At 42.6% G+C, this 53920-nt stretch overlaps 1 long non-coding RNA gene across 1 annotated transcript; it reads left to right on the forward strand.

Annotated features, from left to right (window-relative positions):
• The first annotated feature begins 40294 nt into the window (after nt 1-40294).
• On the forward strand, nt 40295-49794 carry LOC109497481. Its single transcript, XR_002153714.2, has 4 exons — nt 40295-40883; nt 47455-47614; nt 48569-48605; nt 48807-49794. It is a non-coding gene; the product is annotated as an uncharacterized LOC109497481 (long non-coding RNA).
• Nucleotides 49795-53920: the final 4126 nt, after the last annotated feature.

The raw sequence follows: 53920 nt of genomic DNA on the forward strand, positions 1-53920 counted from the left end.
AGATGTGGGAACCTGCCTTTATATTAGGATAATTCAGTGAGAAACGTGCCACTGAAACTTAGGCCAAGTGATACCCATGCTTTGCTGCCTTCTGGGGCTCTTTCTCTGAAGAGCCACAGGCATGTAAAGGCACAAACCCAAAGACAAAAGCACTCCATTGTTCATAAAGAAAAGACTTACATAGTGTTTTCAAAGAAGTGCATCAAAGTGCATGGTAATGAGAGATTTTTATTAAAAATGAAAAGTCAGCTATACATATATTCCTTGAGGCAAAAGATAATGTCTGTTTTGATGCCTAGCATAAGACATGGCCCATAGTAGGTATTCAATAAATTCCTGTTGAATACTACAGTTCATCGTTACAACTCGGCCTCCTTTTGGCTGACTGCTAAAACCCTAAGGGAAAAAAAAATTACTGTGAAAGAATTGCCTGTGACTCGTTGGAGATACATGTATCAGCACTGATTGCCTGTAATGTTTTCAATCGGGCTCGTTAAGATATAACAGGCAATAGGGGGGCCCGGGTGGCTCAGTCAGTTAAGCATCCAACTTCAGCTCAAATCATGATCTCACGGTTTGTGAGTTCGAGTCCTGAGTCAGGCTCTGTGCTGACAGCTCAGAACCTGGAGCCTGTTTCAGATTCTGTGTCTCCCTCTCTCTCTCTGCCCTTCTGCCGCTCACACCCTATCTCTCAAAAATAAATAAATGTTAAAAGAATTTTTTTAAAAAGATATAGCAGGCAACAGAAACATTCCAACCAAGGAGTATTAAAAACCTGGACACAGGAACTGGTAATGTCAGGCATGACATGGGAGTGTGTGAAGGGTTTATAGAACTGTCAGTTGATCATAGATTTCACCTGTCATTCAACTTTGAGCGAGAGTTCTGTGACAGGTAGGCCAGATCACAGACAAAACTATGAATGGTAGACACGCAAAAGGACGGAGCACACTGCTTGGCCACGAGCGGACAAGCGGGTTCTGCTGTGTTGGGTCCAGGATGGTGAGGGGAGACAGGAGCCATGTTTTATACAAACAGATACATGGGGATACTTGAATGGTGAATTCAGCGAATTGAGTATGACATACACCCATTACTATGACCACAGTCATCCGTTTAGGGCTCTAACCTATGTGGGTAACAGTGTTAGGCTTAATTAGAAAGAGACCTTACTCTTTAGAATTGAAATGTTCAGGAGAGAGGAATCGAAAATGGCAGGCGAAAGAGTGGACCTACTAATACAAACATAAAAGAAAATAAAACGTTGACAATTAAAGGTGTTTAAAGCTGAGAGAAGATCTGCAGATCACGTACGTTGAGGCTTTGTGTTGGGAGAGGGGCCAGCAAGCCAAACAGAGAACTGATTTGTCCCAAGTCGTCCTGGTGGTGACCCACAGTGCTGACAGCTGAGCCAAGAGCCACCCAGACCAAAGGGCGCTGGGAGAAGGGGCCATGAGTACGGTATTTGGATGGAAAAATGCTGCCTATGTTGCACACACGGTGTTGAGGTCAGCAGCATTTTAAATCTGGGAAAATTCACTTTTTAGAACAGCCCCTTCCCTCCTGCTTGCTTAAAACTGTCGATGTTTTTCTTATTGCTTAGTGTTGATTCTGCTGTACTTAACAACGGCCTACCTTACACGATAAACTCCTAGAGATTAGAGGTTTGTCGATTTGGTGTCCTTTGCCATAGTCTGGTAACACCTCACCCCCATGCAAAGCCATGCTTAAAATAAAAAGCCTGTGTTTGGACAACAAAGGCACCCAGCGAAGAAGCTAAAATGAATATGGTTACAGAAATATGGGAACATTTGGTTGGTGTTTTTACTTTAAGCGATCTCTATTGATGAGTTATGAAGAGATATTAATCTCCCCTGAGCTCACAAGACACAATGGCCAACACCAGAGCTCCACTTTACAAATCATTTTACCATTAGCCTGAACAGCTCTAACACATCAACAACCAGGGCAAGTGCATTTGCTTTATTTTAAGGTAGAATATTTATTTTGGATAATGGATTATTAAATAGATATGTATCATTTATCTCTGCAAGTCGTTTTATTGAGAATGATTTATAGCACATCAACAGCCATTGCAAATGCATTTGCTCTCTTTTGAGGGCCGCTCATTTTATTATGAATGGCTTACTGAGCAGAGAGAAGCCAATTGCAGAAAACCTGCTTTCTCAGAGCTGTGATGTTTTATCAGGGTTGCCTTACACATATTTCTGCAAATTACTTATAAAGCTTTTCCTGGCAAAATATTCGGAAGCCCAATTAACGTTCCAATTCCATAGGGCCATTCTGGGAAGGAGGGCGTCCACGAAAGGGACTCTGAAATCTGGCATCCTTTGAGTTAAGTGGCAGCAGCATACTCTGACACGATCCTATCAAGGAGACTTTGATTCCTCATCTGAAATGCCGGTATGAATTAGACATTTATCTATTAGAATTTGGATGACATTACAGAATTCACAGCTGAGAACGTGAAGGAAAGAACACCTCTAGCTGATCAACTTTTCTGTTACTGCTGCCCGAAGAGGTCATAGTGTTTGCCATTCAAGTACATGGTGGTTTATTGTGTGTGAAAATTACAGAAATGGACATGAGATGCAACCTTGGCACTAATGGCTCGGATTGTTTTTTTAAAAAAAAATTCGACTATTAAGTGTATCTTTAATACTCTAATGTACACGGAGACAGAAAATACAGATCCTTGGCTACAGTGTAATACTGTCAGATTTTTAATTTCGGAAAAGGTAAACACTGCCAAGTTTTGAAGGTCTGTATCAAGGATACTGACATAATTTTCAAAGTCACAGGGTAATACCGCGGCACCTCCCCTCAACATAAAACCCAGGGGGTTGACACCAGCACATCTCTCCTTAATCTACCCCGTGCATAACAATGTTGCCACGGAGCCTTCCTGAATATTTGCAGCCACACAGGCAGCAGTGGGTTTTGCAAATGAGGTGGGGGTGATGTATTTTATTGCTGATACTGTTTCACCTGTATTTAGTTCCACTGACACGGCAAACCCTGCGGCCAATTGTCCTTATTATAGCCCCTGTGTATTTCTCCCAGTGCACTTGCACAGGGGGAAGATGTGAGCACGGAGCGTACTTAACTGCCAAGCTGAATGGCTCTGTAATGTAGCTTCAGTGTGGCATAAATTAAGCTGTCATTTTTTTGGCAGCAAGTGCAGAGAGGCGATTTTCCTGTACTGTAACATTTGAAACAACAATTTTCTGGCTCCAGTACTGACTGACAGTTCTGTGTGATACATTCTCAACGTGTGTGCTTCAGGGCTGCAGCTGGAGACTGCCTTCAGGGCAAGGTATTGTCTCTATTAGCAAATCCTGGCTGTGGATGCCCTAACTTCATCGCAGCATCGCTTCCTGACTCCCGCTGCCGCTCAGCCCAAGGAGGCTGCCAGCAGGCCAGCAAAAAATGGCACTGGAGATCTATCGACCCCCGAGCAAGGATTGTAAGCTTGTTTCTCATATGCAAAATGGTCTTTTGTCATGAAAATCAGGTTGTGTGTTCCTGTGTGTTGGCTCTAACTGGGCAAAGCCTTTTAGGAATAGGGAGATTTGCTGGAGCTGAGTGGCTGGGCTGAGGTCTGGAGGGCAGGAAGCACTGTTGGGTGCTCTGATGGGCTTCCAGGCGTGGACTGGGAGGGGACTACTACTGTTCCGTTTCCCGTGCTGCAGGTTAGCTACAGTGCAAAAGCAGAATGTTGAGAAAGGTAATGAGGGGTGTCGGCAGGAGGGTCTCCGGAGGGGCCACGGCAAACTGCTCTTTCTTTAAATGTCCTCTATCCCCCTCCCCACCCCCAACCCCCACAGGTGACTATAAAGCAATATGGCACCACTACCTGCCAACCCTCTTGAATACACATAAAGGGCAGCAAAGGTTACCTTGAAAGCAGTTAAAATAAAACTGTAATCACATCAGTCAGGATGCAGCAGGGAGAAATAAGTTATGTTAGCCCTGAACTTGTACGTAGAGTTGTTGCTGGTGGACTAGAAGAATGAGGTTGCCCCCGCTCCCCCCGTGAGATCAAAGGCTTTCACCAGCTCAGTGAGGCAAGACTTCACCTACACTTGCCCCCAGAGTGGGCCGTGACCATATTGGTCATGGGAGGAATGGCCGACTTTCCGGAGTTGGCATAGTGAAGCTATTTGCTGAGTGACATGTTCCCCAGTCAGTAAGTTCTTTCCTATAAAGAACCTAAATCTTTTTCTGTTAGTTTCCCTTACTGTGTTTGGTGCTATCATCAGGGGAAGAGGAAGAACATGCCTTAGCAGTCTTCATAAAATAACCTTTAGAGGCTGTCTGCTCTCAGGTTCAGATATCTTGGTTTCTATCATATTCCCAAATAAATACACAATGTTTGCAGTGGCTCAACTACTGTTCAAGGGATACAGAGCTAGATTACGGATTAAAATTCAAGCCCTTCTTTTATGGCCCGAGACATACTTTCCTCGCCTGTTTCCCACCACTGTCTAGGCTCACATCCGTGATGCTGATACCTCCTAACTGGCTAGATAGAGCTGGCCACGTTTCCTCTTGCTTTTGTGTCGTGGCTAAAGTGGATTTATTTATGGGACGTGACTACCCCACGCCTCCTTTTCCTGATTAACTCCCCCTCAGACAGGAAGGCTTCTCTGACCAAATCCTCCTGCAGCCAAGTCGGGATTAGACATTTGTGCTCTCTGTTACTTGAGGATCTCATGTATATCTCTCTTTCAAATTTTAATTGTCTTTTATCTGCCCATCTGTCAAGCTACAATTTATGGCTTTTATATGGGGACTGTACTCTACTCTGCAACCCTGCCACAGTACATAATAAGTATGTAATAGGTATTTAATAAATATTTCACTAAATGGTTATTGTTTTCCAGATACATCCACAAATCATAAATCCCCAATTACAGAAAACCAGTTCTCTGATAATGGCCCACTTCTCTTTTCTTGAGGAAAAAAAGAATTACTATATAGGTAATTCATGCTATATTTCTTTTATCACATCCTATCAAAATCCATCTTTTAACCATTGCATCAAGTTGCTACATTTCTGATCCACATCCAGCCCATGGTCAACTAGCTTCTAAATATCTTCCTGCTGTGCATAATAGTCTACGATTCCCTAGAGCTTATTTCTGCAATTTGCTAGGCTATGATCATTCACATTGAATTTTCATTCTGCTTATTCTAAGCCATATTACAAGCTTGTCAAAACTATTTTAAGTCCTCAGGCTAGATTTAAAGATTCCATGTTTTCTCTGCCCATGACAGGATAAGACAAGGACAATATATATGAAAACAAAAGGTTCAAGCCCCAAATTGATAAATACTCCTCAGGATCTGAAGTCAGCCTACGACAGCAACTGTTCTAAAAACGAGAAACTGGGGAGAAAACAGACCTGGGTTCTGATCTGGGATTCAACACTTACAGGCTATGTGATTTGGAGTAAGTCACATAATCATTTAATATTTACCCTACATAAAATGTGTTTGTGCAAATATGAGTACTGTGGCAATGCATATCAGAAATGATCCGAGGGGTACCTGGGTGGCTCAGTCGGTTGAGCGTCCTACTCTTGATTTTGGCTGAGGTCATGACCCCAGGGCTGTGGGATCAAGCCCTGTGTTGGGCTTCACACTGAACGTGGAGTTTGCTTAAGATTTTTCTTTCTTTCCCTCTGCCCCCTCCCCTGTTTGTGTGATTTCTCTCTCTTGAAAATAATAATAATAATAATAAAAAAGATTTAGAAGTTGGGAAAGATTAAGTGAGAGTATTTTCTGTTACTCTTGAGCCTTTAAAAACCATACTGATTTGCAACCAATGGGAAAATAGTCTCTGCTGATTCTCCATTTTCTCCATATCCTCCTCCTCCTCATCATCTTCATAAAATTTATTAATTACATACCTACTTTATAAAAGTCTCTAAACCAAGTTCTGTAGTAGCCTATTAACCAACCGAACAGTGGGAAATCTTCCCATTGTATCTTTCCTTAAAAGGCTTACAACACACCCACATAAAACAAAAATGGAACCCGAGGTGTTCTACATGCTAAATGCCAGTGAGTATTTCCCAAAATACCTGCTATCACAGGTGGCTGGGACAGCTGCAGGCAATGTTATTTCAACCCAGTCCTTGACGTTTTGTCAGAATTCTAGTAAGTGGAGAAGAAGAGAAAGGATAGCTCCTCAGGGGAGGAGATAGTATGAGCAAAGCTTCAGAGGTAAGATGTGTGCACCCACTTTCAGAGCAGTATGATCTGCCACAGGCAAAATGTGGAAACAACCCCAGTGTCCATTGACAGATGAACTGATACACAAAATGTGTCATCGGCTTACAAGGGAATATCGTTCCGCCTTCAAAAGAAAGGCAATTCTGGCACATGCTGCAGTATGGATGAGACTTGGTGACGTCATGCTAAGAAGCCAGTCATAAAAGGACAAAATACTGTACAATTCCACTTATATGAAGTACCTAGAGACGAATTCACAGAGACAGAAAAGTAGAATAGAGGTCACCAGGGGCTGGGGGCAAGAGGGGATAGGCGATTGTTACTTAATGGATGTAGAGTTTCAGTTCTGCAAGATGAAAAGAGTTCAAGAAACGAGTGGGGGTGATGGTTGCCCAAAAATGGGAATGTGCTTAGTGCCACTGAACGGTACATTTAAAAATGGTGAAGATGGCAAGTTTTGTGCTGTGTGTATTTCAGCACAATTTTTTATTAAAGTTCAGGGTTAGAAAAGTGTAATTTAGAGAAAAATGAATAGATTTGACTGAAGCATAAGTTTATGTAATAGGTTAGTTGAGGGCAAATTTAGAAAGAAACATTCACAGATGGGATCACAGAAAGTCTTCACGAGCCCTGAGGATTTGTTGATGAAGAATCACCACGGGATTTTGAGCATGGGAAGGATGTTGTCAGAACCGGGCTTTGGGAAGTTTGGACAGACAGTGCTATGTAGGTTGGCTTTGGAAGCCTGAAGGTGAAGGCAGGAGTCTAATGTCACTACATTTCGCTACTTGAAGAATGAGATAAACCCAAAATGAGGGTGACGAAGAGGGCATGAAAAGGATAGAAGGGACTTGGTGAAGAACTGAGAGCACCAGGCGGCTGGCTGACTGGGGGCGGAGAATTGAGGAGGTAGGAATTAGAGGTAGTTCAAAGACTGTGCTTGAGAACCTTGGAAACTAGAACTATTATGCAAAATGACAATATTAACAGCTTGTTAGAAGGTGGTGAATTCAGCTCAAAACATTGAATTTGAGAAGATGGGGAATTATATAAAGGAAGATACTCATCAGGCAATAGGTGCTCAACAAAAGATCAGGACTTGAGACAAGTATCCAGAGTCATATCCTAAGGAATAGGAAACGGGCCATCACAAAAGAGAAGAGGAGAGGGAAAAATATTATTGGATGCCCTCCACCACACCTCACGAGAAGCTTCCCCGACCATAGCACAACCCTATGCATTAGATGGCAATATCCTCATTTGCAGAGATGGAGACTGAGACGCAGAAAGGTGAATTAGCTTGCCCAGTTTCACAAGTAAATAATAAGGGGCAGGGCCAAAGAGCAGGCACGATGACCTAACTTCAGACCCCATTCTCCTTCCTCACGATTCCATACCTTCTCTCTTGGAAGACATGACTTCTAGCTTTGGCTGTCTAAGGAAAGATCAAGAAAGAGTAACCAAGAGTAAGGACAGAGTATAAATAACAGAAGGTAGAGGTAAGGAAGCTCTACAGTTAGGAGAGAAAGTGAGGAGAGAGCAAAGGCACAGAAAGGTGGTGATCAAAGATGTAGAAAGAGGGTCAGGGTAATGCTGCTTCCCAAGGTCATGAAAGGAGCACTTAGGCAAGATGCAGACTACAGGGCCAGAGGAATCAAGGCTGGGTTTGGCCACGATGGGGCCAGACCGTAAGAATTTAGGAGGAAAGCGAATGGTCAGAAACGGAAATAGCATCACTTGCTTGAAAACCTTGACTGTGAATCATATTTCACCTACCTTTATGATTTTTAAGTTGTTGGAAAACTTCGGGAAGTATTTTAAGAGTTAAAAGATAAGAAAAGCTTTTCAACTGGAGATTGGAACTTGGGTTCTAGCCCGGTTTTTGAATGTAGCTGTATGCACTGGTCAAGAAACTTATCCCTACCGGCTTCCCATTCCTCCATCAGAAAGGTTCCCAACCCCTTAACATGAAAGTTGTGCCCTAGCTATGAAGATTTGGTTTACCTTTCTGAACAAGTTGGAAAAAAAAATTCCTTTGTTTTTCTTAAAAACCAAAGCCATAGCACTACAAATCTGCACATCCAACAATAATACTAACCAATGCAGAGTACCCATTTGTGCTCGGCCAGGTACCTTTGTAAGCTCATTATACATATTAACTCACTGAATCCTCCCACAATCCGGCCAGGTAGGTTTTATTGTGAGTCTCTTTTTATAGATCGTGGGACTGAGGTAAAGAATTCTGAAATTTACTGAGGGCATATACTTAGGATGTAGTAAAAATGGACAGTCTGAGGCCAGATCCCCGTGAGTTATCAACCGGGTACAAAGTCATTCTGCATTTTCATTTACCTGCCATCTTGTTCTGAATAAAATAAATACCCAAATACCCAATGTCACTGAAGCTTTTTGAAACCAACTTGGCTTCCATTTTTTGCCTTCAAAAAGACCTGGGGAGCCAGGAATCCTATACTGGGAATTCTCTAAATCCTTGCACCTCGAAGTGTGGCCTACAATCCGGCAGCATGGGAGCTTGTTAGAAATTCGGGAACTCGGGCCTCTCCCCAGACCTACTGAATCAGAATCTGCATGTTCACAAGATTCTCTGGGATTCACGTGCACACTGAAGCTTGAGGAGCATGCATCTTCAGTGCTCTCTCTAATCCCTTCCAGCACTGGTGTTCTATGATTCTATCCATTTCCTCTCCTGCTGTCTCAGCATTCTTATTCATCCAGTAGTGAGTTCTGCAGAATTAGTCCAGGATTATTTATTTGCCACCCAATATCTTATGCTGTATTATCAACTGAGGAAGTTAAGTCATTTCCATTAAATGAATGTGACCTCTATTGATTTTTACAGCCCTCCAGTTCTGAACTTGACTAAATGTTGCATCTTTCACCCATAATGTGACACACATGTCTCTAATGGCAAAAGTGTAACCCACTTCTTTCTTTTTTAACGTTTATTTTGAGAGAGAGAGAGAGAGAGAGAAGCAGTGAAAGAGAATCCCAAGCAAGTTTCCCACCAGCAGCATGGAGCCCGACACAGGCCTCAAATTCAAGAACAGTGAGATCATGGCCTGAGCCAAAACCAAGAGTTGGATGCTTAACCTCCAACTGAGCCACCCAGACGCCCCTCCCATTTCTTGAGGTCCTGACCGACATGTATGGAGAGTGCTTCTCTGTCACTTACCTTCAGATATTTTGACACGTTCTCATAGCATTATTGCCTGCTAACAGAATTAACTACAAATTCCCTTCCAAATTCCCTCTGCAAACTTCTATCAGTAGGTTTTACTGTATTCAAATGGCTACTGCCAGTCAGACAGCATCACCTGCTCAAATGCTCACTCCCAGCAGCCTCTTCGGAAGGTACCAGCTTTTATTCGAACCAAGGGAGGACACAGTTAAGACTCCATGCTGCTGAGAGATGATGTCTTGTTGCTCTTCTGTTGGAATGTAAGGCCCCATGTCAGGGAGCTGTGAGTCGAGGAGCAGCACCGAGTGGAATCCGTGAGACATTCTCCCTTCTCGCTTGCTTTTCAAGGGAATTCAAAAGACATGGCCATTTGGTCACTGTTCGTGTTACAGGTTTTCAGGCTGCGTCAGGGTGTTTTATGAATAAGCTTGGCACATTTATTATATCCACACTGAGTAGCATCGTTATAATTAAGTGCCTGTCACAATTTCCATTACACACACCCCTGTTTTAAGGGACTGAACACACAGCCATAAAATTTACTTTTGACTGAAACTTGGCATGCCTGAATCCAATGCCTAATCACACTTTTCATAAAAAGCATAAAATCATATTATATTTCCCAAATACTAACTTCCTCATAATACCTTTTTGTTCCAAGGAACAAAGATGCTACTTCTCCATCTCAATATAGTCAACAATTGTTTTTTTTTTTTTAATTTAAAACATAGATATGATAGACTGGAACAAAAGTATGCTATAGGGCATAAGAAATCTCATAACATGACTGATTTATAAACCTGATGCTATATTTTCAAGAATTAGCAGTAATGATTACATTAAATGCTATAAATTATGTGCTCATGTAATTGTATATGAATAGCCTAAAGAATCATATAATACAACATATCTGGGGCAGTAACATCCAGCAACCTGCCATACACATGGCTCTTTCTCAGCTGTGCTTTGAGTGGGGAGGGGGTGGGGAGAGAGAGAAAGAGACAGAGACAGAGGTAGAATATGAACATGTCACTTTTGTGGATGAATTGCCAGATGGGTAAATATAACAAAGCCACCAGGAACCCCATATATAAAGAGAAATGATAAAGTGCTACTGTGGCAGAGTGAATAACAGTTTCCCGATGATATCCATGTCCTAATCGCTGGAACCTGTGGACCTGTCACCTTATACGGCTGAAGGGACTTTGCAGGTGTGATTAAATTAAGGATCTTATGATAGGGAGATTACCCTGGATTACGTGATGGACCCAATGTAATCACAAAGGTCCTTATCAGAGCAAGGCATGATGGCGTAGAGTCAGAGAAGGTGATGAGACTGAGGCAGAGACCCTAGTGATGTGGGGTCATGAGCCAAGGGATGTGGACAGCTTCTAGAAGCTGGAAAAGCAAGCAAATGGATTCCCCCCCTTAGAGGCTCCAGAAAGAAAGCAGTTCTGCAGACGCTTTGGTGTTAATGCCAACCACCTCAAGAATTCTAAGAAGATACATTTATGTTGCTTTATACCGCTAAGTGGTAATCTGTTACAGCAGCAACGGGAAACTTATACAAATACTTTAGGAAATTAAAAGTGCAGAGAAGAGGGGCACAGACTAAATCCAATATTTAAAAAAAATGTTAATAGCTGCTAGTATCTTTCAGAGACATACAAGGAAATGTGTAGGAGAAAACTATTTTATTAAAAAGTTTTGAATTATTTTTTTTCTCAATGATTCACATTTTAGAGGTTCCATTACCATTACTGGTAAACCTAATTGCACTGGTTCAGGAACAGGATAGCACAGGTCTCTTAAACACCTGAGGTTCCCCCCAGAGTGATAGGTGCTGGTTTGCACATCATATTGCTGGGATGTTCAGGTTGACTTACTGCTAAATGCAGACGCCTTTATTGGTTGGGAGGATAGTTATCACTGGAAAGGTTTGGGCTTCTCATCCACCTTTTAAGTAAGGTGCTTCTGGTAACGCGTGTATGGCTAAGTCCGTTTTATTCGACACTGCCTTCCTAACAGGAGCATATTAGACCTAGAAGCCAAATCCCTGTAACTGTCTTACTTGTGTGAGAGAAAGAGAGACAGGAATGGAAGCACCAGCTCCTGCAAAACCCTAGTGCACACGCTGTCCTGGATATAAGACCTTGGCACGTTTTCTTTTTTTATTGAATAATGTTAGCAAATAACGGACTAGGTGTTCAGCTACAGAGATGACCAGATTGTGAAAGTGATGAGTCTCCAAATTACCCTAATTTGTCTTAGGCCCCCAAAACCACTTCCCCACCTTTGCATGTCGCACTGGCAATGACATCAAACGGGTAGCAGTGAATTATGTCCCCATGTAGGCTGAACTCTTGTGCCCCAGCTGAGGAAGGGAAGCATTCACACCAGCACGATTCCCCCCCCAGAGTGTTCCAGAACTTCTGGAGGGCTGGAACAATTATCCTGCATGTGTCCATCCCTAAAGCCTGCATCCTGAGCCACACACAGTGATAGAGATCCAGATAACAGAAAATGTGCAGGTAAACAAATAACCATGTAAGAACGCCTCCTCTCCACACACAAAAACAAAAATAAAACCAAACACGCCATACATTTAAAAAGGAGAGCTGCCATTTTTTTTTTTTTGGCTTTGTTGGGCATTTTTAAACTCTGCAAGTGACCGACCGGGACTGAACAACTCTTTCAAACTATAACAGGGCCATTAGATTATTTTTATCTGGCTTTACGCTAAATGGATCCCTAGGTAGCTGAAAAAGAGCTGAAAATTGACCTGAATTTATATGGGGGCCCTGTATTTGCAAACCCTTGGCACACTTACTTGTTATGTATGGTTCTTATCCCTTTTGGCCTTGTAAGAGAGTTATTTATACATGTGTCTAATCTCCATTCCTGGACGGGGTGGGGGGTGGGCATTAGAATCTAGGTACAATTTGGTACCTAGTCATTGCACAACAAGCATACTGGAAGAGAGAGAGAGAAGGGGGAAAGCTGAAGAGGGAAGTAAGCTAGCCCTTCCCAGGTACCTTAGATATTTCCACAGTAAAAGCCATATGAAATAGGGAATACACTCGACATTTTGGCTGCAAGGGCCAACACTCCAGGCCTTTCTGTTTCTGGCTTCATAGGTCACCAGGAGGTTGGCACCAGGCATGCCCGATGAGGCTAAAGGAGAAGCTTGGACAGTGCTGACTTTCTGGCTTCACCAATCGTTCTGATGGATGTGTTGTGGGCTTCCCCACCCCACGGGTTCAGAAGCATCTCTCCAGAGAGGTTCGTCCCCATTGGATGAAGCTAGTAGAGACCACAAGGTCAGTTTGCCATATACTTCCACACTGCTTCGATGAGTAGTTGTTACTTAATGTAATCTGAAAGCTGAATTTCAAGCTTGTTACCTCCCACCTGGTAACTGTAGGACTTGGGCTCCTGGTCTCAGGGAGAAGTAGGGGATTATCCCTACCCAAGAATCTCTGGGGCTGTGTTACATGTGCTTGTGACTCAGACTGAGCCAAGGCGCCTCCTCTTTGGGAAGTTGGACCCTCTGGAGGGCAGTCTCAAGGGCTGCCTGTACCGTCAGCCTCTCCCTGGTCACCGTCCCATGCTCTAAGGTGGCCACTGTCCTAGGCAATGTTTCTACTATTTCCACAGAGTTCTTTCATCCTCTGGGTAACGTGAAACTGGCAGCTGGTTTTGCCAAAGCAGCTCAGAGACTGTGGTTTGGCAAGAAGAGTGAGCTGATTCCACAGCCCTTGTATCTTGTCTTCTTTATCTTTCAGTGGACTTCACTGAGTCTCCTGATTCCACACAGCCAGGGGTGCTGGCCCCTGCCCTCGTTTAGACCCTCCCTCCCCCACTATTCCTTCTTCTGGAAGGCAGCGTTGATGGCAAAATTCAATACAAGTTTCATTTTAAGTGATAAGTTGTGGTGGTTGCCTAGCAAAGGCATAGCTTGTCTCATGCTCTTCCCGTCTCCTTTTGTTGGATGGTCAGCCTGGAGTTCTCAGTTTCTCCTTCAAGAATTTTCCCTAGAGGGGCGCCTGGGTAACTCAGTCGGTTGAGTGTCCGACTTCAGCTCAGGTCATGATCTCACAGTTCGCGGGTTTAAGCCCAGCATTGGGCTCTGTGCTGACAGCTCAGAGCCTGGAGCCTGCTTCAGATTCTGTCTCCCTCTCTCTCTGCCCTTCTCCTCCTGCTCTTTATCTGTCTCTCTGTCTCTCTGTCTCTCTGTCTGTCTGTCTCTCTCTCTCTCAGCAATTCTTGGCAATGCTGTCACCCACCAGGAAACTACTCTCCACAAGAACAAAATGGTAGCAGGCCTATTTCACCGAGTCTCAGCATTTTACCTTTTGGGGCTGGGTGGTGCTTCCTCTAACCACACTGACCTCTAACTGCATGGGACCACGTTCTGAGGGACAGAATGGCTGGCTGCTCTAACTATGAAGGACTGGCAGGAACTTTTGAGCTTCTTTCAGACAGCTTGTAGTTCTCTCTGGAGTCACTGAAGGTGGCCTCCTGCTCCCCGGGGAACCTGGAAGCCTGTCTCAAAGCAGGTTACTGAGGATCGCAGCGGGACTTAGGTAAGGCTGGCCAAATCTGCAGTATGTCTTCCTTCAGGGCCCTTTCAGAAACAAAGTTTCTAACCACCGTATGCAGGAAACTTGCCCACCTGCCTGCTACAGGCATCAGGGTTTCCTCCTACCACCTTCCCTTTGCCCCTTCTGCGGCTGGCTCCTCGGTGTGACCTGTGCAGCCAGCACTTCTAGTGCTTTCCTCTTGCGGTTTGCTGAACGGGCTTCCTCACTGTCTTACCCTGTGAGTGGGCCCACTTGGAGACAGGTATATGCTCAAGCTTAAGACAGAGGAGGCTGTTGTTACACATGAGGATCCTAGCCCTACCTGCCACCAGCCACTTCATCTTTCTCCAGGAAAAAGTTCACTCGTTTAGAAGTTTTCTGACGGATGTAGAGGAATGAGCAATCACTTTCTAGGGATCCCTCCCCTTTCCTTGTATCTTGCTAAGGGTAGAAAGAAAATTGACATTCTCAGCAAACTCTGGAAGACTACATTCACACTTTCTTCTCTCCTGACCGTTGTGACAAGCACTGTCTATGCCTGAGGAGGAGTTTTAACAAACAAATCAATTAGCTCTGATCCCCTGAGCAGTAGTTAATCCCTGATGCAGAAGTACGTGATCCAGGATTCAAATAACCCCAGAGGAACCCCACGACATGTATCTCGAAAACCCTGGGCCTCTCGGGATTCTTCCAGTGTGATGTCGTTGTGACTGAATCACAGACCTCACGAGATCTGTAGTCCACATCTAGGTTGCTCAATTTTTATTTATTTATTTATTTTTTACTCCATGGACTTTAATGGTATTTCTCCCATTTAAAATATACATACTAAATATGTGAAGTTAGTTTTTCCAAATGTGTACATGAGTCTGGGAACAGTATTTTAAAAATATAATCAGGGGCGCCTGGGTGGCGCAGTCGGTTAAGCATCGGACTTCGGCCAGGTCACAATCTCGCGGTCCGTGAGTTCGAGCCCCGCGTCAGGCTCTGGGCTGATGGCTCAGAGCCTGGAGCCTGTTTCCGATTCTGTGTCTCCCTCTCTCTCTGCCCCTCCCCCGTTCATGCTCTGTCTCTCTCTGTCCCAAAAATAAATAAATGTTGAAAAAAAAATTTTTTTAAATATAATCAGAAAAAAACACCCAATATATACTTATCCAATCTCAAGTAGTTGTTTCTGCACATTTCTTCCTTTCAGATTTCTTACAGGAATAATGTAGAATGCAAAGCTCTCCAAAAATCATTTTCGTATTATGATAAGATTGAGTAAACTCAATACAAAGATTGACATTATGCATATAAAGTGTTAATATTACACTAGAACCTACGAAAAACCAGAGATTTCAATTTTTTGAAATATCTCCCTCTTACTTACCCAAATACCTGTCCCCAGAATTAGTTCAAGCACATTTAAAACTGATAGGTTACTTAATTTTTTTAAATTTCAGGGCACCTGGGTGGCTCAGTCAGTTAAGTGTCCGACTGTTGGTTTTGGCTCAGGTCATGATCTCTCAGTTCATGAGTTCGAGTCCCACGTCAGTCTCTGTTCTGACAGTGCTGAACCTGCTTGAGATTCTCCCTTTCTCTCTCTCTCTCTCTCTCTCTCTCTCAAAAAAAAAAAATTAACATTAAATTAATTAAAGGTTTATTTATTTTTTGAGAGAGATAGAGATAGAGACAGAGACAGAGTGCAAGTGGAGGAGGGGCTGACAGAGAGGGAGACACAGAATCTGAAGCAGGCTCCAAGCTCTGAGCTGTCAGCACAGAGCCACATGTGAGGCTCAAACTCATGAACCACAAGATCATGACCTGAGCCAAAGTTGAATGCTTTACTGACTGAGCCACCCAGGCACCCCTTTAAAATTTTTTTGAAGTTTCATTTTATTCATTTGAGAGAGACAGGGACAGTGCAAGGTGGGGGAGGGGCAGAGAGAGGGAGAGAGAGAGTCCTAAGCAGGTCCTGCACCACCAGGGCAGAGCCCAATGCAGGGCTTGAACTCAGGAAGCCATGGGATCATGACCTGAGCCAACACCAAGAGTCAACACTTAACTGACTGAGCCACCTCTGTACCCCCTAGGTAATTTTAAAACCTTGATCCAACCCATCTCTGAGTTTCCTCCTCCTCCTCCTTGCAAGTTTGGTTTGGAAATTCTGAAGAGGATTTTGCATTCACAATCTCACTGTCATCTTATCATCTCCCCAATACCAAGGGACCTTCAGCCATCCCTGCTGGAGCCATAGCTTGGCCACAGATGGGCCATACCTCACTACTATCACCGTCACTGCCACTGCTATCAGAAGCCCACTCAAGATACCCCTCTACTATGTGATTTCAAGACAGCTCTCTGCCTCCATGGCCACTGCTGTTAATACTTTAGTCTCAAGTGTAGAGTCCTGAAGGCAGCCGTGCCTCAATGGGACTATAAGGGGACTCACTGTTTCCCTTTGTGTGTTATGCTTTGCTCTGAGGAGCTCACAGCAGGGCGGCTCAGCACCCTGAAATGTTTGGGAGTGTGCGTGGCCTTCTTCCCATTTACCTATGATCTGCAATAGTAGTAACTCCAGAGTCAAAATAATAATAACTAACATTGAGAGCTTACCACATATTGTTCTAAGCACTTTACGTGTATTCACGCATTTCTTCATCACAAAGTCTCTGAGGTAGCTTCTGTTACCAACACCCCCAGGTAGCAGATGAGAAAACTGAGGCATACATTGGTGAAGAACTGCTGGAGGTTGGCAAGGGGGAAAGCTAAGTTTGGAAACCAGGCAGTCGGGCTGTAGAATTAACTGCCATGCCATTCCACTTCATATATGTGTGTGTCAACCAGTAGGGGCATAGAAAATTTCAATGACAACTGTTCAACTCCCTTCCAGAACTCAGTTCTCCTCTGAGGAATACAAAGAGAGGTTAGGTCCCAGTCTTCATGCCTGCCCCCTTTCTCCTTTGTCTTCTTTAAGCACCTCAGAGTCCTTTGCTTATGTTTCTCTTCCCCGCCCTCCACCCTACTCCATTGTCATAAGACATGCCTATATTCTAGAACCTCAGACAGAGACATGGCTTGAGGACTGTTCAGAGAGGCTGTTGTTCTCTTGTTAATTAGTGGGTGCATATAGGTGGAGGGAGGAAAAGTACTTCCACCCCAGCAAGCCAAGACCTCTCTCATCAAAATATGGACTACTGCATTACGGTGTCCCAAGAGCATGTGGCAAGTCTTTAAAGTCAAATTTCAGATAAGGATTTGTCAGACTGATTATTTTTCTTCTTCTCTAAGCAGGTTTTACTGAAGAAGGAAGTTAAACAGAGTAAGAACAATCTAGAACATTTAGGAGAAGTTGGCCAAAGCAACCCCTATTTCCCACTTTTGCACTATTCACATCAAACATGATGAAAAGATCAAGGAACTATAAAGGACTTGGCATCGGCATGGTCCAGTGCAGCTGGTTGCACAGAACTGGTCTAAAAATGAAATGACTCTTCTATTGTTCTCTTATTACTCACTTCAGATAGAGAATACAAGAGCAAATGACATTCTTCTCGGATTGTAAGTGATTTTGCTTCCATGCAGCTTCCCTGCATAGCTTCCTCCCGCCTCCACAGCCATTCCCACTGCTGTCTCCATTTGCTTTTACCCTTATACGATTTTGCATTCAAGCACATTAAATGCAACCCATGTTATACAAGCCATTATTTATTCTTGCATCGAAACACTGTAGGTCACCCAACACATGCTAAAGAGAGAAAACCCATCAACAAATCGGCCCTGTCCATTCAGCTTAATTGACATTTCCATTGTCTTTAACGGGGGTCTCTGCATAACACTGCACACCAGGAACGATGTGGCAAGAACCGCCATTGGCTGCTGCCCGGCTTCGCATGTATAATTGAGTGCCATTTGACCAATGCTGAGGGGTTTTCTGGGTGTGTTTTCCTCCTTTGTCAATGTTAATGCAATGCCAAGTGATAAAGATGCCCTTTGGCATTCAACACTCTTAGCCTTTAATAATAAACACTTTCTGCATCTCAAATTGCTGCTATACATGAACAGGTTTTAGTCAACCCCTGAAGCGAATATGTACCTTCTCATTACAGGGCAGCAGTGGTGAGAAAGCAATTCACTAAGCCATAGGGTTGGCAATCACCCATATTTTCTGCTATGAGTAAATAACTTCAATTGATTTAATCATAAAAGAATAACAGGAAAACTACATTGATTTCCAAATCCCTAATGTGAACATCAGACTCTATTGACCAGGCTGCGTGCAAGGAGGTTGTAGCCATTTGTATGAACTCAAGAAACATCAATACTTGATCATTACTCCAACAAAAAAAATGACAATTTGGGCCTATTTCAAAATGGATTGAAGTAATATTATGCAGGGCGATTGGGCAATCTACAGTGATATAAGTGATAATATGCTGCAGTGCTCATTAGGTTAAAAAGAACAAAATCCATAAATTCTGGTGAACAGTCCTTCTTGCTAATTGTAATAGGTCATTCACCTTCTATAGTAACAGTAATAACACGCTATACCTCTATTTCTATTAAAGTAACCAAATGGGGTTGTCGAAAATTCATTTGTTGCCCGTGTAAATTTAGCTGCTCAGAAGACCAGCACACGTAGAAAATCTCTTTATAATTGGAGAAAAACAGTGTTTGTTTCCCCAATGTTGGCTGATCATTTGGGGTGTAGAGGCAAAGTCAAAAATCTTTAAGAGGAACAATTATATATTAAAAAGTGGAAAAAGAAGTAAGTGTGTTCATTATTTTAATGCAGGAGAAAGAATGTTGGGCTGAGCAGCTAAGGATGGGAACATGTTTAAGTAGGGTGAGAGGCACTAGTGATGAGAGGCTGGGACCAGGGGCATAAGCTAGGACTATCTCAGGCAAAGTACACGGGATCACTGAGGGTTTAGGGAGACTGACCATCAGCTCTGCCATTAAATTGCTTTGAGACTGCAAGCAACTCGCCTCCTAGTTTTGAGTCTCTTCTTCACCTGCAAAATGAGAGTCTATAATCTTGAAGATTTCTTCTAACTGTAAAAATTTGAATCTGAACTAAATGATTTTAATGTCATCCTTTTACTCATTGTATATTACTATGAATGTTTCTTAACTATGGATTATCTCAGTACAAATAGTTTTTCCTTTACCAAGCTTTACTGAAGCAAATGATGATTATTTTAATGAAAGTTCTGGTCTAATTGCAGAAAACGTAACAGGTACGTTTCCCATTCAAAAGCCCTTGATAACCTTTAAATATGCAAAGTGTTGGTGAGCCCCATATTAAGCACTGACTATATGGTGAGCATCTTAAGAGACTTGATGGTCATAAGTCAATCGGTATTTCACTTAGGGAAGTGAAATTAACACAGAAAATAATTAATCATATAAAAGTAGATAATTTGCTTCAAAATGTAGGTTTGGTTTTTTTTTACACTTATTCATTTATTTTGAGAGCATGTGTGCAGAGAGAGAGGGACAGAGAGAGAAAGAATCCCAAGCAGCCTCCACACTATCATCGAGGAGCCCAGCGTGGGTGTCAAACTTCACAAACCATGAGATCATGACCTGAACCAAAGTTGGACAGATGCTTAATCGACTGAGCCACCCAAGTGTCCCTCCAAAATATAGTTTGAAGAATACGTTGTAGAATTTAGAAGAGGCAGATTGGACTAAAATCAATGCAGATTGGACTAGTCAGAAGTGATTATAGAGTTCATAATTGGAATGTGAACTAGGTTTTGAAAACCATATGAAGTTTGACCAGATGAGAGGAGAGCAGTAGTAGGATCTTTAAACCAGAGAATCAATATGAGAATGAACAGGCGAAAAGGGGAATTGCAACGTATGCCAGCAACCCTCTTTGGCTAGGTGAGGTCAGATATATGAGCCCCAGGAATCAAACAGTGTGTGTTATATGGTGGCCAAGAGAAAACATTTTGGACTGCTGTGTTTCTGTAAGTGTGAGAAGCTTGTACCATGTGGTACGAAAGATAGTTCTGAGGCGACGTAGTTACTAGGTATTAAGGAATATTGAATCATTTTACAAGAAAGTTATCACCCTTTCAACCCCTTTAATTATCCTGGTAAGACTTTATCCAGTCTCTATTGCTTGTTAATTTCCCTTTGTAGAGAAAGAGAAAACAGACCTGGGAACAGAAGCTTTGGTTGGCAAAATAATCCTCCTGTAAATCGATAGTGTTGTTGTATCTCCATTGTATTAATTTTAAGGTTATCTTCTAAATCTGTTAAGTGATAACGGTTTTCTTTTTACAACTGTGACATAACATTGAAAGAGCAGAACAATTAACAACGTATGACATACGCGTGTCATAAGCAGTGTCCAGATGTGAAGGAAATCCTGAAGTTTGGGAAACACTGTTGAAACAGAGAAAACACTGCTCCTCAAGGTAAAAACCTGGCTTTAAGTCCTTTTTCTGTGGTTTGTTAATGGTGACCTTCCGTAACCACTCACTCTCACTGAGCCTCAGTTTACTTCTCTGTCAAGAGAGGGGTCAGGTGAAATGAACTCCAAGGTCTCCTTCGGCTCACACTTGTGTGATTAAAGGGCTATTGAAGGCTCTGAGCCGACAGTGACAAGATAAAAGTGGCATTTAAAGAAGATTAGTCTGGCAGTGGCACAGAGGTGAGTTTGGAGAGGAGAAAGCTTGGGGTCAGGGAGGCCAGATAGGTGGCTGCTTCCGTAATCCAGGAATGAGCTGATAAGGGCTGGGGCTAGGATGAAGGTAGTGAGAAGGCAAGGGATAAAGAGACACGGAAGGCATTTCAAAGGAAGGTTTGACAAGATTTGGAAACTAAATAGTGCATTGAATCATAAAAGTGACTTGGGGATTTTGAACTTGGTGAAGTAAAAAAGGAAGCCCTTTGACAAAATACATATGTTGGAAACAAGAGCTTGTTTGATTCCGAAAATCTGGAGTTTCAGCTGACTGTAAGATACTGAGGTTGAAATGCTGCAGATGAAAATCCAGGACGGTGCTTAGATCAAAGGAATGATGAAGAAATACACATTTAGGAGCTTTCTGCTGTGAAATGATGAAGGAAAGAGTTTGCTAGAGAGAATGCAAAAGCAAGAATAACAGAAAGCCCAAAATCGAATTTTGGAAAACGATGCCTATTGTTAAAGGGACAGGAGAAGGAAAGACCACAAACAGAAATAAATATAGAATGCTCAGACTGAGAGAAACCAGAATAGTGTGGGGTTTTGCAAGCCAAAAAAGGAGCCAGTTTTGAAAAGATGTGCAGTACTGAGTATAGAAAATCATGAAGAAGGAGGAGCTCTGAAGCAAAGACAAAGGTTTGACTGATGTCATTGGTACCCTTCGTGTGAGCAGAAAGCATCAGAGTGGTAGCAGCTGATTAAGATCAAGAGCCAATTGAGAGGGAAAAGTAAAGGCAAAAATATGAAGATTTGGTAAACTACAAATTCAAGGAAAATTGATTAAAGAAAAAAAAAATATATATGAGTAGACTATAATTATCATAACAGGAGGGGATCGAAGGCTTGGAAAGAGAAAGATGGAAGGTTCTGGAAAGTGAAGAGAGATGAGTGTGGACTCCACATTGTGAGGTTCAAATTATGAACAGGGCCCACGTTTGAGTCATCACCGGTCCCCATAATTAATTTCAAAGAAAGATGCCTCGTGCGTTTTTCCTGTTCCCTAGCACATCTCCAGCAGGTTCCGGTGCAAAAGACCCTAAGAAACAATTAGTATTTTCTGGACATAAACTTTATTGTAGATTCACTCTCCCAAGCTCAGATGGCCCCTGGGGCTGAGATGGACATGTACTTTTCCTACATCAAGTCTAGGACATCTTGGCTTCCTTGCTTTGGTGACCGAAGTGTGAAGTCTGAGTGGTCACATCACTGAGCCATAAATTCTCTTACAGGGCTGGACAGGATTAGCAAGTGCTCTGTGGATGTCTCACACATGCTCAGTGGTTACAGCCATTGTCTTTTATTTTGTGTGTGATCCTTTCCACAAGGCTACAAAACGTTATGAGCCAGGATCTCCGCTTATGTCCCAAAATAAATCAGGGCGGGAGTTTTCACCAGCTATAGAAGAAAAATCTAAAAATACAGGGACCAGATTGTCATTCTATAGAACTCTCAGGGAATTCCTTTTACCAGTGCTGTATAATTCATTTACCTGAACAAGGACTCCCAGCAGACACTGTGTCCAGCTGCCCTTGAGCCTACAGGAAGGCTCTATGTTTGCCACATGTTTGCCCTGAAAACAAAGAGAGAACAGGAACATAAAATAACTTTCCTGGTATCGATTAAAGTTGTAATTTTGAATATATGAACCGAATTCAGCGTTAGGCAGTTTATCACATCAAGAACACAGACACTTCATACCACAAAATGTTGACTTAAAGATGGTGCCCTATTGTGTAAGCTTCAGCCCCATGGTTATCTGGATCCATTCCTGGGTGCCTTGGAGAGACAACAGTACTGCCAATAATACCAAGAAGATTAACCTGGTTAACTGCAGACTGGTGAAAGAGAATGGTATGGTCAGTGATCCACAAACTCAGTTGCCTACAGGAAACAGGAAGTTAAATAAACTGAGTAAATCAGGTAGAGTGTAACGCAGCAGGGACAGGTGGAACCTGCGGCAAACTGCACAGAGCATGGCCCCCTGAGGGCGACAGCCACCCACTCGCCTCCCGTCAGATGACAATAAAGTCCCCGTAAAGTCATATTTTCTGATTGTTCAGGAGAATCTAGAAATCTTCACTCTTCTATAACACTCCCAAGTTAGTTTTTTAAATGTTAATTTATTTTTGAGAGAAAAACAGCATCAGAGACCGAGAGACAGAGCACGAGTCGGGGAGGGACAGAGAGAGAGGGAGACATAGAATCCGAAGCAGGCTCCAGGTTCTGAGCTCTCAGCACAGAGCTTGACGAGGGGCTCAAACTCGCGAACCGCAAGGTCATGACCTGAGCAGAAGTTGGATGCTTAACCAACTGAGCCACCCAGGTGCCTTCCAAGTTATTTTTTTAAGTTTATTTATTTATTTTGAGAGAGAGAGAGAGCACGTGAGTGCCAGGTGGGGAGGGGCAGAGTAAAAGAGAATCCCCAGCAGGCTCCACGCTGTCAGTAAAGAGCCCTGTGCAGGTCTTGGTCTCATGAACTGTGAGATCATGACCTGAGCCAAAACCAAGAGTCAGACACTCAATTGACTGAACCACCCAGGCACCCCTCTCCCAAGTTTGAAATCTTGGCAAAAAACTAAACATATTTTACATACTACACAGGTGCTGCAAAACATGTCAGTGAAGCACAGTGTTTTACAAACTGGATTCTAGCTCACAACCTTTAAATTATGAGTTCTCTGAGATCCCACAACCCAGAGAGGAAGTCCATTTGCCCCAATGATCGGTCTGAGGCCCAGCCCTTTCAGTGCCGGGAGTTGTCCTGCTCTGGAGTCCCATCCCCAGGCTTTGCCATCTTGTTGGGAAACTGAGATCCAAAATTGTCTTCTATTTCCCATCTAGTGCCCATCCAAACCTGGTTCCATCAGTAGTCGTTGATCTCCCCCAAGAGATAAGAGAGATGTTATCTAACTGAAAAATGAGTTGCAAAATGAGTGTGCTTTCTAGAAAGATTTGCATCTAGAAGAGAACACTTGTGAACCTAAATCCACTTTTAAGCAGTCTGAGGGAGTAAAATAAAATGTACTGCACAGCTTGTCAGGAGGTATTTGGGGGAAGTCAAGGCTCTTCCCGAATCCCCTAAATTCCCCGGGAGTCTCATACATGCTAGCTCCATCTCATTCACTCTTTCATTTATTCAGAAAATGTTTGGTCAGCTTGCAGCATGTGATAGGCACAGAGCTGCAATCTTGGGGCACAGGACAAACAGCCCCTTGAAAGAGACAGACATGTAGTTAGGCTATTATATTGCACCGCCTCAGAATTCCAGCACTGAGACTCTCCGGAGGGGGCCATAGACCAATATCCTGCCCTTGCTAGTCTCCCTTCTTCCTTTCCTCTGCCCTATATCCTCACTTGCTCCAGGCCCTACTTTCCCTGTTCTTAACTCTGCCAGAAGACAGTCTGCCGACCAGGGGGTTCACACCTAGGCACCCTGGGTCCACTCCTGGCTCGACTGGCTTTGCCTTTCTCAGCTGCAGACTTTTACTCAAGCTGCCCCTTCTTTCAGGAACGGCATTTGTTTATTCATTTGCCACGGCCCTTACGTTGTTCTGCCTTCCTGTTTAGTTAATTGGTCCCATTTCTATATGTGATCAACCTGCGAGGTCAGGGGGTCATGCTTTTTTTTTATCTGTGTATCCCCCATAGTGTGCTTGTATTTTTGGCACTCCGTAAATGTTGACTAACAAAGAGCCATCCCTTCAGTCTGAGTTTCTAGAAATCCTACATACCCTTTAAGGACCCTGTTAAATACTGCCTCTGTCAGGCAGCCTTTTCTGATTGCCTCAGTCTCAGAGGACCATCTCTTCTGGTTCTGAATATCTATAGCCTTGGGTTTGAACTACTCTTACTACCATCTGTCTCACCCAGGGCTTTCTACTGTAAGCACTGGTTATGTGTGCCTCATCTCTACTAGACTGTAATTTTTCTGAGGGCAGAGAAAGTTTCTTCTGAATCTTTTCACCCTGCACAGTAGATAACCATATAATATTGTTCATAACTGTATTTCAGTAAGTGAATTCAGTGTGATTCATTGAATCAATGTGTTCGAGCAAATGAATGAACTAAGTAAATGAAGAGGACAGAATCTGAATCTGAGATCATCAGAGCATAACGGATCCAACCCAACTGCTCCCTTCATTTATGGTTGGATTTCAGAGTTTGACAGATATTTGTCATGAGCGTTTTTATGTCTCACAGGTATCTATTTAAAATAATGATTATCATTAATTTAATTTTCCAAGTAACTAAAGACCACAAATCCTTTTATATTATTGAAGAAGGGTGCCTGGCTAGCTCAGCTGGTAGAGTGCACGACACCTGATCTCAGGGTTGTGAGTTCAAGCCCCCTATTAGGCATGGAGCCTACTTAAAATAAACAAACAAACACTGAAGAAAATCTTTACAGTAAAAAGTGGATGGAGTTCATTGTGATGTCCAGATCATTATATATTCTACAAAATAATGACCCCATAAGAGTTAGAAGGATGTTTAGAACTCTTCTTTCCATGAGTTTGGATAGATAGCTGTACTTTCTTCCCCTTATACCTTCTTTAACAGCTTTTTTCTCTCTCTTCTTACTTACTCGATTACTACCACTGTTACTACATCCAGCAGCTGTCTACCACTCTCCTTGATTTTTATTTAAACAGCAATTATTTATTGAGTCCCTATTGTGTGACTTTGAATTTGCTATAGGCCTGAAAAAGCTGACATCCTAGTTTGTTAGAGTAGTGTTTTAAAAGAGTAGTGCTCATAGGGCCCCTGGATGGCTCAGTCGGTTAAGCATCCCAACTCTTTTTTTTTTATTTTTTTTTAACGTTTATTTATTTTTGAGAGAGAGAGAAGAGAGACAGAACTGGAGTGAGGGAGGGGCAGAAAGGGAGGGAGACAGAATCTGAAGCAGGTCCAGGCTCTGAGCTGTCAGCACAGAACCGGACGCGGGGCTCGAACTCATAAGCCGTGAGATCATGACCTGAGCTGAAGTCAGACGCTTAACGAACTAAGCCACCCAGGCCCGACGCTTAACGAACTAAGCCACCCAGGCCCCCCAAAGAGTAATGTTTAAAAAAAAAGAAAACACATTTGAGTGAGGAACCATTTCTTGGTTAAAAAAAACAAACTAACAAACCACAATTCAGTGCATGGATTCTGCAAACTCTGCCTTGGATGCAGGGTAAGCAAGTGGACATCTCACTCTCAGCTGTGCTCCAGAGAACAGCTGGTTGAGTAAATGAGCAGAAGATGAGTGTGGCGCAACCAAACTTACAGCTTCTGGAAGGGAATTGCCGGCCAGAGCAGTGAAAGGATTTGCTCTATTCTGCAGTGAAATCAAGTTGCGGTTCAGCATCCTGACTTCTCTCTTGATCCTGCCACTAAAGCATCTTATCTTCTCATAATAAATCATTAATGAGGTCACTAAAATAATGGAGGAAAACAAGGTAAGAAAACCATAAAACCATACTTTGCAACATGATGTTGCTGAGAATTTTGACAGTCTCTTTTCATTCCTTCTAGCAAGGGGAAAAAAGGAATGACCGATTACACAACCTTTTCCTTGAAAATTTTCACAGTTAAAAAATTGGCAATATAATACCTCCAGTAGTGGTGGGTTAGAGATTTGTATTATCTAAAATATAACAATAGCTCACATATCAGTGTTTAGGGCAATAAACAACCAAGCCATTAATTTCTACCTCAGAATCATGAGTGATTACACTTTCTATCTCTGAAAGCCCATAGACTCTTATCTATTGGAAACGAAAATAATGTGCCATTGATTTGACCAGCCTTTTAGAATATAGGAATAATGATCTGAGGGGTTTTTAATTATCTAAACTCCAGTAAGAGTCCTTGTGAGCTTTTAAGAGAGAAAGAAGAGGAACATGGCCTAATATATAAAAGGTGCCTGAGAAAATGAGATGTGCCGTGGGCAAATTTAGATTCTGTAGCAAAGAGGCGATCATAGATGCTAGGAATTGAGTCTGTTGTGCCTCAGAGACTGGGCAGAGACACTTGCAAAAAAGGCAGATGAACACTCCTTAGAGGAATTTTTATCCACGAGTAAATAGTATTCAGCCATCTTCATGGTTACAATTTTATTATCTACATGTGCGTCAGGCCTGTTCGAAGTTGTAAACTCACACACCAATGGCACCTGACACAAGCACATGTATTGGCTGCCTTTTCACCTTGTATCCATTTGTGTGTTAAGCAGCTGATATGATGGGCTCTTTTTTTCTCACACTTAGAAGCCAAAGTCATTGTCCTGTCAGTGTATAATGATTTTAGTATTTTTGGAATGCGAGCCAGAGGATTTTTCCATTGCATTATGGAGCAGCGGCCCCATCCATAATCAGATTGAATGCGTGGGGGAGGGGAGAAAGAAAGGAAGTTGGGTTGAGAAGGACAAAGGAAAGAAACGGGGAAATTTTCCATTTGGAATGCTGGACCTGCGCCCCCTCTCGGGGCTGTCTTGGGCACACTATTTCATTTCTCCTTAAATGCTTTCAGCGCCCGAAGGCTCATCAAAATGGCAAATGTTTTTAAGTGGGCCATTGCCCCTCAAATTTCTGAGAGCCGAGCCTGCAGGAAACTGATAGGGTGTCCCTCTACCTTCAAACTCCGCTTGCAGCGTTTTCCTAAGCCCACTTTTGTCTGGTTTCTAATCCACTGGGTATTAATGTTAATCTGATATTTCTGAAGTGCTTAGCTGTGTTTGTCTATGAAAGCAGCTGTGGAAAAGCAGACTGATGGATTGGCCGTGGATTTGACAGGAATTCAAATTTTGAAAAACAAACCTACTTACCCGAAAGTGCCAAATAACCATCATATGTTTCCCGAAAATAAGAGCGATATATAAAGAATCTTAGACGGTGACACTAATTTCCATGTTTGCTGCACCATTTTAGCACTCCCATAAACCTGTAGTAGCTTTAACAGAAATATGGCTGGATGAGGCATATTTTATTCCTCAGCATGCAAGCCTAATGAATAGAAACTTTAACACATTCTTAAACAGTCCCTGCCTTCAAACTTAGGGATGTATTTTAACAGACATACAGTTCACGCTACACCTCTAATGCTTGGGAGAGATGGCCTCATGTCTGGTTATGATTTACAGGATGGGTCAGATCAGCAGAACTCCAAATTTCACCACACATGCTAATTTTACCAAAGCAGTTCCTTATTTGTTTTCCCAACCGTGAACTTGCAGGTGGTGTTCACCACTCTGACCCAGTCTTTGGCACAGCTATCCTAGGACTCCTCCATGGGGACCACGTTAAAGGTGAGACTTGGAAGTTCTTATCCTTCTCATAAATGAAACTGGCGGTGGGGTGTCTGGGCGGCTCAGTCAGTTAAGCATCTGACTTTAGCTCAGGGCATGATCTTGCAGGTCGTGGGTTCGAGCCCCGCGTCGCCTGGAGCCTGCTTCCGATTCTGTGTATGTCTCTCTCTCTGCCCCTTACCTGCTCATGCTCTGTCTCTCTCTCTCTTTCTCAAAGATGAATAAACATTAAAAAAAAATTTCAATATAAATAAATAAATAAAACTGGAGGACTGGGCCCAAAGATGTTCTATATTAAGCTAAAATCTGGGTAAGCAAGACTAAAGTGTGTATGTTAAAGCCTTTTTTACTGAGAACATTTTTGCTGAATTTTAAAAACAGTTTTTGATATGAAAGTAATGTATCATCTACAAAAAAGTAGAACATTCAAACAAACAAAAAGAAGAAACGTAAACATAGTCACATGCAACCTTTGGTGTGTATCCTTTGAGATTTATACTTCTGAAAACAATCAATTATATATAATTATGTATATTATATATTGAGTATAATGAGATATGCTTCAATTTAATTAAAACCGTGTTTTTGGATAGTGGTGATAGTTACATAACAATATAAGCGTACTAATGCCTCTGAATTGTACACTTAAAAATGGTTAAAATGGTAAATTTTGTGAATATTTTACCACAATAAAAAATATTTTTTAATAAAATTAGAATCTGAAGAACATGCTACTTTGTTGCTTGGTTTTTTAACCTAATATATTACAACTATCTCTCCATGTTAATCAATACCATTCAAGAGCATCATCTTTATGGCTACAAAATATCTCACTTTGTAGATAGGTACTTTAGATTATTTAAGTCAGTGGTTCTCACTCTAGCTGCACATTATAATCACTTGGAAAGCTTATAAAATACAGATGACCAAGACTTACTTCATGAGATTTTATTTTTTAGTTTTACTTTTTTGAGAGAGAGAGGCAGAAGGAGAGAAAGAGAATCCCAAGCAGGCTCCACACTCAACTTGGAACCTGACTCAGGGTTCAACACGGGGCTCAATTGCATGACCCTGGAATCATGACCTGACCCAAAATCAAGAGTGAGATGCTCAACCAGCTCTGCCAACCAGGTGACCCTTGGGATTTGATTCAATCAATCTGGGAGGGACTTGCTTATCTGTAGGTTTTTAAAGCTTCTCAGATTTTGTGGGGGTTTTTTAAATAATTATATGTAATTACGAAAAAAATTAACTTCAGAAAGATTTTGTCACAAACCCCTATAATTATATATCTAGGTCTGAGTATGATGACCATATACTTTATCATCTCAACCAGGACTTCTGGTATGAGTGGGGTGCCATTATTCACTGCAGTAGGACAACAGGTGTATAAGCCAGGCGTGTCTGACAAATTGGGTCATATATGGTTGCACTATTCAAAACATATACAAACTTTTAAGACATGTGGTAGTTATTACCTAAATGCCATCCAAAAACACCATGTTAATCACATCAAGAGTTTTTTTAAGGACCTATATCCTGAAACCCACAAAGGTACTGAAAAGTATTCATTCATTTAAAAACTATTTATTGAGGAGTGCCTGGGTGTCTCAGTCAGTTAAGCGTCTGACTTCAGCTCAGGTCATGATCTCATGGCTCATGAGTTCTAGCCTGGTGTTGGGTTCTGTGCTGATAGCTCAGAGCCCAGAGCCTGCTTTGGATTCTGTGTCTCCCTCTCTCTCTGCCTCCCCCCCATTACCCACTTGTGCTCTGTCTCTCTCTCCTTCAAAAATAAATAAACATTAAAAAAATTTTAATCTCTATTGAATAATTACTATATGTCAGCTTATGCTAGACAGGGGATAGCTGTTAGAAGCAAGCAGTACATAGTTTCCATTTCATAAGTCTATCAGGAATTATATTTAATCTTCATAATTTTGTTAGGCAAAACGCTATTTGTTTTAATTTGTATTTATTTGATCACTAGTGAAATTAAATATATTGTTTATGACTATTTGTATTTCTTCTTTTGTAAATCGTCCATTAACAACCTCTTTGCTCAACTTGCTATCATTTATGTTTCAAGTATTTTTCCAGTCTATTATTTGATGTTGAAATTTGTTTATGGTGGGTTTTGACAAAAGATTAAAATTTTATGTGGGCATACATGTCTATATTTTCTTTAATAATTTCTGACTTTGGAACAAAAATTCATCTTTTTAAAAAAAAATTTTTATGTTTATTTTTGAGAGAGAGACAGAGACAGAGTGCTAGCAGGGGAGGGGCAGAAAGAGAGGGAGACACAGAATCCAAAACAGGCTCTAGGCTCTGAGCTGTCAGCAGAGAGCCTGACATGGGGCTCAAACTCACAAACCGTGAGATCATGACCTGAGCTGAAGTCTGTTGCCCAACCGACTGAGCCACCCAGGCGCCCCCAAAAGTTCATCTTTAATTCATAATTAATAAATATGCTATAGAATGAAATAAGGATCTTATATTAATGATTCCAGGCAATTAAAAAATTACACAGTAGCATTTATTTAAAAAAGAGAATAATTTCCCTTGCTGATGTGAAATGTCATCATAAGCCTGTTCATAAGATCCCATATACATGCAGCTTTGTTACAGGGGTTTCTATTGTGCTCTTTTGTTCTGTCTGTTCTCATAAGATCTCACCAACGTAAACACAAGCATACCTCATTTCACTGTGTTTCACATTGTTGCAGAAATTATGCTTTTTACAAATTTAAGATTTTTGGCAACCCTGTGTCAATCAAGTCTACTAGCTCCATTTTTCCAACAGCATTTGCTCACTTCTTATATCTGTTACATTTTGGTAATTCTTGCAATATTTCCTATTTTTCATTATTATTATTATTATATCTGCTATGGTGATCTGTGATCTGTGATCAACGATCTTTCATATTACTATTGTAATTGTTTGGGGGCATCACAAGCAGCACCCTTGTAAGACAGAACATTTAATAAATTTTGTGTGTGTTCTCACTGCCCCCCCCCCCATTGGCCCTTCCTTGGGCCTCTCCTTGGGCCTCCCTGAGTGTCCCTGAGACACAGCAATATTGAAATTAGGCCAATTAATAACCCTCCAGTGGCCGAAAGCGTTCAAGTGAAAGGAAGAGCCACACATGTCTCACTTTAAATCAAAAGCTAGACATGATTAGGCTTAGTGAGGAAGGCACGTCAAAAGCCAAGACAGGGCGAAAGCTAGGCCTCTTGCACCAGTTAACCAAGTTGGGAAGGTAAAGGAAAAGTTCTTGAAGGAAATTAAAATTGCCATTCCGTTGAACACACAAATGATAAGATAGTAAAACAGCCTCATTGCCAATACAAAGTTTCAGTGATCTGGATAGATCAAACCAGCTATAACATGGCCTGAAGCCAAAGCCTAATCCAGAGCAAGGCTCTAACTCTCCTCAATTCTGTGAAGGCTGAGACGTGTGGAAGCTCCAGAAGAAAAGTTTGAAGCTGGCAGAGGTCGGTTCATGAGGTTTAAAGAGAGAGGCCGTCTCCATAACATCAAAGTGCAAGGTGCAGGAGCGAGTGCTGGTGTAGAAGCTGCAGCAAGTTCTCCAGAAGATGTAGCCAAATTCATTCATGAAGGTGGCTGCACTAATCAACAGATTTTCAATATAGATGAAACAGCCTTATATTGGAAGAAGATGCCATCTAGGTCTTTCACAGCTAGAGAGAAGTCAGTGCCTGCCTTCAAAGCTTCGTAGGACAGGCTGAATCTCCAGTTAGGAGCTAATGCAGCTGGTGTCTCTAAGTTGAAGCCAATTCTCATTTACTATGCCCCAAATCTTAGGACCTTTAAGAATTATGTTAAATCTAGAGGCGTCTGGGTGGCTCAGTGGGTTGAGTGTCCGACTCCGGCTCAGGTCATGATCTCGTGGCTTGTGAGTTTGTGTCCTGTGTCGGGCTCTGTGCTGACAGCTCGGAGCCTGGAGCCTGCTTCAAATTCTGTGCCCCTCTCTCGCTCTGCTCCTCTCCCACTCATGCTCTGTTTCTCTCTCTCTCAAGAATAAATAAAAAATTAAAAAAAAAATTTTTTTAAGAATTATGTTAAATCTACTCTCTGCTAGTGCTCTATTAACGGAACAACAAAGCCTGGCTGACAACACAACTGTTTACAACATGGTTTACTGATTATTTTAAGCCCGCTGTTGATACCTATTGCTCAGGAAAAAAGATTTCTTTCAAAATACTACTGCTCTCTGACAGCACACCTGGTCACCGAAGAGCTCTGAAGGAGATGTACAACAGGATTAATATTTTTATGCCTGTGAACACCCATTCTTCAGCCTAGCGATCAAGGAGTAATTTTGACTTTCAAGTCTTATTATTTAAGAACTACATTTTGTTAGGCTATAGCTGCCATAGATAACAGTTCCTCAGATGGATCTAGGTAAGGTAAATAGAAAACCTGGAAAGGATTTAGCATTCTCGATGCCATTAAGGACATTTGTGATTCATGGGAAGAGGTAAAAATATCAACCTTAACCAGAGTTTGAAAGAAGTTGATTGCAACCTTCATGGACAACATGGAGGGGTTCGGGGCTTCAGTGGAGGAAGTAACTGTAAACGTGGAAATAACAAAGAACTAGAATCAGCTCGTAGTGGAGCCTGCCAGTGTGACTGAATGGCCGCAATCTCATGATAAAACTTGAGCAGATGGAGAGTTGTTTCTTGTAAGTGAATGAGCAAAGAAAGTGGTTACTTCAGATGGAATCTACTCCTTCTGCTGTGAAGATTGTTGAAGTGACAATAAAAGACTTAAAATATTACATAAACTTAAAAAAAATAAAATATTACACAAATTTAGTTGATACAGCAATGGCAGGGTTTGAGAGGACTGACTCCAATTTTATTCCTGTGGGGAAAAGGCTACCAAACACTGCATGCTACAGAGCAATCCATGTGTGAAATGAAGAGTCCACCGATGGGGCAAACTTCAGTGTTGTCTTATTTTAAGAAATTGCCACAGCCACCCCGTCCCCCTCCCCGACCTTCAGCAACCATCACCCTGATCAGTCAGCAGCCACCAACATAAAGACCAGACCCTCCACCAGCAAAAAGGTTAAGACTCTGAAAGCTCAGGTAATGATTAGTATTTTTTTAGGAATAAAGTATTAAATTAATGCACGTACATTGTTTTAGACACAATGCTATTGCATACTTAACGGATTACAGTAGAGTGTAAACATAATTTTTATATGCACTGGGAAACAAAATAATTCATTTGGCTTGCTTTGCTGCACTATTCACTTTATTGTGATCATCTGGAACCAAAACTACAATACCTCCAGGATATGCCTGTATTTGGTAATGGACTATGTTTCAGTATCTGACTATGCAAGTTTTTCCACCATATTCCTCTTTGAAAATGTTTTATTAGTTATTCTTTCCTGTTCAATTCTTCCCGTTAAATTTTAAAGGATTTTTTTCCCCCAAAACATCCATTGATTTGATGGGAATATATATCTAAATTTAGGGAGGATTAACAACTTTACAAGATTGATATTTATCTAGGAACGTGTTATGTCTCTCTCATCACTCAAATATTCTTGTAGGTCCTATATTTTTCTAATTTTGTATGATTAAAAAAAGATTCTACATATTTCTTGTTTTGTACATTTCTTTGATTTGCTGTGTGGGGGGGGGGGCATGTGCAAAGGGGATTCTTTTTTATGCATTGATATATCCTAAATAGTTGTTTTATCCTACTGAATTTCCCCAGCTGTATTTAACAGCACACTACCATGTTATATCAGATAACAACATACACCAAAACTTGCATAAATGTATCCCTCTAATTTTATTTTCCTGTATTTGTTTCCTGTATTTATTTTCCTGTATTTAAAAATATTGGATAGAAATGGTTTAAAAATATTAGATAGCAATGGTCTGGCTCACTCCAGGCCCAGCCTGTGATAATTTGTGCTGTCCCTTTTTTCATTCACTAAATGGCACTGAGACTCTTCTAGGGCTGCACACTGAGCCAGGCATGAGAATACGATGATAACAAGGGGACAAGAGTTATGAACAAAGAACACAAAGGAGATCTCATCTCGTTTGGGATCCCAGTGAGGCATGGCTTGCCTGAGAAAAGTGATATTTAAGCTGAAGCTTGGAGGGTGCTCAGGATTTTACTAGACAAAGAAGAGGGGAAAGAACATTTGGAACAAAAGGAACAGCATGGAAGGGCCAATCCATAGCATAAGCAGGGGAATGGCCTCGAATCAGGCTTACATGGAGGCAGGGGTCAATGTTGCAAGGCATTCAGGACACATTAAGGCTTCTGTATGTCAACTTTGGAGCAGTGGCAAGCAAGGAAGAGTTTAAATCAGGAAGGGACTTAAACACACCTGCATTTTAGAAAGAACCCGGATATGGTGTGGAGAACAAATTCAAGGAGAGGGGTTTGCAGGGAGAATAATAAAATAATAAACCTGGTTTTTGGAGTCGTCTACCTCAACTAACAGGTCTACCTGAACAATGGCTTTATGAGACCAGTGAGGTGACTATAAGTGAACATAAACAGTGGACGAAGGAGGCACGTAAGAGACAAAGCGAAAAACAAACAAAAAAACCCAACACGCTTTGGACATTGACTTGGATGTGGAATATGAGGCTGAGGGAGAAGTCAGGAGTGACTTCTAGAATTCTAGGTTTGAGCCATGGGTTGTGCAGAGGCGCCATCTATGTGATGGGAAACACAAGAAGGCTGATTTAGGGTGAGGGAAGATTCTAAGTTTCCATTTTGAAGGTTTGAGAGTTGAAGTACCTGTGAGACATCTAAGTAGATACACCAAGTAGATCGTCGATATATGAGAGGGAACTCGTGAGAGAGGGTTTAAGTTGAGAATATAAATTTAGGAGTCACCAACACATAGTGGTTGAAATTATATGAGTGAGTGAAATTGCCTTAAAGTGAGTGAAAATAAGCATTAAAAGGCCTAGAACCTAGGTAATTTCAATATATAACCATCAGGCTCAATTTGGGTTAAAGGGGGAAGAAACTGACCTAGCGATGCTTAAATATTTAATGGTATTTGAGAACATGAACAGGAAAGGAGGTAAAGGCTTATTGACTTTAATTAAGTGATCTTTACTCACTGTAAAAATCTTGACCACTTTATTACACTTCTAAAGTATTCTAATGAAAAGAATAATTTCCTTGCAATTTCTGAACATACTGCTTTAATTCTCCTTGGTCAAACACAGTTTCCCAGCCCCAAACGGTTAAAGATTCTTATTGCATTGGATATAATTCCCCTTTGAGGCTGAGTTAACTGCTCAGAGGCCCTTGAACAAGTGAGGGTCCTTCTTCATGAGAAGTCGCCCTCTATCTGTCAGAGTCCTCTCCTCCTGAGGGTGGGTGACAATGGATATGCTTCCCCAGAGTCATCATCCCTTGCAGAATTTAGGAACACACCTGTATCAGCCACCTGGAACCAGGCAGGCTCTTCATTTTAAGTGAACAAGGCACATCACTGGGGTTTAGGGACATAATGGGCCATCATCTGGAAACTCTTGTTTGGTGCAGTTTGTTAGATCGAGGCAAAGTAATTTGCAAAGGGGTCGGTGGGAAGTAAATGGTGTTAAAATCAAACTGGTAGAAAAAGATCCATAGGGCACTCTGAGATACAGGCCTGCACACGGCCCCCCTGTGTCATGGGCCTCCCTAGGACACCTAACACACAGAAGGACAAGGAGAGGTGGTGAGTACCTCGGCAGCTCTGAACCACTCATTGCAGTGATTGCAGTTTCTGGGGTTCATTTGGTCCTTCACTTATTTAACAAATAACGACTGAGTGGCGATGCTCTGGGCACTGAGGGTACAGCAGCAGGGAACTGTATACAGAGCTTATACTCCTGTGGTAGAGAGACAATGAATAAGAAACGAAAGACATTTCATACGATCAAGTGATGGAATTGTGAATGACTAAGGGACACATCAGTTTGGGTTGAATAAGCATCATAAACATGCGGTTAGGTAATCTACTTGATCGAAGCATTTACCAAGAGAAGATGGTGCTTTAGTGACAGAGTCCCATCACAGAGCATGTCTTGGTCTGTCCAGGCTGCTAAAACAGAAATATCATAGACTGAACGGCTTATAAATGACAGAAATTTCCTTCTCACAGTTGTGGAGGAAGTCTGAGATCAGGGTGCTGGCACGGTTGAGCTCTGGTGAAAACCCTCTTCCCGGTTCACAGACGACTCTCTTCTTGCTCTGTTCCCACATGGCACAAGGGCAAGGGAACTCCCTGTGGTCTCTCTTATATGGGGAATGATTCCACTTACGAGAGTTCCACCCTCAAGACCTCATGACTTCCCAAAGGTCTTATCGCCAAATACCATCACATCTGGAGTCTGGATTTCAACCTATTAACTTGGAGTCTATAGCAGAGTTGGTCTGAATTCCAGCCTGACCACTGGCTAGACATCTGATCTTGGACAAATGGTTTCAAATCTTTGAGCTTACTGAAGCGGTTCAGCTCTCTGAGCTTTAGCTTCTTCGTGTAGAACGTAGAGCTGGAGCACCTGCTGTGATGGTCAGATGGACCTCACCACGTTTCTAGCATAGTCTACTAAACCAGCTCTCTGCCTTTCCTTCCCCAGAATAGAGGCTTAATGTATCATGACAGTTTGGGTTTAGAGCTGGCTGGTGCCCTGCCTAAGAGTTCTCTCTCACAGCACACATTCCTCATTTCTAAAATCACCATCCCAGACACATAACAACTTCTTTTAGTGAAAAAAATGTGGCATTTCAGATATATTTTGAAACATGACAAGTTCAGGTTGAATAAAAGGCTAATGGCAATCTCACAGAGTCTCCTGTATGACAAGAGACGCGCAGGTGGTTCCAATAGTTTATGTCTTACGTAGATGCCACCAAACCCACCCTCATTAGAATAGAACTTTCCACTGCATTTCTGGTATTGGTAATGGCTGTGCTGTGCATTTCATGTACTGTTGCTCACTCCACCACTATTTTTTAGTTGAGATGTAGATTCATGTTGCCAAAATGCAGGGACGTAAACAATACGGAAGTAGATTTCTCCCTTGGGAAACTTAGAATTAGGATTCTAGGACCCGTATGGCAGGTTCACAGTTTTGGACCTATGCTTCCTCTATTCTGTCTCTCCATCATCCCTGGATTTTTGCCCCATCTGCCCAGTGCAAGATAACTCATTCACACTGTGTGGGCATTCCAGTTAGTAGGAAAGGGACCAAGGAAGAGGATGAAAGATGCGGTCTGTTTATGGGCCCAACCTGGAGATTACACACATCACTTGCACTCATCTTCTATTGGCCAGACTGTAGTCACAAAATCATAACAATCTGCAGCTACTATTTTAATACAGCAAAGAAGAGAAGAAAGAATACGGGGACCACTCAGACTCAGCCATCACTCATGACGGTGCAGCCCATTTAGAGGTATAATCCATGTCCCATGGACATACCAAGGTACGAGTGCAAAGTAAAACAAAGACGTTTTAAAGAAATACAATAGACTTTTTGACATACAAATGCACTTACTTTCAAACTAGTTAACTTTGGGAACATTTACTCTTTGAAAATTATTATTGTTCTGAATATTTCTGGATCTTCTGTTTTGTCACTGCCTGTTAGAAACAGTTCATATACCATATAAGAATATCTATCTGACTTACCGCTTTTAGTTACAGCTCAATTTTTCTCCCAACACTATACCACCCAACAGTCATAATACTTATTCCCCAGACTTAATTCCAAATTAGTTTTCACTATCGTCTTTCTTTTTAACTTAGTAATTTTTTTTAAGTTTATTTATTTTGAGGGAGGGAAAGAGAGAGAGCACATGAGAAGAAGAGGGGCACAGAGAGGGAGAGAGAGAATCCCAAGCAGACTCTTCACAATCAGCACAGAGCCCAATGCGGGGCTCAAACTCACGAACTGTGAATAATGACCTGAGCCGAAATCAAGAGTCAGCCGCTTAACCGACTGAGCCACCCAGATGGCCAAATTTTCACTATTTTCTAAAATGAAATCATTTTCAAAATACAGATGGGCCGTAAGTGAGGAGTTTCTTAAAATATGTTAGGAGCTGTGCAAGCAATCCCAAAAGTGTTCAAAGAAAAGACGTTTACGTGGATCAAAAAGTTCCAGCATGCTTGCTCAAACAGTGGTTGACGTTTAGCTTGTGCTCACACTGAATACAATTTTTAGAATAGTGTTACCTGGCCATTTGTGCGAATGGGTATGCTGAACTTGACTTTACCTACAACACGCATCGACTGTCATATACCAGGGAGAGCTTTGTCCTCAGGCTCATTCTGTGACTTCCTCCAAGACATCCAATATCTACCAATATACATTTTTGCACTGTCTTCTGAACAGTTTGAACTCTTTTGTGTCTTTGAGTCTTCCCTTATTAAAAATCACCTCCTCTGTGAACTTATCATTAACCCCCCTAATAGAGCCACTTACTCACCCTCTGTGCTCCTGGAGCACTCTATGTACAGCAAATTTTTAGTACTTAATATACCACATGCTAATTATCCATTTACCCATAATCCCCACACATGCACATGCATGGGTGCAGAAGTTCCCACACATGCCTCTAGTAGGGGGCGGGCTTTTTGGACCTCATTTTGACTGCCTTACTCACACTTGCATGCCCCCTACTGCTTTCTGTATAGTGGCACTCAACAATATGGCAGGAATTGATATAAATGAGCAAATGAATGTAATCTATTTCGTGGAAAGTAACTCACTTTCTATCTCTGACCCTCAGCTTCTCGTCTCATATTTTCTCTATCAAACCTGGGGAATGGCTCCAGTGTTCTCTGAAATCTTATGATTTTAGGCAATACTGGGTGAAGGTGGTGATCTCGGGGGAAGAGAGACAGGCAAACTCTAGATTCAAAGTCTGCTTAAAGAGGGTGAGCAAAGGCTGTGACTTACCGCACCTTTGATGGGAGCCTATCTTTTTTACAGACTGGACTAGATCTGTAGTGAGGAGCCAAGGAAGGAAAAGAAAGGTTTAATCTTACTCTGGCTGGAAGCACAGTGAGGAAGGGATCACCTCCCTTTCCCCAGAAACTGTGAATTTGACCACAGTGCCTAGTAAGATTATTGAGAATGAGAAAAGTTAGCACTGCCGAGCCCTTGAAACTGTTAAAGAGAGAAGAGCAAAGGAAAGCTTTAATTCCAAATTACTGGTTTATAATCTGATTTGATAACAGAGAATATTATCCCAAACATATGGAAAATAAGAAAATAAAGGAAAAGCTCTCACTAAATAACACCATTTGATGCAACTTTTTAATTTTCTCGACATGCCATTTCACAAAAGGAATGTCCTAGAATACTTTTGTTGTAAGAAAATTATTTGCACACTCAAGTTGGAAGAGTAAAACCCAAAACTCCTATATGAGATATTTTTCTAGAAAAACAGGACTAACTGATAAGGAGGGACTTGCCCATCAGGAAACAATTTTTTTTTTTCATAGAAAAAAAAAATGCTTAAAATAGCCCCGGCAAGTGTCTTAAGCAGCTACACTGACCATCCCTAGAATGTGATAGTTACCAAAGTTTTCTCAATGGAAAAGGTATCTCCCGATGTGGTAGGTACAATTTGTTCCTCAAGTCTTTCACCTGGGGAGAAAGAATGGGGAGTAATCAAGTGGAAGGGAGGGCAGTAACCCTTAGAGGAAGCAAAAGGGGAAATATGGCAAGGGCCTTTATTTATTTTCCATTTCTCTAGCGGTCAGTGAGTATCAATGGAATGTTACCGGCCTCAAGCGCTGCAGAGCTGGTTTGCAATCACCCTGCCTGAGCCCTGCTTCTTCTGAGCCTGGGGAGATCAAGGAGTTCATTCCTTGTTTACTCATTTGAGATTCACCCCGCCACATACCGCCGTCGCAAGTCGTTAAAATCAAAAAGAAAAAAAAAGAAAAAAAAGAAAAACGCTCAGCAGGGAACGGCGAGGTTTTACCTGTGTTTAATTTATGCAGCGTTTTCAAATCGTGCCGTCCCGGCAGGTGTGACCGCGCTTTTTGCGGGAACCTCGGTGCTATTTTACCTGCTTGAGTCTGTCAAAAACCCATTTGTATGCGCCCGGCTAATGTGCTAGAAATAAAAGCCCCAACCTGTCAAGTCAACTCTCTGCACCTGTACGGAGCAGTTAAACTGTTCCATCTGCCAGTATCCCGGGAGATCAAAGGCCCTCCCGGGGAGGGGTTCCGAAGAACCAAAGCAAAGGATGGAGCTCCTTGTCTCGCAGTTGAAAAAGCAGAGAACGGCCCGGAGCAGGGTGGGGGCTGGGGGAGCTGGTGAAAACCCGGGAGGAGGAGAAAAGGATCCCTGAGGCCCCGGCCTGGCCCAGCTACCTGAAGGAGCTTTTTGTCTGACCCAGGCGCGCCGGGAGCGCATTCTTTCACATTAAGAACCGCAGGGGAAGACATTCATTCACTCCCTTTTTTTGGTGACGTAGCTGGGGCATTCATGTGTTTTTAACCTTGAATAATTTTTGTCTCTAAGCTCCAAACAAGTTTTATCCTGTCCACAGGTCAGTTTTGTTACAGAGGCCAATTAGCAGTGCTACCTTCGCCTGCGGCAAAAAGCCAAGTAATGGCGGGGCAAGCCCTACGGAGAGGTGATGAATAAGTCCCGAGAGCTGTAATTTGAAAGGGGGGCCTTTGAAGCATTTACCTTACATGGGACGCTATTGTCACTGCAGGGTGTTTGATCTTAAAATAATTTACTTAATGATCTCACCACGGGAGCGATTGGCAGAGCAAGATTAGGCTGTAAGGCCTAATGGACATGGGAAAAGTTAAAAGTGCTCGGAGAAAGGTATGTAGAGCGCTGAGATCGGTCCGTGTTGTGTGTTCATTACGTGCGGGCTGGGGAGGTGGGGGGAGGGCAGCCCGGCCGACCGCGGTCGGCTTTGCGTGGCTCGTCAGAGAAAATCGTCAGACGCGGGCCTCTGCTGCGGGAGAGCAAACTACGGCGCCGAGCAGTTTCCCTCTCGCCTGCGTTTCAGCCCTGGTGGGAACCGATGATCTGATTTTGTTTTTACGGTCAATGATTTCTTTCTTTCTTTTTTTCTTTTGCTTTTCTTTTTTTCCTCCTTTTTTGCAACCGTGACCACTGTACTGGAAGGCACCCAGGAGCAGGGCGGCACCCCCAGTGCAGGTTTCTGAGCTGGAATCAGAGCCAGATGAAAATGTGAAAGTATGCCACGTTTCGTCCCCTTTCGGTTGGCACACGGGACTTCAAGTAGACACGAGGAAATTACTGGGCATGGTTATCCTGGGCCAAAATAGGTATTTCTCCGCTAGAAAACTTTAAAATGCCAGCCACCCCAGTGTGATGTGTTTATAAATCCGGTCTCTGCGTGTTTTCTTACAGACATATGAATTGCACTTATGTGGCAGTTGGAAGAACTGTCTTTAGCATTGGGTTCCATCTCTTTGACATCCAGAGACCTAGCACTTCAGGTTTAAATTTCTTCATAGTCTTGGGGCGCCTGAGTGGCTTCTTCGTTTGAGTGTCTGACTTTGGCTCAGGTCATGATCTTGGGGTTAGTGAGTTCCAGCCCTGCGTGGGGCTCTGTGTTGATGGTTCAGAGCCTGGAGCCTGCTTCAGATTCAGTGTCTCCCTCTCTCTTTGCCCCTCCCCCACTCACGCTGTGTCTCTCTTTCTCAAAAAAATAAATATCATTAAAAAGAATTCTTCATAATCTTGGTCTTTCACCTGCTCAGAATTTGCATACTGCCATAGCCCCTTGTGAAAAGCATCTTATTTTTCCCTGTTAAGAGATCGGAATAGTCACCTTAAGTGAATGCCCAACGGGAAAATTGCCACCTAAGCATTGCTATTGCTGCTGATGTATTTGATGCTGAACCTAAGGGAGTGTGATGCAATAGAACGTGAAAAATCAACCAATGGACTGATTTCCTCTCTAATGCAGATTCTAGCAAAGTGAATCACAGTAGCCTGTCCATACAACCCAATGTCTTGATCTGTATTCTTCCTTTGGAAAAAAAGAATATATATCTGGGGAATGTATCTAACTCTGTCATCCAGGAGATTCGAATTTGCTATTTGTGTAAAATAGAAAAGCTCAAATTTGAGTTCAGTGTATCTGAGCCTGAGTCTCCAAGATCCACAACTTTTGCCTGTGACTGGTACGATGGTGCAATGAAATATTTTTATTTCATGCAAATGAAGTAATTATGAGCATGAGTGCCAGCTTTATGCCAGCAAATGCCTGTTTGCCTGTGCCAATTTGAGGCAGCACAAATATTTCCCACTAGTCTGAAGCTTTTTTTGAAATTTAGCTTTTGGAGTCCTTTTCTGGGTCATCTAGTGAGGTATGCCCGAGAATCTCCCCCTGCCAAAGTAGAATAGACCCCTTTCGAACTTGTCTTTTAATCTCTTACCTGTACTTGGAAGTTAGCAACTTATTAATATGCTTCAGTAATTTATTCTCTGATGCATGGAATTAAGTGTCCAAGGCTAAAGTAAAGATTATATATGCTTTGTTCAAACATTCTTTTTGTTACATGACTTGATAAGTGAGTGAGCTTGGAGCCCATCCTGCATGGTAGGGTGGGGTCAAGGAAGGCAACCGGTCAGGATACACATCTCTGTGTCTTAACCTTTTCTGATGAGCTAAAAGGAGATACCAGGACCACATGGTAATATAGGGATTAAGGTGACATAACGTAGGTGAAACGCATACATCTGACTCAGAAATGAGAAGATTCTTTATAAAAACTCTTTCTCACTCTGGGCTGTGGATACTTTGAATCTGCATAGTTGGAGTTAATTTTGGCTCCTCCTCCTCCCTAATTAGCTTTTCCCCCCATTTCCACTCTTGACCCAGTAGGGGGTTACTGTCAAGTGAAGCAAAGGTGTTTGCAGAGCATAAATTTGAATGCTGAGGTTATTCACAAATATCTAAACCTTCTGGGAGAAGTCCGATTCGTCATCTCTGGGCCATCTCAAAGGCATGAGGACTAAGCCGGTGAGATTTCCTTGTCCTCCGTTTCCTCTTCTCTTTCCATTTTTCCGCAATGCTACCTTAAAAACAACTTTTTTTCCCCAACCTTACTGTGATTTCACTTGTGTGTTGTCCTAAATTGGTGTTTGTAACTTAAAAGCCAACAATTGTTATTCTCACCAAAAGACAAACGAACACTGATTAGAAAAGAGTAAGAAAAGATAATTAGGACGGAAAGGAAGTTATGAGCGTTTTAACGGAAAAGTTTGAGTCTTGAATAACACACGAGTTTCAGCTCCTTAAGCCCCTGTTTGTCTCTCTGCTGTTTCCTCTTGCTCGATTGATTAGCTTTCTTTCCCTCCTTCTCCTCCTGTCTCTGTCTCCCTTCATCTGTGTCTCTCCATTTCTCTCTCTCTTCTTCCCTCTGCCCTTGATATTGTTATTGGCTCTCCTTCTTCCCTTCTTCCCTCATACCCTCCTCCCTCTCTCCCTCATCTCTCTCCCCTCTTCTGAGTGTGTGTTCACCTCAGTCTCTCCCACTGGGCTTGTGCCTCGGTGTCTGTTGGCTCTTTTCTTCCATCTTTCTCTTTGTCTGAAAACCGATGATATAAATTAAACGAGTTGAATATGTGAATATTAGGAACTTTCTTCTTAATCATCATCTGTAATGACTTGCTTTTCCAAGTAAAATCTGTGCGTTGACAAACTCGCCCCGAGAATCTCCCAGTGTCAGGGACCTGAATGTCAAGAAGTACTTGACCATCCCAGACAGGGAATGTTGAGCCATCTCCTGAGCTCGGCACATAGCAAGGAAGCAAGTGCTCTGGCAGTTTCTGCATTCACATGAAAGACCAGTCAGAAGAGAAGGGTGAAAACGAACAAGGTCAAGGTCAAGCCACTCACCCACCTCTTCCCGCCCCGCTCTCCTCCCACCTTGCACTGATTACTGTACTGTGTGTCAGAGGTACTCCCACTGGCCTAGAACCATCATCTCATCCAGAAGACACATAAATTCCACCCAGGTAGTTCTAAAATCACCCAGCTGATCATTCAATTTATATACAGTATCAAGTGTTCATTTCATAGCCGCTATTTCAGTCCCACTGACCCACAGGTCCTTGACATGTGCTTTGCCAGGGCCCTCCAGTGATGTAAAAGTAACTTTTTAGCACTCGCAGAGAAAGCAATTGAAGTTCATTTCTCACAGATTACCAGGCCCCATCAGAAATGAAGATGCTGTAAAGCAGGCATCGAGCAATGTTCAGATGTCTGTTGCTGTCGGTGGAAAAGCCTGCTCTGGCGAGGTTCAGACCCCTCATGTAGGACTTGGTCCTGTTCTCAGTACGCTCTGCTCCATTGCCGTAGGGTCTCTACGAGCCCTCTGTCATCGCCGGGGGATTAACCTATCCATCTGTATCTCCAGGAGCTTGGATTTTTTTTTTTTTTTCATTTTTCTCGTTTCTCACCTCTTATTTTGTATCCTATTTTTTGCTCAGTCCCGTAGTGTCAGTGCTGTCTTCGGAGGGGATTGCTGGGGGGGAAGGGGGGGGGGCAGAGTTTCCCGAATGGGGTGGGCCTCATCTATCCTGGATTATGCAAGTAGCCATCTTGCTGTTATTTTAAAATGAGCTGCAGGATAGGAGACAAGCTGGTTAAAATGGGGTAATTGCCTTTCTCGGGGCTCTGCTTTATGATCACCCCGGACCATGGCCCCTTCCGCTGTTTTCTGGAATCAGAATTCCTCTTTTCCCCCCCGGAAACTGTTTCCTAATCCCCGCCCCCCCCCCCCGCCCCCCCGTTCTCTGCGATATGCGATATCCCTCTTAGTAAATTTCCCTACTGCTAGGCTGTGTCTGATGCAAGCTGCCATGAAGTAAGTGAGTTTCCACTTGAGAACTTGAAAGACACCTACGGCTGGCCCGTGACCCAAGTTCAACTGTGAGACAATAAGCACGATATTGCTGAAGTGCCATGACTGGTACTTTCAGAAATTCCTTCCCCAAAAAGGGAGGAGTTTCTGGGCAGCCATTTCGCCTAGAAGTGCAAGACACAGGTGTTCAGATAGCCACAGACTCAAATTTGGAGAATTTGACCTCCACTTGGAAGGAAGGAAAATGAGGTTTGTTACAATGGGCTTGTTTGTTTTGCATATGTTTTCTAAATGTTCAAAATGAAAAGCCCCGGTTCTTAAAGATTACTGAAAATTTGACATATTTATTTTTTTTTTTTCTGGAGCAAAATGGCTGCCGACACAACCTCAGAATTCCTAAATTCTGAAGTTCTTACCCTGACCCTCCCAACCGCATTCCCTTTAAATAATCGTAAACCTTTCCATTAGCTGTCATTTCTCTCCTACTTCCCAAGGACACACATAAGCAACAACTTAAACTGGAGGGAGAGAAAAGCTCTCACTTTTCCCCAGTAGATGTCTTTTGGGTAGATACTGTTCTAAGATGGAGTGTAGACAGTGGGCTACTCACAAGACTTAGAAAGGCACGTGATGACTCACAGCAACCTATTGTACAGACAAGGAAACTGAGGCCTTGGAAGGTAGAGTAAGGTCATAGATAAGATGGGAGATTTAAAAGCCTCTTCTTCACGGGCGCTAGGTGGTTGCAATGCTGTAATCTTCCCCAGTGTGAACTGTTCTTAGAGGAAGTGATGCTCACAGAGGACCCCCACCTCTCTCATGACCCAGACAGTGTCATCCACGTATTGCCTGCTGACAGCTATTGGCTGAGTCCCTAATAATTTTTGTCCTCAGGTTAAGAGAAAGACCTCTGTCAAGGTTAGGCTCCCTCCCTGTGGGCAGCCTGCATCCAAAAGTCTGGGTGATTTGGGGGGGGGGGATAAAAACTGCTATTCCCTTCACTTGGGGTAGCTCTTTTTATAATGACAAAGGGTGTGGTTCTATTTCCTTTTTTCCTCTTCCTACACCCTTGGGCGGAGAGGAGGAGGGAGGCAGGGAGTAGTTGTAGGGTGTGGGGCGGGCGGGGGGGGGGGGGGGGGGGGAGGAGAGGATAAAACCTGGGAGGAGGGAGGGTGGGCTGTAGCCTTGAAGGTCAGGGGTTAGGATTAGGTTAAGCTCCTAACATCACAGCTGTCCTGTGTCCCCAGATTACCTACCTTCTTCACCCCTCCCACGAGGCCCCTCGCATCAGTGCGGGGCTGCTGAGGGGCCTCCCGGCTGCACAGCACATGGGGCTAACAGAGGTCTTTCTCACACCTGCACCACAGTTCATGTCCTCCACTGCAGGGTCCTGCCTTGTTTACATCCCCAAAGGTATTGCCCCGATGCTCTCCAAATCCACTTACTGCTCGTAATCTTTCATTCAAAATCTATCTCCCAGAACCTGACCTCAGACACTTATGTTCGTAAACTATGCCATCACTTAAAAATGCTGCTACATGATCTCGTCATGGTGTTCACCACAAACAGAGGCTCGGAAAAGCGAAGTGACTTTCTCGGGGCTCACACATTGCAGCACTGGACCTGGGACAGAATCTAAGTTCTCTGAGTCTTGGCCCGAGGCTCTTATGAGAACATAAGTGAGTTAGGTGTGCAGATGTCGCTATTCCTAAAAATGTCTCTCCTGAGACTTACTCTTTATGAGTTGACTTTCCACCATTTATTTCTATTTCCTTGATTGTTTACCTTTCCCCTCCCCAAACCTGCTCTTCCCAGCCCCACTACCTGCCTTTGCAGTGCTTTCGGGACAGCAGTGCTGCGGGAGGTAGCAGGAGATGGACGGATTCTTGGGACATTAATACTCTGGCACCAAGACCTTTTGGCTCCCATCTGCTTTTCTGCAGAGCAGCCCAAAAAGAAGTGGTGACCGAGGGATGTGGCTGGTGATGCATTGCCGACCCTCTGTTCTAGACACTTAGTTCATCTCAAGCTTCACACACTTGGTTCTAAAGTAGAATTTCATCAGCGCTGATGTTCCGGTCTTCTTGTTTGCAGAGAGCAAGGATTTCTCATGCTAATCACTCTCTAAGCCTAGGTGCAATCCAGACCTTTAGTGGCTCTGTGTGAGGCTCATAATGTTCTTGGATCTGTTCTCTAGGCTCACAGAACCGTGGAGTGTCCCCTGGGGACTCTGTCCTTTGAGTTACTTGGTTCAGCTCAGCACTGGCTAGAGAAGAAAGTGTTCTTCTTGATGCTCCTCAATGAAAAGCTTCAGGGGATCTGTTCATTGCCTTGATGTTCTGGAACTTCTAAGGCCTCAGGGGATTTTCACCTCACTTTGCAAATCCTCTGCACTGATTGATTGACAAACATAACTCACACCAGTTAGCTTCTTTGCATAGCCTCAGGACAGGTGTTTAAGGAACCTAAGGTTCGAAGGTACCACCAGTGTTTTGGTTTTGATCCCTGGTTTTACTTTTTATTGATTTTTTTTTTTTTTTGGACAGTATTTTAGAACACAGAGTTGAATCTATTCAGATCTATCATCTCCTGATGATTTCAACCAGTGTATGACCTCCTGCAAAGGACATGACTCCATCCAGATCATGCACTCAGCTTGGTAAAGCGTGGGAAGAACAGATGAACCCAGCCTCGGTGGCTGTGTAGGTAGGTCCTTATTATTCTTCACCTTTGTCCTGAAGGAAGACCCGCCAAGCGAGCACTCACACACTGGTCCTTTGGTTTCTTCAGAGCCTCACGGTAATGTGATTGTCTTGAGAAAAAGTCCTAGTCTGGCCAGGTGTACAGATTTTAATCAAATCTTGTGAATTCTGAGCTCAGCTCTAGATGACACTTAAAAATAAGAAAGAAAAGGCTTAGACTTATTGCTTGTTTCATGAATTTGTTGCTTATATTTTGGGGGTGCTTTCCCCAAATCTATGGATCATGGAATTTGTTTTCAAAGGTCTTTTCTGTGCATATCCTACCAACCCCCAGGAGTCCGGGTATTGTCCTGAGAGGCAGAGGTTAAGAGTATGGACTCAGGGGGCACCTGGGTGGCTCAGTCGGTTAAGCCTCCGACTTTTGCTCAGGTCCTGATCTAACAGTTCCTGAGTTTGAGCCCTGCATTGGGCTCTGTACTAACAGCTCAGAGCCTGGAGCCCGCTTTGAGTTCCATGTCTCCCTTTTTTCTGCCCCTCCCCTGTTCTCTCTCTCTCTCTCAAAAATAAATAAACATTTAAAAAAGGGGGGGAGGTGGACTCAGGAGCCAGCCTTCCTGGGGGAGGATCTCCCTCCTCTCCTTGCTGGCCTGTGTGACTTTGGGCAAGTTACTCACCCTCTCTGTTCCTCAGTTTCCTCATCTACAAAATATGGGGGGGGGGCGGTCCCGAGGGCAAGGCTATCATTAAGATTATGTAAATTAGTTTATTTTGAAGTCCTTGCAACAGAGGTTTGCATATAAGACACACACGTTCTAGATTATTTTCCTATTGTTGTTATCTCTCCCTAGTCAGTTACATCTGGAGATTTTAAAACAACTGCTCTTTGTGTTGCCTGACTACATTTGTGGCCGAGAGAGGAGAGACCCTTTTTAACATTTAAATATATTCCGTTTCGCAGGCAAATCTTTTTGCATATTAAGGAAGGAAATCGGAAGGTAAGTGTCCACTGTTTTTAAACTTGGAATGGGGTATTTTTAAACAGTTTTCAATTTACTTAAGAGTTTTAACACAGCTAACATTAGTTGGAACTGAATGTCTGAGAATGAGGTTAGTGTTCTGCATAAACCCTGCTTTTAAAAAGCTCACAGGAAGGGTCAAAGACCAGGAAATGCTCTCACTATAATTCTCGTTTTCAGCTGAATTGGACATGGCCACAGGAACGCAGGCCTGAATCGCATTATGTTCCAGGAACCTTGAACTTCGCATCATAATGACCTGGGGCCTAACAGAAGCAAATTGCAAGTGGTTTCAAAAGGATAAACTCCAATTTATATTAAACTAGTATTATAACTTAAGCAGCTCGTTTTGAAAGCAACACGAAAAACCTCATCATTCATGTGATGGCTCCTTAAATGCATCCCTTTGCATTTTACCTGTAAAATGCTCTGTGTTTGCTGACAGGTTAAATGTATACTATACACAGAGAGCCAACACTTCTCTTTGTACCACCGCGGCAATCTCACTGGTTTTAGCCGCATTCTTCATTATTTTAAGCTGTCGCCATTGTCTTCTAAACACCATAATTAGAAGCTGAAAAGCTTACAGCAACCAAACCCAATAAGGTTTCATTATGAACAAAATATTCTACTGTGGCTCAACAAGTGACCCTGTGTAGTCTAACATGATGAAGGCTTCAACCTTCCTGCCCAATTATGGCTTTGGGAACGTATAAAGTTTTCCCTTTCGGTATTATTTAGCAACTCTATTCAAGCTTTAGTTTCTTGGTCATATTTCTTTACTTACTGGTCTCTTTGTTTCATTTTGTGCAACTGTCATTTTCCTACAGCCGTGGTAAAGAAAACCTGTCCCCTGGAAGCAGTTCAGAGTTTCTCTTATCGGGGATGTGGTGTTGTATAAATAAGTTGAGAGAGGGAGTCAGTGAGCAGGGAGCTGAAATCATTAGGCCCCTTGACTAGAGAGAGAAGAGAGGGAGGTGATTTTAGGGCCCAAGAAAACACTGCCCGCACCAGATCAGTGACTTTTTAATGTGATGCTTGGTATCTTTTTTCCATTTGATTCAAGTCTTCTTCTTCTTCTTTTTTTTAATGTTTATTTACTTTAGACAGAGAGACAGACACAGAGTGTAAGCTGGGGAGGGGCAGAGAGTAGGAGACGCAGAATCCAAAGGAGGTTCCAGGCTCTGAGCTGTCAGCACAGAGACCAACGTGGGGCTCGAACTCATGAAGTGCGAGATCACGACCTGATCCGAAGTTGGACACTCAACCGACTGAGCCACCCAGGTGCCCCTTGATTCAAGTCTTCTTGAACTCTGTCCAAAAGCGAACTTCTGCAAGACTAATACATGAAACGTTATCAGTCATTTACACCCGAGTATAACTGAGCGCGCGCACCCGCGCGCACGCGTGTGTGTGTGTGTGCGTGCGCGCATTTCTCATAAAAAGAAGGCAAAAGTAGAGGGTTTCTGATGAAGATGGGAAGAGAAAGTTAAAAGAAAATAAGTTAGGAAGATTAGAAAATAAATCTACTCTTATGTTTTACCTGGGATTGTTGCTCATTTGAATCTCTTGCTTCAGTGCATTATCACATTCTTTTATGTTGACTGTAAACTGGGAAATACTAGGTGGGGGGGAAATGAAATGTGTTCTGGTATCTTAGAGCTGTTTCAGGGAACAGGTTCCCATGGCCAAGTGGATACAGCTCGGTTATGAAGTATTCATATTTAAATCAAGCATGTGAAATATAAAAATAAACATTGGATTTTTTTTCTCTACTTTACATTCTGCTGATGAAACACTGAACTCTGAAAAATGGGCATGTCAGGACTGCTTTTGATAAATCTCCTTACCTGCCATGTGTTTTCAAGGTTTCCTGACTGTTCGTTAATTATCAAGCTGTATTTCTCTTATTTCTCTAATCTCTAGAACACAATGAAGCATATCAATCAGCATAAACCTCAGGGAAGCTGCTGATCTCTGAATTCCCATCTTTACTGTTGTCGGATGCTGGCTCTCCCGAGCCAGGGCAGTCCCAGTTGGCAACATTCTTTTCCCTCTTCCTTTTAGATTGAGTCTAGATTCAGGTTCTCTTTTCCCTTTTCTTTTCTTTCTTTTCTTTTCTTTTCTTTTCTTTTCTTTTCTTTTCTTTTCTTTTCTTTTCTTTTCTTTTCTTTTTTCTTTTCCCTGCCATCACCTTCTCCCCCAAAACACACACTCTCTCTCTCTCTCTCTCTCTCTCTCTCTCTCTCTCTCTCCCCAAGCAAGGACTGAGCATGCTTAGGAAACCTGGAGTTTGATACTCATCCAATCAAGGAGAAAGTGACTTAGAGCTACTCTCTCCTCCGTAAGGCAATGTGGTTCAAAATTGAGTTTGAGAAGTATCCCTATGTCAGGCTCCTCGGGGAAGCGGGAAAAATGACCTACAGACTTGAAAAACTCTGGAGACATTGCCAGGAATCTGCCTTTATAACGGGATCCCCAGGTGCTTGGTAAGCCGTTTAAACCAGAGTCACTGCTTTGGCGGATCCCATTTTCTAAAGAAAGGAGCACTTATCCTAAACTAATGATTTAATCCTAAATTCTCTCCCAAAAGATGGATACTACCACCCAAGTTCCTTCCTGAGTCCGGTACAGTGAGAAGGTAGAGAAAGAAGGAGATTTTTTCCACTACACTACACTGCCCCACTCCCAGTTTCATCGCTTATAGTTCCTCAGGGCAAAGGTCAACCTATGTGGTCTGGAGGAGGAAGGGTGGGCACCCCCAGCAAGCCCAGCCGACCCTTGAGCACTGCGCTTCACAGCTCATTGTGACGGGTGGTGGGAGGGCCTTCACCTCCCTCCAGTTCTCCCCTGCTTGGCCACAGCGCTCAGCTTCCGGAACAGTCAAGATTCCCTCCAACAGTTCCCAAACGTGAAGTTCTTTTTGACCTAATTAAAACAACAACAACAACAACAAAACCCAAACAGCTACATCACACTAGCTTTATTTAAAAAAATAAAATGTGCAAATGTGCAAAGAATAAAACTGTATATTGCGTCCCTCAGTTTCCTGTCATGTTCCTTCCCTGCTTTATTTGCCTTTGTTTTGGTCACCATTTTCTAAAATGGTTCGTAACTTGATTACCTGGCTTATTGTCTTTTAATCCCCACTGGAATAGAAGGTTCATAAGGATGAGGATTTCTGTGTCTTTCATTGCTCTCTCCTATTCGTAGAACAGTGTGCTTAAATATTTGTATAGCCTGATGGTCTGAAAATAGGTTCTCATATACAATATATTTGTGCATATAGATGAAAACACAATTAAGACTTTCCATAATTTATACGTATTGTGCTGTTTGTATAAACATGCAAATTTTGACCTCTTTTAATCCATCAATCAGTAATAGAATGTGAATACCTGCTAAACTCAAAGACTTTTTCTTTTCATCTATATTTGTCCATATATTTTACCCTGATGCCTGTTTCACATGACCTCAGCCCTTTCAGCAGCAAAAGCTGTGTCTGCAGAGACCTTTCTAAGAAAGTATATTTGCCTGTAACTGGATGAAGCCTACAGTCTGAAAAGCCAGGACTGAAATTTCATTTCATGACCCAGCAGAGAGTGATACAGCAAAGTTTCCTCCTTTTTGGCAATTACTTTAAAAATCCAGCAAAATCCTGAGAATATATGCCTGGAGATCTGAGAATCACTCCAGTCAGTGTGTGCTGCCTGGTGGAATTTGCTTGTTTGGCAGGAGCTCCTGAAAGACTGAGGAATTCTTCCTTTCTGGAGAGAAGGGCAGTGGGGGAGACAGTTTTCAAGAAAAAGTAAAATCAAACCGTGTGAAGGCATTTGAAAATGCAGCTAAATATGGATAATAGGAGGGATTCATGGTTCCCAGACTTTCCACTAGTAAGGGTCCTAGATCTCACTTTTTCTGAAATCATTTCTTCATTAAAAAACAAAAAACTCACCTTTCAACATCTCTTAAAAGGTCCTTAGAATTTAGGTCTAGGCTACCTTTTTATTCTCACAGCTCACCAATCCCACACCTGTATGATCCAGCCTTAATGATTTAGTTTGAAATGTTTTTTTTTTCCTTCATTATTTATATTTGAGACAGAGCACATGCGCATGTGGTGTAGGGGCAGAGAGAGAGAGAGAGAGAGAGAGGATCTGAAGCAGGCTCTGCGCTGACAGCAGAAAGCCCAACTCCAGGGCTCGAACTCATGAACTGTGAGATCATGACCTGAGCCAAAGCCGGATGTTCAACCGAGTGAGCCACCCAGGTGCCCCTGAATGATTTAGTTTCTAGAAAATGACATGTTCTCTGATGCCTCCTTGTCTTTGCACCTGCCTTTCTTTCCTCTGGAGAATTTTTCCTCTCCAGCCTTCTCTCCACCACCACTCCCCTTCACTGTGTTTTGAGTGAACAAATGAGCAAGGGAGGGCCAGCGTAGAGCTTTGCTAATGAAAATTAGTTCTACCCCTGAAACAAGATTGCATAAATGTTACATTTGCCTAGAGATGGATGGCCTAAAAACAGAGAAACACTGATAATATTTACCTGTGAATAATATGCATCCCAGATACCCCACATTGCAGGTGTACTAAGCAGTGTGCAAGAATGAGAGGCAACCGAGAAAACAGTAAGAGTAAAACATGAGCTGGAAACACCTGCACAGACTCTGCAAAAAAAAAAAAAAAAAAAAAAAAAAAAAACCCTTCCAAACTTTTCTACAGTCTCTGCAGTGTTAAATGAGGTTGTTGGTCAGTGAACGTGAATGAAAGGACTGATTTTTATTCACAGGATCCCATGAAACTGTAGGCAAGTAAAATGACTAGGGATTTGTATAGATTTTAAAATACCTTTTCCAGGTGCCTGAATTGCTCAGTTGGTTAAGTGTCCAACTTCGGCTCAGGTCATGATCTTGTGGTTCCTGAGTTCGAGCCCCGCGTTGGGCTCTGTGCTGACAGCTCAGAGCCTGGAGTCTGCTTCGGATTCTGTGTCTCCCCCTCTCTCTGACCCTCTCCCACCCCCCTCTCAAAACTAAATAAACATTAAACAATATAATAAATAAACATAAAATACCTTTTCAAATTACTGAACATAGGCTGGCACCTTCCCTTCTTTCCTCCTAGGGCTTTGAGCCACTTTGAGTCAAGGGACCCATCAGATTTTTTTCCAGTCCTGACATCATGTGATTTTTGAAATCTACTCTAATTCTAAGCCCAAAGTGCATTTTAAAGATTTCAATACAGGGTTGAGCTGCCAAAGCCACCCTGCCTCCAGCTGTTGCTATTTTGAGAAGG

Source organism: Felis catus, chromosome A2, assembly GCF_018350175.1.
Source record: "Felis catus isolate Fca126 chromosome A2, F.catus_Fca126_mat1.0, whole genome shotgun sequence".
Classification (NCBI taxonomy): domain Eukaryota; kingdom Metazoa; phylum Chordata; class Mammalia; order Carnivora; family Felidae; genus Felis; species Felis catus.